The following is a 72,089-nucleotide window of genomic DNA, read 5'->3' on the forward strand; positions in this document are numbered from 1 at the left end:
CTGGTCATGTGGTATTAAGGCCTTCAAAGTGATATCAGCTGTTTTCTTTATTTTTAGGTTCACATGTTCAGACAGGATGTTGGTGCCAGTTTGGTAGCTGGTTGTAGTAGCATAGTGTATTTAATGATATCAGTTCCTTGTAATTGGTACCACACATGATAGGGTTGGATATTTGTATGAGAGGTCTTGGTGACCTCACTAGTGCTGGTGCCATGTGTTTGGATGTGTGTGTGCAGCTGTCTGAGACTTTGAAGTCATTGTCAACAACATTCTTATGTAAGAATAATTTGTATTCTACAGAAGTATAGATTAATCCATCAGACTAATGTAAAATTGTTTCTGTTATAACTGAACATAAAAACAAACAATAATATGTGTGTATATAGGTATGTATGTATGTATATGTGTGTGTATTATATGTGTATATGTATGTGTATATGTACAAGTGTATGTGTATATATATATATATATATATATATATATATGTACATATATGTGCTTATATGTATGCATATATGTATATTTATGTGCTTGTATATATATGTACTTTTATGATCCATGTGTATAACTTGGGTGGATGTGTCTGTTTCGACATTGAAAATGCAGTCATATCATCAAAAGAATAATGTACTCATTGAATTAGCATGGTTAACATGTAAATATTTATGCATTCCATAGATATGCCTATTTTTAACATAAAATTCTCAGACAAAATTAGCATGACTGTGTGTGACACAGTTGTACAGCTGAATTACAAATATAACCGATCTGATCAGCTTCTGTTGTGTCTGTCTGCCCAGGTCAACTCACAGGATAGAGGTTAACCTCAAGACTGTAGAAAATGTTACTTTCCCACACTGGGGTTGACACCTAAGACTTGTGATTGCAAAGGTGATCTTGACCATTTGGCTATACAATGTGCGCAAGTGATGTGTGTGTGTATAAATACCATTGGATCTTTTTTAAAACGGGGGCCACATTTTTCATTAACGAAACACTTTGAAACTTGGAACACTGGTAGAATGTGTCATATAAAACATCTTTTTCTCTTAGTCTTCTTAAAAAAAAAAGAAATCCATAAATTATTCCATGTTAAAGTTGTCATATTTCTGTAATTTCAACCAATCACTGACGTCCATTCAGCCGATATACATTAAGTGCCGACTACATAAACAAACGATTCTGAAACAATTAACCCTAACCCTAACCCTAACCCTAACCCTAGGGTTAGGGTTAGGCTTAGGCTTAGGCTTAGGGTTAGGGTTAAAGCAAATTTAAAATGAAAAAAGCAAATAAAACGAAGAATCGTTTGTTTATGTAGTCGGCACTTAATGTATATCGGCTGAGTGGACGTCAGTGATTGGTTGAAATTATCGAAATAAGACAATTTTTTACATGAAATAAATTCGAATACAAAAATATTTTTCTGTTCTATAACACAAAATAGATAAGTATACGAAGTTTGAAAGTCTTTCGGTACCAAAAACACTACGTAAAACATTAATGAAAAATGTGGCCCCCCGTTTTAAAAAAGATCCATACCATTTTTTTTCTTTTTTTTTTCAGTTATCTCTACAAATTTTCTGTAGAAACTAGAGCCAACACTGAAAGTTATGATGCTTCATATACAAACGCATCTAATATAAACAATGCAACCTAAAATAGAAAATTGGTAATGGGTGTATATGCATATTTCAGGGGTTCTTGCTTCTTCAGCACCATATCTAACCCATTTACCATCCACAAATACATTGCTACCAACAATTAATATGCACCCACATAAGCCAGTGAGCTGGCAAAATGCATTGTGGCATTTCATCTGTCTTTACATTCTGAGTTCATGTAATCAACTTACCCTCTCCTTTGAAATTGCTGGCCTTGTGCCAAAGTTTGAAACCAATATGTATATATATATATATATATATATATATATATATATATATATATATATATATTATCATCATAATCATCATAATCATTTAACATGTGTTTTCCATGCTGCCATAGGTTGGACGGTTTGACAAGAGCTGACCGAGTAGAAGACTGCACCAGGCTTCACTGTTTGCTTTGGCATAGTTTTTATTTTTGGAATTACATACTAATGGAAATTGTTAAGTTGACCATTGATTTCAGGATACAGTCAAGAACTCGTAAATTTTAACCTTTTTAAAAATACACTACACCTTAGCCAAATAGCTGCTTCTCTCTGTTTTAGCTAAGCTCAAAGGAGAGTCAAGAATTTGAAAAACTACAATCACAATACATGTGTGTATGTATATGAATGCAAGTGTGTGTGCTGTACTATAAACATTTATGGTATGTGGGGTGGAATTTTTCACTGTGAATATTTGTGCTTGTGTTTGTTTTCTTAGGTTATAAAGAGTATCTATTTCTGTCATTTATAAATCATCACCAAAACCAATACAACCTTTAACACAGCCTGTACAACTCCTCCTTAACATGTTAACTGCTATGGTCTGTTACTGGCTGTTGTGTGAAGTTTGGCAATTAACCACAGGTGGTACATGTGACAATTAATGTGTTAATGACTGTCAACAACAGAAACAATACTATGAACAAGATAAGTAACCTTATAAATCAATGACCTAGGTTAATGCTGTAACCCTAGTATATTTTAAAAGTTGAATGATGTATCTTCAATTTTAGGTCAGTGAGCACTGACATACTAAACAGCAACAACAATACAATTAACAAGAATATGATCACTCTACCACCAATAATATCCCTCCACCCTTTACCATCACTTCTATGAAAGCTAATACACCATCACCACTGCCAATTTACCAACTATCCATCAACTTTTGACTAACCAACTTTTTGCAAAAATAATAGTTTCAGTATGGTAGCTTATATGGCTTCAGTTGGGTGCAAAGGATGAAGTGGTACTTGGGAAAATACATAGGCATACTGTATCTTTGACTTTACCAAGTTTTCCACATAACATTCAAATATTGTGACACTTGCAAAATGATGTGCATTTTGAAGTAGTCACAGAAGACGATCTAGTTAAGTTACTAGTGTCCCATGGAGAAAGTTTGTTCTACACAAGCTGTTAAATCAAAAGTAAAGCTGAGAGAATACAGAAATTTCATCAACTACACCTAAGTTTACTGCGAAGAATATTGCTGACGGCCTGACATTTATAGAGAATGGTCTGCAAGTTTCTGTTGATAACAATCTTAATCACAAATATAACCTTAAAATTACAAGATGAGTTTACTCTGATTTGAATTCTTACACTGAACTGTGTAGCCATAAGCATCAAATAACTTTGAATAAGTTCCTCTGCCCTCAAGTAGATGATGATGATAAACTATAAGATAGAAGACAGTGAATCTCATTTTCCCACTAACTGTATTCCACCACCACCCCTCACCATATAGTAATCAATGTCTTTTGTAGTAAGAACATTCTCTCATGATATTACGGTTCTTATTTATTCCCTAATGTATTCCTCTTCAAATATATAGGCATTGCGATACTACTAACCTGGTACAGAACTCTATTTTTATAAGAGAAAAATATGTAATAATTGAAGTAGAAAAAAAAAACCCAATTTCATACATGAACCTCCTGCATGTAATAATTGAAGTAAATAAAAGATTGATTTCATTCTTGAATGTAATGATAGTAATGGCAAATTAAGTTATTGAAGTATTCATGTTGCATTAAGAGTGAATATTTCTTTATAAACAATGTGCATAAGGAAAAAGATTTGCTTTCACTCTCACACATGAGGCTCCTACATAAAGTTTCGAATCTGAACTAGAGTGAGACTGCCACTACAGATTTAGATTTACTCCTCTTGTATCTGTGTATTTTATAAGAGAAAAACATGTAATAATTGAAGTAGAAAAATGATGGATTTCATACACAAACTTCTGTTTGTTTATTATATAACAATAATAGATGAGTTGTATGTGTTATTTTATTTATCAATATAGTAAAGGCAAATCAAGTTATTGAAGTATTCATGTTGCATTAAGAGTGAATATTTCTTTATAAATAATGTTTTATTCGGGGTGCATAAGCAAAAAGATTTGTTTTTGCTCCCATACATGATGCTCCTATAAAGCTGGCCATGTGAAAAGTATGGTTCTTAAAAACATGTAATAATTGAAGAAGGAGAATTGAAAGATTTAGTTTCAACGTGAATGAAGGTAGAATAATAGTTATATCATATAGAATAGCCTTACAGAATGCAGGTGGCTGTGCGATTGCACTGAAAAGGCCACAGGTCAAGTAGAATGCCTATTTGTCACAGTTTCTTTTGACATTTGAATAGGCCATATGGCCGAGGAGAGTTGAAAGATTCAGTTTTGAATCTGAGCCACAGCAAGACTACCCCTACAGATTTAGATTTACTCCTCCTGTATGTGTGTATTTTATAAGAGAAAACATGTAGCAATTGAAGTAGGAAAACGATCAATGTGATTTGCTTTTGCTCCTACATCAAACGATCAAACATCAAACGATCAAAAAGATTTGCTTTTGCTCCTACATAACATTGGCCATGGGAAGAGCATGGTTCTTTAAGTTGCAGCCCAGGAACTTTGTGTTTGACCCTGAGTTTTATTAATGCTCATGGCAAAAGAAAGTGGTATAGGAAACTGTAACCACTTAAATTGGAATGGGACATTAGATGGTGTAACTGGCATGCGAGGAATGAAGACGGTGTCACCTTTACCACAACCAGTGAGAATATTTGCCTCAATGCAGATCCTCATAAGTTTGTGCACAATTAGTGTTGTACCATTGCATAATTTTTGTTGAGACAAATTAGGCAATAGCATAATAGCTTCCTCTGAACCATTTACTTTCATTTTGCTGGACAAACAGACAGAATCTCTCGTATATCTTATAAAACTAGATTTATATATCCTAAATTTGCAGAATTTGTCATTCGGGCAGTTTAGCTTAATGGTAAAGCACTTGACAATAATCACAGGGATGTGAGTTCAAGTCTCATGGCTGGCCACTGACAGATTTTTCTGCAAAATATGGATAGTTTATCCTGTTCATGCATCTGAGAATAAAATTATTTCTTTATCTGTATCTTTTAATATATATATATCACATGCAACTTCAATGTTTCAAGTGCTTAGCTGGCCAAAACTGAAGACCCTGTCAATAAATATTCTTGCTTAATCATAGTAACTATATATAGGTATGTGAATATGCACAGAATTCTGTTCTTGTCTGTGGCGTTTTTTATTGCAGTTTAACTGAGTTACTATATCCTAGAAAATGCTGTGCTTCCCGCTAGAGCCATCTGCTTCATACTAACATACAAACCAGATGCGAACATGAATAAGATAACAATTTGAATGTGTATATACATTCCTCCATGCTACCCATGTTTGATAATGAGCTGCGTGAGAGAAACCGTTTTCTTTTTTTTTTTTTTTTTTTTTTAATATAATTTTTAGGGTTATCTAAAATTTGACTTCGTTAGAAATAAACATTTTCGTGTCACCCATGCTAGATGTCACATTGTATACCATTTTCTTCAGATTTTTTTTTTAATCACCTAATTGGGAAAATAAGGGCCACACTCATATTTTTCAGGACCTCAGGCTGGAAGGAAGAAGGGAGTGAGTTTCTTCAATCTGGGGGCCTGGCCCCCAAATGCTTACAACATAATGAAAGCTATTAAAGGCATATGAAAACTGGGTGGGGGGCTATAGAACTCAGTGACAGATTAACCAAGTCCACTTGCTTAATCAGTTGACTTTGGTTTAAATAACACAACAGCACTCTCTATGTGTGACCTTCTTGCCAGCTTTACTCTTATTTAGCACAGGAGCTGGCTGAAACCTTTTTAACAGTTTGAACCAGTCATTATTGGACTGACCTGGAAACAGGGTCATCTTCATTGGTAGAAGTACATTTCCATGTGTCCCGTTAGGCTGTTTATCATTACATTTAGAGTTTCCAATCTGTTCCTTCCTCAACTTGTTTATTCTTTCATTTACTTATGTTTGCATACACACCATTTGGATCAAGTAACTTAAGATTGTTACATATAAATCTGTAGGAAGAAATATTTGGTGGGGTGGGGTGGGGTGGGGACTACAATATTGTCTAGTATTGGTTCCCTGTGGAATATTCACTGATGATTTATAGTTGGTGCAACCTGTATTTAAACAGATTAATCAAATATAATACACATTATATATCGGCATGGATGTGGCTGTGAGGTAGGCATGGTTGTGTAGTTAAGAAGCTTGCTTCTTGTCCTTATGGTTTCAGGTTTAGTCCCATTTATGTGGCACCTTGGTTAAATATCTTCTTCAATAGCCCTGGGCTAAGCAAAAGTTTTGTGAGTGGATTTGATTGAAGGAAACTGAAAGAAGCCTGTCGTGTGTTGTTTGCATGTACCCTTATCTTAGACATCATGGTCATAAATATGCATTGCTGTCATCCAAGCAATATTTGTTTCCAGTCTTCTGTGAAAAATATCTTCTGGTCAGAGGGAAACATTACCTAACATGGAAACAGGTGAGAGTTGGAGACAGGAAGGGCATCTGGTTGTAGAAAATGTGCCTCAACCAATTCCATCTGACCCATATAAGCATTGAAAAGTAGACATTAAATGATGGTGGTGGTGGTGGTTTTACTTATAATATACATTTCTATTCAGTATTCAGCTAACTAAATGACCTGTCAGTGTTTAAAAAAAAAAAAGTGTGGAGAGAGGTAGTGTTTCTTTGATGCATGTCATAGGGATGGATGAACAGAAAGAGAGGAGACATACTGCCAAAAATATTAGTATATTATTTTGTTGTACAACATAGAAAATTTATCTTTATTAATGATGTATCAGGCAGTGAATACTAACTTATAAAAGTATTGGGTTCAAAACCCCTTGGATAGAGAAAACTCAGAAAGGAGCTGGTGTAATTCAGATTGATGTGTTAAGCAGTTACACTACATCAACTGTTCAATTTTGATCAAATTAGATGTTTTATGCTGACCTGTGAGAATGTATGCATTTAAAAAGTAAATGTTAGGGTACTGAATAATTAGATCATTAATGAGGACTTAATATCAATCTCAAAGGATTAAATGCTAGCTTGCAATGTATTATTGGATTCAAAACCCCTTGGATGGGAAAAAGCTGGAAAACTAGTATGTATCTTAATTTTTTACTGGTCTCAGTCATTGTACTGCAGCAATGCTGAGGAACTGCCACTAAGGGTTTTAGTTGAATAGATTGACACCAGTACTTTGGTATTTTCTTAAAGTTCGGCACTTATTCTGTCAGTTCCTTTTGTCAAACTGCAGGAATATAAACAAACCAACACCAGTTGTCAAGTGGTGGGGTAAGTGACAAATGCACACACACATGCATGCATAAAATATACATTAGACTTTCACACTGTTTACATCTACCAAATTCACTAACAAGGCATAACAAGGCCATTCTGGAGCTGTTGTAGATGCTTGCACAAGGGACTGAATTTGAAGCCATATGGTTGCAAAGTGTGCTTCTTAACCATACAGCCATGCCTGCACATGAATTTGCTTGGACACTGGTTATTAATTAGAAGTCATTGACATAATATTTCTCATCTGATTTCTAAATGTATGGAAAATAAACTGTTATTTTTTGTCATTAGGAGAGTTTGATAATTTAATTGACCATGAGAAGTGTGGTTAATTAATGACACTGTCCACAATCTGTAGCAGTTTATAAGTTTGTCATTTGGGTTAGAGTGATGATTCTATGGACCCCTTTGATCAATATTTTATTCTGGTGGATCCCCGTAGCCACTTTTTCTTTATTTTGTTATTCTCCAACACAGTACATAGATTGAAACCTTACACTTTACATTTCTCATGGAAAATGATCTTATGGAGATCATCACCATCATCATTGTTTTACTCTTTTACTTGTTTCAGTCATTTGACTGTGGCCATGCTGGAGCACCGCCTTCAGTCGAGCAAATCGACCCCAGGACTTATTCTTTGGAAGCCTAGTACTTATTCTATCGGTCTCTTTTGCCAAACCACTAAGTTACGGGGACGTAAACACACCACCATCGGTTGTCAAGCGATGTTGTGGGGACACACACAAACATATACACATACATACATATATATACATATATACGATGGGCTTCTTTCAGTTTCCGTCTATCAAATCCACTCACAAGGCTTTGATCGGCCCGAGGCTATAGTAGAAGTCACTTGCCCAAGGTGCCAAGCAGTGGGAATGAACCCAGAACCATGTGGTTGGTAAGCAAGCTACTTACCACACAGCCACTCCCGCGCCTATACTTTTACTGCTGTTTACTTTTCCCTGCTGTCATGGTTAAGTTGAAAGTATGTCAGAGCAGAGCTCTTTTACAATCAGATGCCCTTCTTGTTGCCAGTCCCATTTATTTACAAGCAAGGTAAATAGTCTCTCTGTCTGTTAAACAACAAACAATGCAGATGTGTTTTATGCAGAGAGCAAGAAACAAATGCTTCCAGTTGAATGAACCTTTGTTTAGAAGGATTGCACATGTCAGGACATGTCAAAGAAGCCTGGACATGCTTTTGTGGTGGACTGCAAGTGAATGACATGATCAGAAAAGCTGTTTACAAACCAGCAAATTTGAGGGAAATACAAGCTCACTCATACAAACACTTATGTGCACATGAATCTACCAAATCCTCTCAAAAGGGCCTTGCTCATGGTAGATGTCCAATGGATGCTGAATTTTTAACATTTATTTAAGAGTGCTTTGGCATATTTTAGTTACAACCCCCGTTCACAGTCAGATTTCAAATTCCGCCGAGATCAACTTTGCCTTACATCCTCCCAGGGTCAATAAACTAAAGTAGAAACCAATAATGGGATGGATTGGGGTGGCTGGGGTTAGTTGATTTAATCAGTGGTTCCCCTTTCCAGTATTGAGTCTGTTGCAAGAAATAATTTTCTTTTCTTCAATATGAAATAATTTGTTTTGCTGAATAAGTACAACAGCTTTATAGACATTGTTCTAAATCAGTGATGCATGAAATTACAGTCGACTCAGGCATGCTAGCAGTTTAAATATGAAGTGTATAGGTATATTAAGAAATTGTTTAATGACCTTAATTAGTGTTACACCTGTTGCAAACATATTTCAATTAAAATTACCAATTAGTGAAGGTAGTAAAGAAATAAAAAAATATGGTTCAATGTTAATAGGAGCAAAAACAACTGAGTCCATTTGTGATCTTCTATACCACCTTGATGCCTTGAAGCGAGGAAAGAGATTTTGTGGTTATGACAGTGGTGCTACTACTACTGCTACTGCATTTTAGCTGCATTTATAGTGTGTAACAATTACTGCACTACTTGCTGATCTGTGGATACTAGTTCGGAGAACTGTTGTTTCATACAAAGTAGTACAAGTTTAGCATGGGAACATGAGTTTGCTGTGTTATTGTTTTTGTTGTTGTTGTTGTTGTTTAGAGCAAATTTGTAGAAAAATAATTCCTGCCAAGTTATGAGTATTTGTGTTGTCATTTTATATCTGAGACTACATTGTCATCAAATCCTTTAGTTTAAAATCAAAAAGGCTGTGATTTCTTCTTTTCTTTTAAGGAAATTCAGTTGGGATTTCTAGCAGATTGAATGACCATGTAGAGACTCCTTCGTTAACTTGTTGAATTAAGCATTGTTGTCATTTAACCCCAGGTCATCCCTGCTGTGAGACACTTAGAATCAAATGTATTCCAGCTTAAACCATCCATTTTTTTCTTTTTCATTTTTTTTCTTTACATCCAGTATATCCTACTTTTTTGTTTAAGATCACAGAGTGTGATTTGAGGGAGATTTGGTTGCTATTTTTTGTAGGTCAAATGACCATGTAGCAGCTCGTTTGTTTATCCATTTGAATTGAGTGCAGATGGCAATGATGTTGTTCTAAATGAATGAGAAGAGCAGGTTAACAAAACTTGGAGTTTATTAATCCTTTAACAATGAGATTACTCCTGTTTCGTATTGTTGATGAAGCTTATTTGCCTTTGGTTATGCCATGCTGATGATTCCAGAGACAGATGAAATAGTGTTGTACATGGCTACCAACATGTAACTGTACACTATTTTCCTTTACTCTTTGATTTAAAATTCAAACATCCAAATTCTCTTCAACTTATTCTAGAAAGAATTGTCTCCAGCTATGACCGCTGACCTCCAGAGACACATTGTGAGTTTATAATTGTCTTACATCAGTGGTTCTTAACTGGGGTCCATATAAAATTTTGCCTCAATTTATGTACCATAAACTGATTATATTTTCTACATTACGCAAAATATTTAACTCTAGCATTTAAACAAGCCATATCTGGCCCAAATGTTCTTAGCTGTTTTATGCTCAAACTGGCCAGATCTGGCCTTCTGCACCTACCCTACAATGTTATTAAAGAAATATACAATCATATGATCAAAATTTGAAAGCTGTGAGATAATGTATGATTAATTCAAAACAATGTAAACAAATAACCATTACATTTGAAAGTGTAATCTGAATGCTAAAGGGTTAAACATTTTTTATACAATTCCTAATAAGCTTCCCGACCCCCAAGTAAAAATAGGGATCAAAGGAGTCCCTATAGGCAAAATATAATTGAGAACCACTGGTTTATATGGTTGTAACTTGGTGGTTAGAGTTGTGCTCATAACCTTAAGATTATGGGTTCAGTTTTCATATTGAGTGGCATGTCATGTCCTTAAGGCACTTGATTTCCCCTTTCTTTAATCTCCTCACCTGTAATGAGTATTAACTCATTGCTGGTGTAACCCTTCCTTCCTCCTTCTCTCAAGTCCTGGTTGTTCTGCTGGCTCAATGGTGTGAGGGCAGAGAGAAAGAGAACATCTATGTCTGCTCATGACTAAATAGGCACCTAAAAAAAACAGTGAAAGCATGGTACATGCAACCAAGTCAGACTTGCTTGCCAGTGATGGTCGTGGTTGGTTAGGGTTGCTTGAAATATATGGTATGTCTGAATGGTAAAGTATTTTACGTTGCAATAGATTATAAGGGCCCATACAAAAGTGTCATTGTGTAGTATCTAGGGCAAGTGCTTTTTACCATAGCCTTGAATCAGCACAAGTTCTGTGAATGAAATTGCTCAGATAGAAATTGTATGGAAGACTGTCAGATAGATTGCTCCAATAATTGAAGTCATCTTTGTCACATACATAACACTGAGTCTACCTGAGAATTATGTTAACAACACACAGGTTTGTGGAATATTCAACCACTTCATCATCATCATTTAAAGTCCACCTTCCATGCTGGCATGGGTTGGACGGTTTGTCAGGAGCTGGCCAGACAGGAGCCTGCACCAGACTTCTGTGTCTGCTTTGGCAGTGTTTTTACGGCTGGATGTCCTTCCTAATGCCAACCACCCAGCAAAATTGCTAATTTAATAAGTACAGCAACAATATTTCATGTCTGTGTTGGTATGAATTGCAGGATTTTTGTGAAGCAGGGTTTTATGATTGAACTTTCTTCCTGTCATCAATCATTTTAACCACCTCCTATAACACATTGACACAATACTATACTGATTCTAAATGTGGAAAACACAAAGTACATACATTACATACATTGTATTCGACTCTTCATAGTACGAGCAAGGTGTTGTTCTTTCTATCCTGCTTAGGCAGGCGATAGCATCAAATTCGGACCCACTCATGTCAGCTTGGAATGCAGATATGAAATGATAATAGTGGTAATGGTAATTTGTGTTGAGGTATGCGTATTTGTGTTTAGATTTCTGTGTGTGAGGATTGGTGCATGTATGTTTATATCTTTGTGTGGGGGGCATGCATGTGTATGTGTGCACTAGGTATGAGGTGTAAATCTTTATGCAAGGTGTTTGAATAAATTGACAGGTGGTAGAGTGAACTTCAAATACTTGTGGTGAGCAAATTTAATCATCTATCTATATATATAAAAATGAGAATGTGTGCCTGTCTGTCTGTCTGTCTGTCTGTCTGTCTGTGTGAATCCCTAAAACTCGAGAACTACGCAACCAATTTCATCCAAATTTTACACATGCCTTACTTAGGGTTCCAGTTGTGTTTTAGTAAAAAAAAATTATTAACTTCTTGCAGAGTTCGAGCACACGGCAACATAATATCTCCTCCACTATTTAAGTATTACGTGTCAAAAGTGAAACAAAAACACTCATGTCAAATACTTTCACTTTAAAAATGAAACTATTCCACTGACTGAAACAATCACATTTCGATACTGTAGTGACAGATACTTTCACAGAGAGAGAAAGAGAAGAGATGTATATGTATACATATACATGTATATGTACACCATTTCGATACTGTAATGACAGATACTTTCAGAGAGAGAGAGAGAAAGAGAGAGAGAGATGTATATGTATACATATAGATGTACACGTATATATATATATATATATATATATATATATATATATATATATATATATATATATATATATATATATAGATCTATACATACATGTATATGTATACATATGTGTAGATGTATATATATATATCTATATATATATACATACATACATGCATACAGATATTTATACATATATACACCCATCACACACACATACACATGCACACAAACACACACATTAGTCATTTGTTTTCTTATCCAAAACTACTTCAAAAGAACTGAATGGATCTTTATGAAATTTGGAAATTATATTCTTTGCATAACGGCCATAACTCCCATGAAAATTCATATATTTTTGATGTTGATGAAATTTTAACCCGAACATAACAGATGAGCATTATTTAGAAAATGATGTCACACGTTATCGAGGCTACCATTCTTTCTGGATGTGCAAAAGGGGATGACGTCTTTATTCCAAGAATTCCTCTTACTCCATCAGGAGCAGACATTCCTTTTACATTCAGAAGACTACAATTCCCCCTTCGTGTGACTTTTGCCATGTCCATAAACAAATCTCAGGGTCAAACAATGTCTGTAGCTGGTCTTCTCTTGGAAGAGCCCTGCTTCTCACATGGACAACTGTATGTTGGCTGCTCAAGAGTGGGCAGCAAAAAAAAACCTATTTGTATATGCTCCACAAGGGAAAACAAGGAACATAGTTTACAACGAGGTGTTATAATCACAACAGCAAGAAAGTATGTACATGATCTCCTTCTTTTACGAAACTTCATTGACTTTCATATATTTATATTGATATACATATATATACGTGTGTGTATATACATCTCTATATATAAAGATGATGCGTAGTCTAGACGGCGTTTTTAGATTTCATTATTCTCTTTAACCCGGGCAACGCCGGGTATTTCTGCTAGTTTATAATATACAAATGTTTGAATCTTGAATAATTTTTTTTTTTTGTCTTTTCTCAGGGACAGGTTTTTCAGATAAAGAGATATGTGTGCGATTTTCATGTCTGACAATTTATGAAGGTTATTTATAGCAATGTGAATGAACTGCAACAACTGTTTATAGTAATTGAAACTTGATTGTGGAGTTGGTGGTAGAGTTTTGGAGTAGCTCTTCTTCAGAAGACCCATACCTCATAGTCTGATACTTATTCTAGTGGTCTATTTAGCTGACAAGGTGCATAGCACAGTGGCTAGAGTATTTGGTTCATGGTTTCAGTTCTTGGTAGCACATTGTGTCGTTGAGCAAGACGCTTTACTTTATGTTGCTCCAGTCCACTCAGCTGGCAAAAATGAGTTGTACCTGTATTTCAAAAGGCCAGCCTTGTCGCATTCAGTGTCCTGTTGAATCTCCCTGAGAACTACGTTAAGAGTATGTGTGTCTGGAGTGCTCAGCCACTTGTATGTTAATTTCACAAGCAGGCTGTTCTGTTGATAAGATCAACTGGAACCCTTGTCATTGTAAGTGACAAGAGTGACAGTACTTTTCTGCCAAACCATTAAGAATGGGGAGGTTTAAAGTATATATATATATATATATATATATCTTAAAAAATAGAGCTCATAATCGATGTATCTTCAATGCATCGATTTTGAGCTCTATTTTTTAAGATATATATATATATATATATATATATATATATATATATATACACACAAAAACTCACCTGTGAGGTTTTTGCTAAGACTGTTAACAGATACTATATAATTTATAAAATTTTGTTTTATAAAAAAATATATATTTAATATATATATATATATATATACTTTAAACCTCCCCATTCTTCTATACACCTACTAAATAGCTAACTTGCTTTGTAATCATGAGTGCACCTAACCTCACGTGTACGTATGCTCATGTTTTTGCTAATGCTTGTATGAGTGTGTGTACTTGTGCCATGCATGCATCTTGCCCGAAGGCGTTTATACATACATATCTGTTAACGGTTATTTTCAATATTTTTCTTGATGGATTAAGTGTTCACTTCTCTTTTTGTCTTCTGCAATTTTATTTTTGGATCTTCTATATGTATGAAGAATTTTCCTCCGTCTGGCTGTTTTTTTTCTTTTTTCTACAAAATGGTAAGTTGTATTATGGAACAGTCATTTTAATGAGATTTTGTTTTTATTTATTTGTCACTCAACGCGATACGCCTGCACCACCGGATACTCTTGAACCAGTTTTTTCTGTGTCCCACAAGAGGAGTTGATGCTAGATGTGTCGAAACAATTGTTGTGATTAATAATGTATTCTCGTATATTCCATCTTCTGTCTTTCATTTGTTATATATGTATGTATGTATGTATGTATATATATATACATACATATATATACATACATATATATATATACATACATATATATATATATATATATATACACACACACATACAGTGGCTTCTTTCAGTTTCCATCCACCAAATCTAATCATAAGGCTTTGGTCAGCACTTGTCTAAGGTGTGATGCAGTGGGCCTGAACCCAGAGCTATGTAAGCTTCTTAGCACACAGCCATGCCTTCTTAAAAAAAAACAAAAAAACTACCCTTTTCCTTTCCCTTTTCATCTGGTTAGGCAGTGTATAGACTTACACTGCTTGACTGGATGAAAAGAGAATTTTGGATCCACTCCATCTTTAGTATCATCATCATCATCATCATCATCATCACTACTACCACCACCACCGCTTTCTTTTCTTCCTCCTTCCTTTCCCATTATTCCCCTTCCTCTTCTCTCTCATGCCTACTCTCTCCCTTTACTTCCCCTCCTTACTCATGCTTACCCTTCTCCTTCATTCCCCCTCCTACTCACTCCTCACCATTCCCTCCCTTCCCTTCCCCCATTCTCAATACATCTTCCCCTCAACTCTTTTCCCCTTCCTCCTTCATTTTAATATTCTCTGCTATCCACACATTGATATACTCAGGCTAGCATCTTCACCTTTGTTTTTGTAGGACACAGTGTTTGGGCTGTTGTACCTTTTGGACTTCTTTAGGTGCCTGTCACCAATCAGTTAACGTTCTAGGAATTTGGAACCAGACTCTTTAATTGAATCCTCAGAAGCTCCTTGTTTTCCTTCATTCTATTGTTCTCCATCACAAGTAGTAGAATAACTGATCAGGAGAATATCCCTGGTATGGGCAATGGAATTCTTAGAATTATCTGCTGCCTATATAATCTACCCTCTAGAGCAGTGGTTCTCAAACAGGGTCCATATGGCCCTTGGAGATCCACATAAGATTTATTAAAATTTATGTGCAATTAATTGCTTACATTTCTACAATACACAAAAATAGTTTCAGAATTTCTTTTAGACAATTCTTAATAATATTGAGAGAGGTAGTTTTATGCCAAGTGAGGAGAGATTAAAGTACGATAGGGAGACAGGAACAGTCGTGTCGCTGTAGGGGAGATACATGGTTACCCTGGTTGCAACAGGAGACTGATGGTGAAGAAGTTTCAGGGTATACCCTGAAGTTACAGGAAGGTGAATAAAGAGAATTGTTATTCACCTATAGCCTCAAACAGACCAAAGCCTTGTGAATGGATTTGGTTGACAGAAACTGAAAGAAGCCCATCATGTGTATATGTGTCTTTGTGTCTGTATTTGTCCCCACCGCCATCACTTGACAACTGATGTTGGTGTGTTTTTATTCATCTAAAAATTCTTCAAGGCAATGGTGGGTCTCAAACACACACACACACACACACACACACATACACGATAAGTTTCTTTTAGTTGCCATTTACAAATCCACTCACAAAGCTTTGGTAGACCCGAGGCTATAATTGAAGACACTTTGCCTGAGGTACCATGCAGTGGACTTGAACCCAGAATCATGTGGTTGGGAAGGAAACTTCTTACCACACAGCCACTCCTACACCTAGGAAGAAGAAACCATGTGTCAGGGTTACTCCAGTAAGATGTAATACATCTAAGATATAAAAATTATCTATAATTCAAACTTAAGACTGACCCAAATATTTCCAGCATAATAGCGTCTGCGAAAAGCAGTGAAGGGTCAAATGGGAATGTTAAACCAGTCAGTTAATTTCGTTTCATCACCTAGTTGTTTTGTGGCTTATACTTTAGTTGATTATGATAATTGTCTCTTAAATGGCAATCATGACTCACTGATTAGCCCAATTATTTGTCTGGTGTTTATATTTCAGCCATCAGTTTATTTATTTACAAAGACTGTTAGAATTTTAAAATCCTCTCAGATGTTTTTCACAGAATCAGTATGTTTGAGAACAAAGTGAGGATTTTCCAGTTTTTCAGATAGCTGATGGTTATTTGGATTGAAGGGTTGAATTTCAAATTTTATATATATACTAGCAGAAATACCCGGCTTTGCCCGGGTTAAAGAGAATAATGAAATCTAAAAATGCCGTCTAGACTACGCAACCCTCAACTGTTAGTAGCTATGATACCATATTTCTACATTAATAACTCTCCAATCCATGCCAGCATGGAACATAGACATTAAGTGGAATGCCAGTCTCTCATCTAGGAGGGCCTTGAAATCAATGTTACCAACTGGGGACTATGTGTGTCGTAGTGATAATAAAAAGACCCAAAGGAGGTCTGCAACAAAATAATTTTACTCAACACTTTGCAAGTGAATCAGTGGAGGCAAAGATGCGTCTCATTTACTTGACAATTTATGCACCACATTGCAGAAATCACAATGAAAGTATATCTGAAAGGGTAGTCTTACACTGTTGTACCGTTGAATTACAAATAATGCTCATCTGTTATGTTAGGGTTAAAATTTCATCAACATTAAAAATATATGAATTTTCATGGGAGTTATGGCCGTTATACATAGAATATAATTTCCAAATTTCATAAAGATCTGTTCAGTACTTTTGACGTAGTTTTGGATAAGAAAACAAATGACTAATGTGTGTGTTTGTGTGTGATGGGTGTATATATGTATAGATATCTGTATGCATGTATATATATGTATATATGTGTACATATTACATGTACATCTATATATATATATATATATATATATATATATATATATATATATATACACATCTACACATGTGTATACATATACATGTATGCATATAGATCTATATCTATATATATATATATCTATGCATATACGTGTACATATACATCTCTTTTTCTCTCTTTCTCTCTTTCTGAAAGTATCTGTCATTACAGTATCGAAATGTGATTGTTTCAGTTAGTGGAATAACGTATACATATACATCTCTCTTTCTCTCTTTCTCTCTCTCTCTGAAAGTATCTGTCATTACAGTATAGAAATGTGATTGTTTCAGTTAGTAGAATAGTTTCATTTTTAAAGTGAAAGTATTTGACATGAGTGTTTTTGTTTCACTTTTGACACGTAATACTTAAATAGTGGAGGAGATATTATGTTGCTGTGGGCTCGAACTCTGCAAGAAGTTAAAATGCTTTTTGACTAAAACACAACTGGAACCCTAAGTAAGGCATCTGTAAAATTTGAATGAAATTGGTTGTGTAGTTCTCGAGTTTTAGGGATTCACACAGACAGACAGACACACATTCTCATTTTTATATATATATAGATCATCATCATCATCATCCTTTAACATCCGTTTTCCATGCTGGCATGGGTTGGACAGCTTGACCAGAGCTGGCAAGCTGCACCAGGTTCCTCTGGAGAATCTGGCCTGGTTTCTATAGCTGGATACTCTTTCTAATGCCAACCACTTTACATTGTGTGATGGGTGCTTTTAACATAGCACTGGTATCAGTGCTTTTATGTGGTACTGGTTCACATGTTTTTCTACATGACACCACCATCACAGGACTCATGGAGGACGGACTTTCTTGAAAACAGCAAAGTACCAGGTATCCCAGTCCTTTGTCATCTTGTCCAGAAGGTTCAGCATCCTGAAGTTGTCCTTCAGTACTTCGTGCTACATATATATATATGTAGATAATATCATCATCATACATCCATGTTCCAAGCTGGGGCTATAATAGACCTTTACCCAAGGTGCTGCACTGTGGGACTGAACTCAAAACCACATAGTTGCAAAGTGTGCTTCTTTATTACACAGCCATCCATGCCAGTGCCCTGCTCTTCAGATTTTTATATACTTATTTGGTAATTTACTTATGATTATATATAATTATGTATTTAGTCAATAAAGTAACATGAATAAACATCCTTCATTAATACACATATTAACTTCCTTATTTTTTTTGTTTTTTGACTACACCATTTTTTTTACCCTTGTTTCAAATATAATACCTTCCTTCATTCAAATTTAAATATTCATGTGATTATTCTTTTAATTCTGGTTTCTCTCATTCACTCAATCATTAAATTCACCCCAGAATATGTTCACAATGTTTACAAACTTTATTCCATTTCTGCTAGTTGTTTCCTTCTTTGTGGTCCCACAACAATTCTCTTTATTCACCTTCCTGTAACTTCACGGTATACCCTGAAACTTCTTCACCATCAGTCTCTTGTTGCAACCAGGGTAACCATGTTTCTCCCCTACAGCGACATGACTGTTACTGTCTCCCTATCATACTTTAACCTCTCGTCACTTGGCATAAAGCTACCTCTCTCAATATTACTCTTATTGTTAGTTGCTAACCTCAGTAATGCTGGTGCCACGTAAAAAGTACCCTGTACACTGTGTACATTTAGCTGTAGAAATCATACCAAAGCCAACATTAGAGCCTGATGCAGTTCTCTGGCTTGCCAGTTATTCTCCAACCATTCAACACATTCCAGTATGGGAAACAGATGTTAAAGGATGATGTTTCCTGTCAAGACACATTGTAGATACACATAAAAAAATATATACTCATTTTCTTTGTTCTTTTTCTGTTTATAGTTATCAATTTCAAATTGAATATCACAGAAGCTTCATTTTGGTAACCTGGTGGTTTTTCAGTCATTGATTAGTTTAGCATATGATTCGTATTATTTACAGAAGTATGTCTGTTAACAAGTCACCCAAATAATAAAATATTTCATGAATGTTGCCATCCCCACCTCTTTTCTTTGTGGTCAAAAATCTCTGAAATAGATGACAAAAAAATAGTGAGGTGACCTAAAAGTTTGGAGCAAGTCTCACATAGGTAAATGAATGAGTTGTATTTAATAAATAGCTTATTTAGGACACAGCAAATAGAAGGGAAATGTGTGTGTGTGAATGTATGTATATGTGTTTGTGTGTGTATGTGTGTGCATGTATCTGTGCTTTTGTGTATGTATATATGAATGTTTGCACACTGGACAAAATGCTTAGCGGCATTTGATCTGTCTTTATGTTCTGAGGTCAAACTTGCCTTTCATCCTTTCAGGGTTAATAAAATGAGTACCAGTTGAGCACTGGGGTCGATGTAATCGACTTAACCCCTTCCCTGAAATTCCTGGCTTTGTACCAAAATTTGAAATCAATATTTACGTTCTATTATCTATAGCTTTATATGTACATTGAAAACCAATTCAAAAGGAGATTTATTCTGCTTCCTCAAAAGTTTATGAACTGAAGAGGACAATTCCAGTTCCTCTACACTCACCTGGTATTTTTCCAGTTGTCATGGAAACCCAGTTTATTGATATTAAACAACAACTTGTGTTTTGTATTTACTACTATCAATCTTTTGTCCCTATGCCATTTCCATTAGATCCATAAAATAGTACAGTTATTAGTTTATTAGTAAATATCACCTATGCTATTCAGTCACAAAATCTCAGGTGTTGGTGACTTCATGACCGATTTGCATATGCATTAATAGTTTGATAGGTGACATCTTTATGTTAGCTTGTGCAACAAGTTATTACATGTCAGTTTGATAAAAGCATTTCTAAGATGGTAAAGAGTGCAGTTGGCTTCAGTGGTTGAACTTTTATTTTGGTTTATAACAGGCATGTAGAACAGTTGTTCTCAACCAGTTTTTATCTCTGGACCTCTTTGATTCCTATTTTACTTGGGTGAACCCTCTCATAGCCATTGAATGCTTAAATAATTTTATTACATTTTCATAACTAAATATTATTGGGAATTTTATTTTTAAAAATTGTTAAGCTATTTTGTGTATTGGAGAAGTATAACTAAGTCATTTCTCATAGATTTTAACCAAAAAATCTTATATGGACCCCCTAAGGGTCATACAGACCCCAGTTGAAAACCACTGGTTTAAAAGTTTGTTTCCTAACCACATAGTTTCAAGTTCAGTCTCACTGCATGAGTGTCTTCTACTATAGCTCCAGACTGATTTAAGTCTTGTAAGGGAATTTGATAGAGGGAAACTAAAGGAAACCTTGTATGTATGTGTGTGTGTGGAACCATTAATCCAGATACATTTTCCTTCTCCTCTTCTCTCTCTCCCCATTTTTTTTCTTCTTCTCATTCCTTTCTGTCAAGGCTCAAAATGTCAATGACTTCTCTGTTTTTCCCAAGCATGAAGCTAATACACCTACTTGTTGATCCTTCACCAGTCTCTGTCTTTTGTTTTCTGTACATTTGAACCATATATATACTAGTTTAAGCTAGTATATAACTTTTAAGCAATTGACCCTGAATGGGAAGATCTGCAAACAGATCTCTGACTTGTTTTAGAGAATTTGTTGCAATTGCTTCCTCCGTGGTCATATCCCAATGATGATCATATTCGTCGCAAACAATCATGTAAAACAAAAATCCCAGAAAATCGCAGTAATGAAAACATAAGAATCCCAAATTTCAGGATTGCAGGTCCGGATTTGGCCCGAAATGTTTTTAATTTACTCACAGAGTTACCCTATAGATTATAAAAATTGTTATCGTACAAAAAAATTTGTCACAAAAAGTCATGTAAATATAATCGCCAAAAACAATCACAGTAATGAGAACTTGGGAATTCATAATTTCAGAATTGTCGGTTTGGATTCGGTTTAGGATGTTTTTAATTTACGCACGGAGTCAGCCTGATTCCAAAATGGTATATGTTGGGCTACGGCCTCTAGGAGTAAAGTTGAAAAAGTGTCACACACTGACAGTCGCATTTATTATATTATATTATTATACTAGCTTAAAAGCCACCCTATCAGGTGGCTTCTAAGCTAGTTCCTGTGGAGGGCTCCTCATTGGGCCCTGGGCCCAACAATGACACTTCATGCATTGAGTACATATTAAATTGTATTAAACTTGAACAATATTTTTCAAGCAATGAAGAACTTCATCAAAACAATGATATAATTTGTCGACTTGGAACTTATTGCAAAGCTGCTTGATAAAGAACAGTACTACTACCATCACCACCACATCTGCCATACACCATTCAAACTTCTGACACTACCACCATCGATACCTTTGACTTCGCCACCTTCCTTTCCACCACCGTCACCACTGTTTTTCACATCACTTACTCTCACCCTCATCCCTGAGGACCTTGGCTATCACCACCACCACCACCACCATCACTGCTGCCTCTGCCTCTATCACAACTACAGCTCATATTATTACTATTAACCCATTACCATCGGTGTTAGTTCAGCATGCTGGTTCAGTGTTCAGCCCCTCTTTGTCTCACATACCCACTCTTGTTCTCTTTCTCTTGTTATTACTCCCACTGCCACTAACAAGCCAAAATATTAGAGCCTGTTAGTACAAACTTATGCAAAATTGCTTAAATTTCATTAGTAGTTATGTGGCAAGGTCACATCTCATTATACCTCCTTCCCCCATAGGCGCATGGTTAAATGACAAGGATATTTCGCTCCCAGTTGTAAAGTTGTGAGTTCTAATCCTGGTGGTATGTTGTATCCTTGAGCAAGACACTTTATTTTCTCATTGCTCCAGTCCACTCAGCTGACAAAAACAAGATATACCTGTAGTTCAGATGGCCAGCCTTGTCACTTTCTGTGTCACACTGAATCTCCCTGAGGACTACATTAAGGGTACACATGTTTGTGGAGTGCTCAGCCGCTTGCACATTAATTCCACAAACAGCCTGGTCCATTGATCAGATCAGTTGGAACCCTCAATGTTGTAACCAACAGAGAGCCAAGACCCAGTACATATCACCCATACCTGACATAAAGTCATATTATTTAATGGCTGTGTTACCTTAAGAACTGTTTTTTAACACTAGAAGAACCAACATTTCTTACTTCCTGCTTCATTTTTGACTGGCATTGAAAATCTTTATTTAATACAATTTATTTTAAATATAATCTAATGCAGTAAATAAAGGATACAGTCTTTTAGTAGTTATTTACATACATATATATATATATATATATATATATATATATATATATATATATATATATATATATATATATATATATATATATATATATATATATATGGAGGTGCGTGGCTTAGTGGTTAGGGTGTCAGCATCATGATCGTAAGATTGTGGTTTCAATTACTGGACAGGGCGACACGTTGTGTTCTTGAACAAAACACTTCATTTCACGTTGCTCCAGTTCACTCAGCTGGCAAAAATGAGTAATGCTGCGATGGACTGGCATCCCGTCCAGCTGGGGAACACATACGCCATTGAAACTGGGAAACCGGGCCCATGAGCCTGGCTAGGCTTTAAAAGGGCGCATTTATTTTTATTTTATATATATGTATATATTTTATATAGTTGTGTGTATATATATATATATATATATATATATATATATACACACACACACAACTATATAAAATGATACTCGTGATTGCTCATTCAATACAGTTATAGAAAGTAAAAAGCAAAAGCAGTCATAAATGACCTTTTAGTACTTCTAGTGTTAATTGTCTAAATCAGTGGTTCTCAACCAGGGTCCATATGGCCCCCGAGGATCCACATAAGATTTTTGGGTGTCCCCGCAACAAAATAGTAAATCAGGGATCCAGAATAGTATTTTAAGGGCCTCCTGAAAAATTTTTGCTTTAGATGTATTTGTATGTATTGCAAAAAAACAGCTTGGTTTCTTTCTATAACATTTTACAGAGTTCAAACGACACAAATTAATGTGTTTAAAACATAATAGGAATTTTGAAAGAAGTTTCTGTAAAACTAGTCTTTAAACTTTAAATGGTGATGGAGGTCCACCAGAATAAAATAGTAATCAAAGGAGTCCATAGATAAAAAATGCTTGAGAACCCCTGGTCTAAATGAAAAAAAGATGACTGGAATCTTAACAAACTAATTGAAACCCCAGAACTTATCAGCTGATAGTTGGCTTGGCTTTTGGTTTTTATAATAATAATTTCTAACATAGTCAGGGATTAGTTGATCGTATCAATCTCAGTACTTGACTGGTACTATATTTTATTGATCCTGAAAGGATGAAAGGCAAAGTTGAATTTGAACTTGATTTTGAATGTAAAGAGCTGGATGAAATGTTGCTGAGCAATTGCTAAATCTGCCAATCCACCACTTTACCCATATTCTCTCTTTACTCTTTTACTTGTTTCAGTAATTTTACTGTGGCCATGCTGGAGCACCGCCTTTAGTCGAGCAAATCAACCCCAGGACTTATTCTTTGGAAGCCTAGTACTTATTCTATCGGTCTCTTTTGCCGAACTGCTAAGTTACGGGGACATAAACACACCAGCATCGGTTGTCAAGCAATGTTGAGGGGACAAACACAGACACACAAACACATACATACATATATATATATATATATATATATATATATATATATATATATATATATATATACATATATACGACGGGCTTCTTTCAGTTTCCGTCTACCAAATCCACTCACAAGGCTTTGGTCGGCCCAAGGCTATAGTAGAAAACACTTGCCCAAGGTGCCACGCAGTGGGACTGAGCCTGGAACCATGTGGTTCGTAAGCAAGTTACTTACCACACAGCCACTCCTACACCTATATTATTAATTATTTTTTTCTAATTTTAGGCATGTGGCCAGCAATTTTGAAGATAGGGAGTAGTCGATTACATCAACTGCAGTGCTCAACTGATACCTATTTTATTAACCCTAAAAGGATGAAAGGCAAAGTTGACTTCAGCAGCATTTGAACTCAGAACATAAGCAGCTGGAAGAAATGCTGATGAACATTTTTTCTGGCATGCTAACAATTCTGCCTGCATGCTGCCTTATTCATATTATTAAGGATAAAATCTGTTATTAGGCAGTAAATTTTCATTGTAGTGTAATTTTTGATATGTTCATTTTATCTTTTGATTTTCATTATATTGTTTTTTTTCTCTTTCTGTATTTTCTAGATTATGAAAGATCATTTGAAATTGGACACAACCCTGGATATTTGACTTCACTTCTCTGGAACCTGGAACTTCGATATTAAAAGACTTCCATTAGAGAACATATTTCTTAATTTCATTAACAAAAACAAAACAAAACAACAACAACAACAAAAAAAAGGAAAAGTAAAAATTTTTATCGCTCAAAGAAAGTATTTAGTACCCAGTAATAACTGTTGAGTCCACAAGCAAACATTAGAGCAAGCAGCTTTGAAAAAGGAATAGTATCCCCCCCCCCCTCGTCTTTTTTCCTTATAATCATAGTCTGACACAGCAGTTTGTGACTTGTGTTAACATGGATTTAAAGTGTGTCTAGAGATTAAACTTCAAGGCTGGTTTCACTTTAGTTATGTAAACAGTGAATCAACTGGCTAGAGTATAGATATGATGGATGTTCTCCAGTCTGCTGCAGATAAGATAGAAAAAGATGGTAACACTGAACCTGATGCCATCAAAGTCAAAATGAAAACAAGACCTCCTGTTAGTTCTATTACTAAGTTGACCAATGTTATTTCAAGTTGTGTGACTGTTGGAAAAAAGAAGGAAGTTAGCAGCATATACAATTCTACAAATGCAATTAAGAAGAGAAGATATTCTCATATTATAAATGCTCATAAAACTCAGGTTGAAAATACTAAAACGGATAATGAGAAGGATAACGACAAGAACAACAACAACGATGATGACAACAATGATGATGATGATGCTGATGATGATGGTGACAGAGACATCAGATTGAAACCAAAGTTATACATTGATGAAAGCAGAATGGAAACAGAGGCAAAACAGACTGAAAAGCATCCAAACTCTGCCGATGTATGTAACATGGAAACAAAGTTAACCGAAACTACCGAGCTACCAACGGAAGCAAGCAAAGACATAACTGGTGGCATGGTTAAAAAATCAAGCATTTCAGTTCCTGAATTGGCAAAGAAAGAAGACAATGTCAAAGGATGTAAAGATAGATTTGTACGCAAGTCGCAAGACTCTTCGGTTCAACCAAACATGTCACCTGATTCCACCACGTATATTGGAGATGATTTTTCTTTGCAGAAAATACAACGCAAAGTCTCTTTCATTTATGTGAAAAATAGTTTTATCTGCTTAAAATGTCTGAAAAAATTTTGTGGCGCTTCTCTTTTCCGTAAACACCTTTGGTGGCATCTTCATGGAAACACATTAAAAGATTATCTTTGTCCCTACTGCAACTCTCTGAGTGAGAAATCAAAATGTCCAACTGTTTCTAAAATAGTTCGGCTACTAATCTCTTCTGCTTCAGATTCTTCTATATCTTTAGAGACAAACTCTGTGTTTGGTCTTGAGAAAATGTCCCATATTTCTGGAAACGGTCCTCATAAGAATACAGCATCACAACAACTTAATAATTCTGATTATTATTGCTGGGAAAAATTGAAGTCAAAGCAAATCATTTCCTCTTCTGTATTGGAACATGGTGTTGGTAACGTAGCTGGTCTATATGACAATGGCAAAACAAATAAACCAATGGAGACAACTGATCAGGCTTTCACCCTTTCAGATGATGCTCCACTTAATTTATCTATCAATAGTGCCCACAAGATAAATCTCTTTTCTGACTCTAAAAGCATATCAGTATATGGAAACACTGAAGCCTCTTTGCCCAAAAACTATTCACAAAACTCTTATCACACATTCCTCAACGTAGAGCAAAATCAGTTGATATTCAGTGGAACTCATGGTATATATTTTTGTCAGGATTGCAACAGTAATTATGAATCAACTAAATCATTTTATGCTCATGTTTTATGGCATTTAGAATGTCAGTTAGCACTTTGCTCTCCGTGCATGGATCAATGTGACTATTTGGATAGCCCGACTGAAAAAAGACCAGGGAGAACTTGTTGTTTAATGGCTTACATTGTACTGTGTCTCTCGGAGGATAATGCTGTGAAGAAGCAGCTGAAAGTGTGCTGGAAAATAGATGAGAAGCACAATGCCACTTTCACAGTATATGTAACTATGGAAGGAAATACTGCTGAGCCAGTTGATGTCTGTAAAATAATCCCAAATGATGGTCACTCTGGATACTCAGTGAGAAAAATCAACATCAAAGATACCGTCTCTCCTCGTTTGGTTTCTGCTCAAGAGCATTTGCCTGTTTTTAACTCATCCGATTTAAGTTCCTTGATAACTCACTCGGACAAAACTATTCCCTACACAGGAAGGAAGTCTAAAGGTGTTATCACTATTATCTTATGTCAAAATATTTATGAATGTTTAAATTGTAAAGAAGAAATGTATTCTCATGACTTGCTGATATCTCATCTACTCTGGCATTTCCATTCACATGATCATCTTTGTACGTACCCTAATTGTTTAACCAAGCGGTCTTGTCCAGTTTTAAATAATGTTTTACCATGCATTCCAGTTTTGGACAGCAGTTTTAACGTTCAGATTCCTTTCTTCATAAGCTGGGAAGTGCTTCCTAGTGGGAAGACACACTTTTCCGTACATTTTATGAATCGTTGTAACAAAGATAAAACTGATGCCCAGCTAAATCTTAGTGGTCGTCTTAGCCCAGCTTCAAAGGATGGTGGCGTTTGCATGGACTTCGAAAAAGGCAGCAGAAACCTGATTCGACTTAAAACCACGTCTCCTGAAGTTGTTTCACTTACTTGTTTAAAAAAGACCAGAAACACAGAAGAAAATTCAAGTGGTGAAAAGCACAATGATAAACCTGCTTTGAGTGATGTGCGAGGCTTCAGTTCAAATGTTGCGTTAGACAAAGAGAAGCACCAATCTCCTTCTTGTACCCCTCTTTCTCAAAAGAAATCTGCTCCAGATAACTTAACCGAAGTCGATAATGTTCCGAGTCAATCAAATTCTGAAACAGACCCAAACGACAAGAAAAGTTCATTTGAAGGCTTTGAAAAAATGTCATTCATTTGTAAATCTGATCAGTACATATGTTTAGACTGTAGTAAACATTTCATAGTGCTAACTCATTTCAAATCTCACATTATGTGGCATTTCCATGTGTTGAAGAAGCTCTGCTCACATGGAGACGAGCAGACTTTTGATTGTCCAATCTTGAGAAACATCATGCTTTGCCTGCCCGACAGTGATAAGATGACGAAAACTGTTGAAATTCATTGGAAGAAAGAGTCTTCTGGAAAAACTACATTTAAAGTACAGACCTATTACCTGAAACCAGCAAAACCCAAGGTAAATTTAGAAAGTCACATAGATTTCACTGCTGAAAATTCTGACTCTGATACTGTAATAGTGATTGATGATATTGATGACAACGAAATGTTGCTTCGGCAATCTGCTTCCTCCGTATCATTTGACAGTTCTACATCTGCTGATACTGCATCGAGTCAACAAGAGACAACACCTCCTCTCACTGCTGCTACTAATAACACTACTTCTAGTACAGCTGTGACAGCATATAAAGAAAATGGATATGGAAGCAGTACCAGTATTTCAACTACTACACTGACAGAAGACAGTGTTTGCTCACCTGTGACTGAAGAAGGAAACAGTTCCAAGACATTTCCCACTGTCTTAGAAGAGAATAGTGTTTGCTCGTCTGCCACAAACCTTACACAAGTCAGTACTTGTACTGCTGCTGCTACATCAGCAAAGGACACCACTACCCATACTCCTTCCACTCCTCACATAGAATCTGGCTTTTATGCAGCAGATGGTGTCCATAATTCACCCCCTTATACATTAGCAATTAACACTACATCCATTCCTGCTCCCTCAACCACTTCAATAACAGAAAGTATTAGGACTTCACCAAATACTACAGAACAAGACAGTGTTCAGACTCCCACTGCTACTCCAACAGAAGACCCTTACAATCTGGTTTCCACTAATGGTGTAAGTGACAGTGTACACCTTACTTCTACCAATGGCATAGAAAGCAGGGGAGCAATTACAGATGATCAATCTTTAGGCTGTGAGGCAAAATCTGTCATTGAACATTCTTCTGTTGGTGGCTTTTATGTTTGTGGTTCAAAAGATTGCAAGTTTTCCAGCTTGACACCTGAACCCTTTTCAAAACATTTTACACAAGTCCACTCCGATGCTGCCATATACCCCTGTGCTCATTGCAGCATTCAAACAGAAACCAGTGAGAAATTATTGCAGCACATGGATTTGCATGCAACTAATAAGATGTTTCTATTATACCAGTGCAGTATTCTCAGTTGCAAGTTTGGAACAAATCTTCGCACTGAATTCTCAAACCATCTCCAGTTTTGTCATCAATCGAAATCTACATATTCATGTAGATATTGTAAAGTGGGTCATCCCAATGTTAATAGTCTCATTAAACACTTTGAATCCAATCTGCTCAAATTCATCCACTGCCCACATTGCAATGCCAGGGACACCAGTCGAATCCGTATACTCAACCACATTCGATTGAAGCACTCTGAGAAGCCACGGCAGATCATTGTCTCCAGTCAAATAATCTGTGCTGAGAAAAAATTAAATGCTGCTGTACCATTAGCAAAAGATACGGATAAAAGAACTGCACATAAGGCCAATGAAAAACTGGCCAGACCTGAGAGCAATTCAGATTCTTCAAAAGCCACAAAAACTGCAGAATCTACAGACAATTCTATACATGAAGAAATATTTGATACTAGTCACTCGTTCAGTAATAAAGATAAAACTGATGAAAGTAATGAAATGGGTAAAGAATCTGCAAAGGAATTAACTGCTGCAAAACCGAGTTGCATGGATGATACTGTCAGGTTAAACCAGAAATCTATTCAAGGAGAAGAGAGATTATTAGGGAAATCGACAGCTCGTAAAGCAAAGCAAAGAAAAAATGCTAATTCAAACAAGCGCAAGACTGGGAAAGATAAAACAAAAGCTACAGGGAAACCGCCAGTCCGCAAACTAAAAATTGTTCTTAAAAGAGTTGACAATTCTGTGATTTCGAAATCTGAAAATAAGGACAAAAGCACCTCAGCTTCTCCCAAAGTAACATCTCCTCCTTACAAAGAGCGAAATGTGTTCCAATTATTCAATGAAATTGAGAACAGCTGCCAAGTAAATAGTAGTTCTGCCATTTCTTCAGCAGATTGCCAAGAGGCAGCTGCTTTGAATATTGATGAGAACGCACCCAGCCTTGATAATGAGAAATTAACAGAGGAGGAGGCTTCTATTGAGCCATCATCACCAAACATCAAGGAAACTTGGTTTAATGAAATAAGCCTTGGAGGACCAATGTTGAACAGCCGACTGAAAATATGTTTTACCACCGAACAGGGGAAATATAAGTGTTTGTTGTGTTCTACAATTTTCAGCACTGTATATAAGATTCATTTGCATTTACTCAGTGACCATTTCCGTTGGCCTCTTTGGAACTGTATGGACTGTGGTGTCCGTTTTTACTCTCTTTCTAAGATACGCTCTCACTGCTGGCGTAAGCATAAATTCAAAGACCATAACATTAAACCTCTTCCACTACCGTTAATTACAATGGGTGATAATGGCAAGCCACTTGTAAATATGACAAGGCCTTTATCAGATTCAGAGAGAAGGAAGTCCACAGAAGACGAGTCTGGTGAAATGACAGCTGGAAATAAGAAAGCCCCAGGTTCAGATGGAAAGGAGGTTAGCCCTGTAAAAAGTAAAAAAAAGAAAAAATCAGTAAAAGTCCCTTCTAAAAAGACTTGTAAATTATGTTCATTTTCCTATAAGAAGAAAATGGAATTAATCATACACATGGTTTTAAGTCATAATCAAGAACTGAAAAAATCTATCAAAGAAAAAGACGTGACACTAATCGAGGAGTCTATTATTCGAGATGAGAGTGGAAAGTTTATTTGTCCTTTCTGTGAGCATTCTTGCAAGCAGAGGGTTGATTGTAAAATTCATATTTGGCGTGTTCATGTAGGACTGAAGTATTTGAATTGTCAGCATTGTAACTTTGTCACTTGGTTTTCTTCTTGTCTCCAGAAACATGAACAAGAAGAACATAAAGCTGAAGAGCATGCCAACTCAGAGGATGTGGGGTTGGCTATGCAGAAATCTCATGGGATAGATTCTACTAGACCTAACTATGCTTGTGATACAAGCTTGTCTAGAAATGGCCCTCAACCAGTTTCACCAAGTGTAAATGGATGCTTGGAGAAAAATGCTCCTGAACAGACTCATCTCCCGACTGTGGTTATGACACTGTCTGCAGGAGATGCAACTACAGCTGGATGCAAGCGGAAAGGAAAGGAGCCAGAAGAGGTTACGAAAAAGCTCAGTAAAAAGTCTTCGGTTCAACATAAAAGAAAAGTGTGGAAGAAAAACAAAAGCCCACAAAAGAAGTCTGTACCTCGGTTGCCAAGAATAGGCACCAAGAAAAAGAACAATACTAAAGATGCTAACAATCTGGCTGAAAGTCGTGCAGACGTGTCGAGAATATTGCTCTCTCTCTTTCAACAGACTCCATCAGAATCAACCCTAACCAACGACCAAACAAGCTAGAATTTGAATTATTTCTTTATCTGTATATTTATATTTCACTGTCTTGGAATATATGAAGAGACTCCTTCAGGCCATTGAAAAGGTAAGCAGTTTTAATGCTCACATCTTGTTTTTTTTTTTTTTTTTTTTAAATCTTTTATGTGTAGCCCAGCTACACATAATTGTTTTCATTCATTTGTTTTAATGTTCCTTTTTTTTTTTGTTTGTCTTTTTGTTCCATTCATTCCGTCCAATCCTCTGAACCAGTTTCTCTTATATTCACCTTCCTGTAACTTAAGGGTATGTGCTGACATCTCTTCGCTATCTTCCTTCCTTTTCCAATCGGGGTAGCTATATATCTCCTCTGCTGCAAGACACCTGTTTCTGTCCATCAGTCACTTTAACCTCTCATCACTGGCCAAAAAAACCCACCTCCCTCAAAAACGTGAGAGCAGGAAGTTTGTCTTTTCTGTGAAGGTCTGAAGTATTTGAACTGTCAGCATTGTAAGTTTGTCACTTGGCTTCTCCAGAAACATGAACAGAAAGAACAGAAAGCTGAGGATACTTCAGTTGTGACGGATCTTGTCTTGCAAATTACTAATAACCTCACTAGTGCTGGTGCCATGTAAAAAGCACCTAGTATACTCTGTGTAGAGGTTAGCTTTAGGAAGGACATTGAGCTGTAGAAACCATACCAGAGCAGACATTGGGGCTTGGTATAGTCTCCAAAGCTCTTCAGCTACTATCAAACCATCCAACCCATACCTAGGAAAATTGGATGTTAAACAATGATGATTTTCTATGCCAGCACAAGTTGGACAGGTGCTTATTTGAGACAATATCTTGTGGCTGGATAAGATTGATAAGCTGGCAGATCAGTCGTAGCACGCTGAGCAAAATGCTAAGCAATATTTTGTTTGTCTTCATGTTCTGTGTTCAAATATTGCCGAGGTCAATTTTGCCTTTCAGCCTTTTGCAGTCGTTAAAATAAGTACCACTTGAGTACTGGGATTGATGTAATCAACTTACCCACTCCTCTGAAATTACTGGCCTTGTGCCAAAATTTGAAACCAATATCTTATGGCTGGGTACTTTTCCTGTCACCAACCTTTGCTTGTGTTACAAGTATGGGATTTTTGTTTTACTCCTTTTCTTTGAGCATGCAGAGCTACAAGACATAATGTTCACTGGGAATGTAAACACAAGAACACAATGTTTTTGTTTATTTTACTTAAATAATCTGGAAGAAAGAATAATAGATGTCAACTTCCATACTTTCTTATACAAATGTGACAGGCTTCCATGGAGTCTCTGTCTACCAATGCCTCTCACAAAGTATTGGTTAGCCCAAGGCTATAAGATATTTGTTCAAGCTGCAACTCAGAAAACAAGAGCATCAAGATATAAATTATTAGTTTCAAATTTTGGCACAGGGCCAGCAATTTTAGGGGAGTGAGTAAGTCTATTACATCAACCCCCATACTCAACTGGCACTTATTTTCCTGACTCAAAAAAGGATGAAAGGCAAAATTGATCTCGGCAGAATTTGAACTCAGAACATGCAGACAGATGAAATGTTGCTAAGCATTTCAGCAGAGAAAAATGGACAGTAAAGTGAATGAATGATATACACACACAATAATTATTCAGGGATTTGTTTATCATTATGGTTAAGAAGCTCATTTTGCAAACCATGTGGTTTCAAATTCAATCCCCAAAATCACAGCACTTTATGTGTCCAACCCATGCCAGCATGGAAAATGGATATTAAAGGATGATGATGATGTGGAGGTATATGAGTGATAGGGAGATGGGTGAGCAATAGGTAGACAGTTGGGGTAGGACCCTGGATGCAGGTAGGTAGGAGTGGGCAGGAAATGTAGTTTTGGCAGGGTACACAATGTCTCAGTCTCTTAAGTACTAGCCTTGTGTCAGTGTAAATTTTACTATGGGTGGTTGGGCCTTCTGCAGCACTGTTTATTTCCATCAATCAGTTTGATCATTTGTCATCTTCCTTGGTCTTCCTCTTCCAAAGTTTCTGCATCACACTTCCTTATGTGGCAATCCTTCCCCCAAACCAGCTTGGCCCTTTTCTCTTGCAAACTACATCTGATACCTCTTATACCCAGCTTTTCTCTCCACTCATAGTCGATGTATAATGCAGGCCAGCATTATACATCTACTGGAACATGCTTGCTTCATTTCTTTCTACATTTTGTAAATCAAGGCCCACTTCTCACTATCATGCAGCATCACAATTCTACCATAAACTTCATGCAATCTGCCCTTCACTGTGAGAGGATATTGACGTTGCGTTCCTTAACCCTTTAGCATTCAGATTACTCTGTCAAATGTAATGCTTTATTTATTCTTATTGTTTTGAATTAATCAAACATCATCTCATAGCTTCAAGATTTCAATGATATGATTGCTTATTTTTAGAATGACATTATTGTCTAGATGCAAGAGACAGGACCTGACCAGGTCAAACATAAGGCAGGTAGAATATTTGGGCTGGATGTGGTTGGTTTAAATGCTAAAGGGTTAAACTTTTTTGAAGTTTATTCAGCCCCTGGCCATTATTCTTTCAGAACAATCATCTCCCCAACTAATTATGTCATCTAGGTAACAGAAGCTATCAACAACTTGTAGTAAGACAGCCAGCCATTTGATAGAACATATTTCTATGAACTGCTTCAGTACATCTGCCACATACAAAGCCTTTTTTTGTGTTAGCCTACCTGTGATTCCGGTGCACTTCCTCTGCTTCTATCGTTTACGCTAGGCTAAGGCAAATGAGTTGCCAGAATTGTTAGCACGATGTACAAAATGCTTAGCGGCATTTCATTCGTCTCTCAATTTTGAGTTTAAATTCTGCCAACATCAACTTTGTCTTTCATCCTTTGCCTTTCATCCTTTCAAGCTGTGTCTCTATAATGGAAAGGATTGTTTACACTAGGCACATCATATGTAAGTTCCTACCTACCCCTTTTTATGCATATCAGGTGAAGCCATTTCCCTGGCAATACTAGGGTCTTGTTTTTTTTTTTTTCCAACTTACTAACACCTAAACTGCTGATCTCTATTGTGGAGGGAACATATGGAAGAGTTAGACCTGGGAAGACATGCAACAAAGTGGTGAAAAAGAGTCTTCAGATGTTGGGCCTCACAGAGGGGATGACATAGGATCGAGACTCCTGGTGGTTTGCTGTGCTTTAGAAGACACTTCAGGCTAAGTAAAATTGAGGTGGTCCTTGCATGTCTTCTGCATCTCTCTCTAGCTGAACATTCCTAATCTTGTTGGCTTGTTGGTGCTGGCGCTATTTAAAAAGCACCTGTACCAGTGCCATGTAAATACATCCAAGCCAGTGCTGCATAAAAGCACTCAGCACAACAGACATGGAGCCTGGCCAGCTCCATTCAAGCTCCTTTCCAACCTATGAACAGCATGGAAAACAGACGTTAAATGATGATGATGATTCCCCCATCAATTCTCACGAAACCATTTGTTCTTGTTCCTATACATTATTTGCTTATTCTATGTCTTATGGTAGAACATTTCAGTAATCCAGTGTTTTTCTTTTCTTGCAGGACAAAAGAACTTCTGGAGAAGACGGAGACAAATATTTTCAAATGGCTGTTTATTAATAAAAGATGGAAGTCTTGTTCATTTATGATTTTTCATTCGTTATAACATCGTTAAAACAGTTTCTCTTTGTATATGTTTTTCCTGTTTACATTGAAAAAAAAGACACTTTTCATATTGCATCGTCAGTTATTATCTTTCCTCCCCATTTTCATTCCCCATATTTTGGTGTTAGCAACAAAATGATAATTGGATATTGTTTATTTATATTTTTGTTAAAAACAAACATTTCTGTTAAAAACCCCATTTTTTATGTGTTGTTTGAGAAAACATTATACAAGTGACCATTGTACATTGTATTTAAATGTTTCCTTGTTTCTTGTTATCTTTTGTGATATTTTGTTTAAACATTGTGTAATTTTCTACTTGTTGACTCTTTAAAATTAACAGTTGTGTGTTGCCTTTTCGTCGAAACATTGTCAATATGGCATTTTTTAAAGTCTTAATTAGCATTTTTAATATTCATTCAAATGGCTCTACTGCAAGGGAATGGACAAGCACATAGCTGTAGGCCTGAAAGTAAGAGCTTTCATGTTTAAAAAAGAAAAAAAAACAAACAAAAGAAAACTGAACAAAATGTTTATATAAAATTCTACTGGGCAAGTTGCCCAAACAATTTATTACATTCCAAAGACAATGGATCATTTATTAAGTTCTAGAAATATTTTTCAATGTTCTAATGTCCCGAATTTTTTTCTTTCATGTTCAATGTGTTTTGTTACTGTTTTAAGCAATCCGTTTAATTAATAAAACAATTGTTTTTATATATTGTGATTGTGATAGAGCCAGTTAATTTGTGTTAATTGACTATATGTTTGCCACTTAATAATAATAATTGTGTGGCCCATGGCAAACAAACTGATGTAGGCCAGAAGCACACCTATCAGTGGCTATGGAGCTCAGGGCTAAAGGCAGGGAGTGAAATCTTCATCTTAGCTGCTAAAGATCAAAGCTTATTGACCCAGCATTACCAAGCCAATGTGATGAAACATGAAGTTGACTCACAGTGTTAATTCTGCAACAATGAGATTGAAACAGTAGATCACTTAATCTCTGGATGTAAGGTTTTAGCACCAATGGAGTATATCTCAAGACATGACAGAGTTGGTCAATATCTACACTGGTTGATATGACAGAGTTGGTCAATATCTACACTGGTTGATATGTTGGCATTCTAAAATCAAAGCTGTTGACAAATTGGATAAGCGCCACCCTGAGGCTGTAACTGAGGAAGAAAATGTAACTATTCTCAGGGACTTTTCAGTGCATACACACAAAACCACTAAGGCTAATGAACCAGATATTGTTATGAAAGACCAAAACAATAAAATCTGTTTATTGATCGACATGAGCATTCCTTGTGATCATATTTTGGCAAAAGAATTTAACAAGCTCAGAAAATATAAAGATTTGTTCGTTGTAATTTTAAAAATGTGGCATCTCAAGGCAGTTACAGTACCAGTGATTGTAGGAGCACTTGGAATGATTAAAAAAGGAACTGAAAACTTTTTGAGAATGATCCCTGGTTTGTTACCCATACAAGAAGTGCAAAAAATTTATCTGGTATCTTTTTTCATTTTTTCTTTCATTCTTTTTTTCCTATCACATGACTTCGTGCATGAACAATCTAGTGTGTTTATATTAATGGCCTACCAATGTATACAGTGATTATTTTTTTTTTGCCCTAGGTGTCAGGAAGACACTCAGCAAGAAATGGAAACAAAATTCAAAGTTGAATCTCACAATAATAATCATGAAATAAAAATTGGCAAAATGAGTAAACTCAAGACTAGATGCCTTAGGAATAATAACGAAAAAGGCTAATTATTATTTATCTCAAATCCCAGGAATTTTAAAATGGAAGACATTCAGAAAATAGTAATCATGGGTACTGCTCATATCCTATGAAAAATGCTGTCTTTATAATTCCAAAACAATCATTTTTTACATATCACCAGAAGCTCATTTTCTAAAACAACACTTCTCATGAACACAAAGCACAACATTGAAACACAAACTCCTCTTACCAAATTATGTTCTTCCCTCCAAAGCATGGCAATTATCAACCATCTCAGTCACAATGCCCACTGGAACTTCAAACTTGCTGTTTCTTGAGGTCTTTGGATAAGACTTGGACTCCACTCGTACAAACACAAAGCAAAATCCAAACATCATTCTAATATTTTTCTGTCTTTTCTGTGTGTTATGCTTACACCATCAGAGGAAGTAATAACTCAAATGTAGAAATATAGAAAGGGAGAGGAAGGGGAGAAAGGGAAACAAAGAAAGAAACGATACAGGAATAGTGGAATCAGTGAAAAAAACAGAAAAGAAAAACACGTGCGCAAGAGAGGGGGGGGGGTCTATATTATTAGGGAGAAAGTGATAGATAGGTAGGTACAACAATAGGTACAGGTGTAGCTGTATGGTAAGAAGGCGGTGAGCTGGCAGAAGCGTTAGCACGCCGGGCGAAATGCTTAGAGGTATTTCATCTGCCATTACGTTCTGAGTTCAAATTCCGCCAAGGTTGACTTTGCCTTTCGTCCTTACGGTGATTGATAAATTAAGTACCAGTTGTGTACTGGAGTTCGATCTAATTGACTTTATCCCTTTGTCTGTCCTTGTTTGTCCCCTCTATGTTTAGCCCCTTGTGGGCAATAAAGAAATAAGAAGCTTGCTTCCCAACCTCATGGTTTGGGGTTCAATCCTATTGCATGGCACCTTGGGCAAGTGTCTTCTACTATAGCCTTAGACCAACCAAAGCCTTGTGAGTGGATTTGGTAGATGGAAACTGAAAGAAGCCTGTTGTGGGGTCCACCAAGGTTCAGGCCTCAGTCCCCTTTTATTCATCATAGTCCTCCAAGCAATAACAGAGGAATTCAAGACGGGTTGCCCCTGGGAGCTCCTCTATGCTGATGACCTGGCCCTCATAGCAGAATCACTACCAGAACTAGAGAAGAAATTTTTGGTGTGGAAGCAAGGTTTAGAATCAAAGGGCCTTAGTGTCAATGTTGCAAAGACCAAAGTTCTAGTAAGTAGGAAGGCGAACTCATCACACACCCACTTCAGGCCCTGCTCGATCTGTAGAAAAGGTGTAGGTAGAAACTCCATAAGGTGTACCCAGTGTAAGCTGTGGACACATAAGAGGTGCAGCAACATCAAAGGAAGATTAACCAGGATGATATTTTTTGTGTGTGGCAGATGCACAGGGGTAATAAACACCACAGATGTTCAGAAAACAGATTCCATCACAGCTACTAGAAGTAGCTGATAGCTTCTGCTACCTAGGTGACCAAGTTAGTAGTGAGGACACGTGTAAGCTCAAAAGAAATGAAGTTAGCATGATCCGCTGGATGTGTAATGTCAGTGTGCACACACGACAGGGTGTAAGTGCCCTGAGAGAAATGTTGGACATAAGAAGCATTGGATGTGGCGAGCAAGAGAGACTTTTGCGCTGGTATGGTCATTTACTACAGATGAATGAGGAGAGATGTGTGAAGAAGTGCCACTCCCAAACAGTGGAAGGAATCCGGGGTAGAGGTAGACCCAGGGAGACATGCAAACAGTTCAAGAAATCCAGGGTAGAGGTAGACCCAGGGAGATATGGGATGAGGTGGTCAAGCACGACCTTCAAATGTTGGGCCTCACAGAGGCAATGACAAAAGACCGAAACCTCTGGAGATGTGCTGTGACTGCGAAGACCTGACAAAGTAAATTCACGGCTGTATCCTACACCAGTGTTGCATAACCAGCCCCAGCCCATTCAAAAGTACCTTGGATCGTAGGACGACCTGCTGTGCTTACCTTGGATCATAGGGCGACCTCCTGTGCTTGAGGAGACCTATTGAGTCAAGTACATCAATATCAAAATAAAAATCAAATGGAAATTGTAGTTGTGATACCTGTGCCGGTGGCACGTAAAAAGCACCAACTGATTGTGACCGTTGCCAGCCTCCCCTGGCCCCTGTGCCAGTGGCACATAAAAAGCACCCACTACACTTATGGAGTGGTTGGCATTAGAAAGGGCATCCAGCTGTAGAAACACTGCCAGATCAGACTGGAGCCTGGTGCAGCCTCCTGGCTTCCCAGACCCAGGTCGAACCGTCCAACCCATGCTAGCATGGAAAACAGACGTTAAATGATGATGATGATATACATGTTTGTGTCTGTGTTTGCTCCCCACCATTACTTGACCACTGGTGCTGGTGTGTTTACATCCCCGTAACTTAGCAGTTTGGCAAAAGATACTGATAGAATAAGTACCAAGCTTTTAAAAAGTAAGTACTAGGGTCAATACATTTGACTAAAAACCCTTCAAGGCAGTGACCTAGCATGGCCACAATCAAATGACTGAAACAAGTAAAAGATAAAAGATAACAGTACAAATTCATATGTTCAGTTGTGCCTTTTTCTTAACACAGAAATGTATATTTTAAAAACCACCATTGACATTCTGTTTGAAAATCTGTCATAAGTGTTACATCAATGTCTTCTTTTTCTTTCTCTTAATTCTTTCTTTCACCCCATCCTTTCTATGTATGTCACTATTTCTTTTCATGTTATGTTGTCTTCTAAGAGAAATTTGAACTATATCTGTGGTGATACAATTTTTGAATTCCTAGTGTTATGTTATCGACATATTCATAAAGAATTCAAAATATAGAAGAAATGTTTCTGGAGATTTTCTTCTTAACCGTTATAAATCACATTTTTTACATTTAGAAAATATGTCCTCTAGTGCATTACTATGACAATAATGACCAACACAGGTTTGTCAGTTTGAATCTAGTCTTTTTACTGACCTATCTAACCTGTTAACTATGCGTCAAATTCATCTAACAGAAGGACAGAATGTTTTCATTGACAGCTTAAAGCAGTTTTACTAGCACATTCTGAATTGGATAGAAGCCCTGCCAGTTGTGTTACTGTGTTTATGTATGGCTGTTGAGGAAGACCTAGGTCACTCCCTGGCAGAGTTACTATATGGTTCGGCACTTAAACTGTCTGGTCAAATGATATTGGTTACAGGTACTCAACAACATGATTCTACCAAGTATATTCATCAGCTGTGAAATTACATGGTCGAGTTACCTGCATTAATAATGAGACCATAGTCTCATTATTAACTTTTGTTCAACCCCATATCAGTATTGGACTCGCACATTTGTATGAAACGATGCAGTTAAGTACCCTTGCTGGCAGTTTGTTCCAGCCCGTACCACATGTTGAAAGCTAAACCAAAGTATATGTCTTTAGACATTTAGGGGAGACAGGAAACTGTCCGTGTTGATTGACTTAAGTAGGCTTTCATCGAATCTACTCCCTGACCACAACTCCCTTCCTCTTCTTCCACACCTAAACAATCATCACATAAACATAATGCAATATCCAAAAACAACGAATTTCATACTAACAGGGTAACCAAATGTAGGGGAAAAGTACATTGTCTAGCTAGGTACACTTACACGTTTTTATTGACACATGCACACAAATGAAAAATGCTTTCTTTTTATTGTTACCAAGAAAAAACAACTGCAGAATATTCATCATCATCATCATCATCGTTTAACGTCCGCTTTCCATGCTAGCATGGGTTGGACAATTTGACTGAGGACTGGTGAAACCGGATGGCAACACCAGGCTCCAATCTAATTTGGCAGAGTTTCTACAGCTGGATGCCCTTCCTAACGCCAACCACTCAGAGTGTAGTGGGTGCTTTTACGTGTCACCCGCACGAAAACGGCCATGCTCGAAATGGTGTCTTTTATGTGCCACCCGCACAAGAGCCAGTCCAGGGGCACTGGCAATGATTTCGCTCGAAAACCCTACAAGGCCAGTCAGGCGGTACTGGCAACGGTCACGCTCAGGATGGTACATCTTATGTGCCACCCGCACAAGAGCCAGTCCAGGGGCCCTGGCAACGATCTTACTTGGCTTGCCGGGTCTTCTCACGCACAGCACATTTCCAAAGGTCTCGGTCAGTAGTCATCGCCTCAGTGAGGCCCAATGTTCGAAGGTCTTGCCTCACCACCTCAGCCCAGGTCTTCCTGGGCCTACCTCTTCCACGGGTTCCCTCAACTGTTAGGGTGTGGCACTTTTTCACGCAGCTATCCTTATTCATTCTCACCACATGTCCAAACCAGCGCAATCGTCTCTCTTGCACACCACAACTGATGCTTCTTATGTTCAGCTTTTCTCTCAAGATACTTACACTCTGATGGGTATGCACATTTACACTACACATCCAGCGGAGCATACTGGCTTCATTCCTTGCGAGCTTACGCATGTCCTCAGCAGTCACAGCCCATGTTTCACTGTCATGTAGCATGGCTGTTCGTGCACATGCGTCATACAGTCTGCCTTTTACCCTGAGTGAGAGTCCCTTTGTCGCCAGCAGAGGTAAGAGCTTAGACTTTTTTTTTCAATAATTTTTCAGATAGATAGACAGGTATGTAGGTAGGCAGATAGATATACATAGGTAGGTAGATATGCCGGTAGATTGGTTGATTGAATTGCCCCTTCTATACTGCCTATGTGGATTGTCACATTTACTCAAGAATCAAATGCTTCAGAAAAGTATACAATTTTCAAAATAACTGGAATTTCCATGGATACTACTTGTAATAATAATTCTACTACTATAGGCACAAGACCTGAAATTTTGGGGAGGAGACTAATTGATTACATCAACCCCAGTGCTTGACTGAAACTTATTGACCCATGAAGGGATGAAAGGCAAAGTTGAGATGAGGAATTATGTACATTATTTACAATGGATGGATAGGTGTCCTCACCTTGTTACCACATTTCGGCTGATGTACTCTCCAGCCCTCATCAGGTGTTCTGGTGGAATTTCAAATCCAACCCTTTATTTGACTAATTGGGTGATCTGTTGTATTCTTTGTTTTTTTAATATTTTTTTTGTTGATATGATTTCCCAAGTCCCTTCCTGGGACAGAATCCTAGGGTTAGTAGCCCACACTCTTATTCATGGGCATATAGTACAGTGGATAAGAGCACGGGCTACTAACCCTCAGATTCTGAGTTTGATCCCAGGCAGGGACTTGGGAAATAATATCAAAAAAAAAAAAAAAAAAGAATACCTCAGGAATGAGAATAGAATATCCTATTAGTCAAATAAAGGAGTGGGTTTGAAGTTCCACCAGATGAAGGCTGGAGAATACATCAGCCGAAATGTAACAACAAACAAGGAGAGGATGCCTATCAGTCCAGTGTAAATGATAATGGTTTCAAATTTTGGCACAAGGCCAGCAAGTTGGTTATGTCAACCCTAATGATCAACTGGATAAAAGACAAAGGATAAAAGACAAAGTCAACCTCGGCAGAATTTGAACTCAGAACACGAAGACAAATGAAATGCTGTTTAAGCATTTTCCCTGGCATGCTAATGATTCTGCCAGCATTTCCACAGTGATGATGATGATAATCCTTTCTATTATAGGCACAAGGCCTGGATTGGGGGGGGGGCGATAGTCGATCACATTGACTCCGAAAGGACGAAAGGCAAAGTTGACCTTGGTGGAATTTGAACTCGGAACGTATGGATGGACAAAATACCACTAAGCATTTTGCCCTGCATGCTAATGATTCTGCCAGCTCGCTGCCTTGATGATGATGATGATAATGGTTTTCTGATTTGAGCACAAAGACAACAATTTTCGAGTAGGAGGCGGAGTGGTCACTAGCATCACCTGCAGTACTTGACTAGTATTTTATTTTATTGACCCAAGAGGGATAACAAGCAACGTTGACCTCTGTAGGATTTGAATTCAGAACAGAAAGAATTGGAGGAAACATTTTGTTGAATTCTCTCACAATTCTGCCAGTTCACCATAATAATAATAATAATAATAATAATCCATTCCAGTGTATGCACAAGGCATTGTAATAATCCTTTATTGGCCACAAGGGCTGAAGGCAAAAGCATATAGGGACAAGTGGGGTTTAAAACAGAGAACGTGTAAACAAAAAGTTTAAAAAACGAAACAAAATTCCCCAATAGGGGCGAGTTCGAACCAGGGCACCCCACACAACCTAGTCACCCCCACTGCCAAGGGCATGCCAGATAGGTACCCCTCTTCCCCTCAATTGCTCAGAATTACAGACAAATATTCAGAGTAGGCCCATTCACACGAGCCATCTTTGCAACATTCACCCACCTTTCAACAAAATTACTGGGGGGGGGGGGGCAGTACTTCCCTCTCTACCCTCACATTCCTTTTCAAGTGGAACTTGAAAAAGTCGATGAGGGCTCGGCCAAAGGGCAAAGTGTCTGTTTTCAGTCCTTTCAACTTTGTCCACCATACTACCTTTCTCACTATAGCACCAAGTAGAGGGAAACTGCATTTCCCTCCTGGCCAAAAGAATGCAGCGAGGTGATCCTCACTATGGACTCGGCTAATAACTGGATGCGTCCAACATGTTACAACAGCTGTTCGACGAAGCTCCAAGATCAGTAATGCACGGACACTGGATGATTTCATTGCCCTGCGCACACTTCGGACTGGTCCGTCCGACAGCACTTCTGTGTCTGTAGAGCTTGTCTCAAACGGACAGAGCTCTCCAGTAGCAGTGGAAGTTATCCATAGGCCCTGGCCCAAAAGTCCTCCGGAAAAGATAAGCTGGTTGATCCTTCTTGATGCCCAGAGTACATCGTCGCTCTTTCCTTCCACTAATTCCCCTATAAAACACCATGGTGAAACTTCCATCGACTGGCAGAAGGCCATGAGTGCTTGCCAACACTCCAGGTGCTAGGTGCCCTTTCTTGGCTTGTGCTTGACCCATGACTGTAACTCCATCAATGAGACGAGCTGCGGAAAGTCCCTTTTGACGAATGGCACTTTTGGGAAATCGAGTCAGTACCTGTCAGCCAGCTGGAAGTGACTGAGCAGTTTTATGAAGCTTTTACACCCCCTTCTCCTATCAGCTAGCCCCACCCTATCCAGGCGTGCATCCAAGATGTTATTCCAGTAACCTACTAACATTAGAGAGCATGACATCCCAAGGAAAACCTCCAAACATCTGAAGAAATCTGCCTGCCCCACCCCCATGGAGATGTAAACAGTGACTAGTCTAAAGGCACCACCTTCATTGTTGCTCATGTCTAGAACCACCCTATGTGTTCAGGAAGATCATCTGAACTTTGAGATCCAGGCCTTTCCTAAACAGTACTGCCACCCCACCTCCCATTCTGGGCTGACTAAGAGATGCATAGATCTCAAAATCATCGAAAATTGGTGCAAGATCACATGTATTGGAAATCCTGGTCTCACTGGCTGCTATCACATCCAAACCTAGTGATCTGAGGTCATTGAGCAAGTGACCTTGCTTCCAAGGTGACCTCAGGCCATGAACATTTATGCAGCCCACCCTGACAATCGCCATGACGGCTCGGAAGGGTTGAACAAAAGAAAAAAAGAGCAAGGTTACTTACCCTCCTGTCGCTGTTGGCAGCCTGGTGACCCGAACTCCATATCTGGTTCTCTGGGAAACCAGCTAAAGCCTCTTCATGGCGCTGATATTTGACCTTCTCATGTCATGTGGGAAATCCCTCTGAATTTCTTTGTGTTCTTTGAGGGGTAGCCAAATTAGCATCAAGTGATCCGAATCCCTAAGGATGCTAGTGTCGTAAATTGCACCCTCTCTCTCAATTTCCTTGTTTCTGGCTATGAGAGCCAACAAATTTTTGTTGGCTTTCCTCACGAGCACATAATTTGGTATTTTTGTATTGGTGACTCTGAGCTTTCTTTTGGGGCTACATGTGGTTGTGAGTGCTTTGGTGGATTTGGTTGGGGTGGTGGTGGTTGTGGGGTTGGTGTTGCTGGTGTTGTTTTTGCTGAGTCTATGTTTGATGTGCTGAGGGTTTCTGTGTTTTAAGGTGTTGGTGTAGATTCATCTGTGTTCCTTTTCTCTTGTCTTTTACGTTTTTTTATTTATATATTTTTTTTTTGTTGCTTTGTTAGATTCTTCCTCATCTTCACTACAGGATGAGAAGGGACTAGTGCCTGTAGGATCTGTCTCGGGGAGTGAGAGTGTGTCTCTGGTAGTGTGAGTGTATGCTGGAGAGAGAGGGTGAGGTGGATGGTTTGACATGCCCTGGGTGGTTTTCTCCATTCTGTGGAGTTCACATACCTCTGATATTGTTGGAGATGAGGCTACCGTTTTATTAAAAGATCTCTGTCGTTGTTGTTGTTGTTGGGGGTGCGATATAGGTTGCTGGTGTGGCTGCATACTTCCCAACTTTTGAGGGCAGAAGGTTCTCAGGTGGCTTGTGGCCTCTTAGATGTCACATCTGGGTTTCCTGCCTTTCATGACAACACACAGTTCCACCCCATTGGGCAGCTGGATCAGGTTCGGGATCTTCTCGAAATTTCTGGTTTCACATAGATTAATATTTTCAAGTTGATCCACACCAGTTGATTCTCCCTGCTCCTCTTTACCTCCAGGAGGGACTCTGAGTCGTGCACCACACAGGCGACAGTCCACAAGATGTTTACATCCAGTGGCACACCATTTACCCTAATTCTGGTCATTCTCTTTAAGAGGTAGGTGGGATACAAGACCCACTGGGGTGACACTGCATGTCTTCATGCAAGGTCTTCACTTTTAAAGAGGGCATCAATGCTGGTAAACTGCCTCCCTCTCTGTATATGGGTCATATCTATTAAAATTTCTCTGAGGGTCTTCTCAAAATGACTAATGGAGGCTATTTCAGCTTTCCTACTTTTTTGTGATACACATATCTCTTTTTCTGTTCACTACATTAGCAAACCTTTTATTTTTGTTGTTACTGCTGCTGCTGCTGTTATTGTTGGGGTGGTGGTGTAGTTGTGACCACTCCACCATTACTACTCTTACCACCACTCACCGCTATTTCCCTCTGCTCCACCTTCAATTGTAGGATTATTTTTTCTGCTAAAATCCATAGCTTTGTTAATGAAACTACTGCCTCTGCTACTACTGTTACTACCACCGTTGCTGCTGTTGCTGTCACTCCTACCATGGCTGTTACTATGAGGTGGACTTTGTACTTTTACTCCCTCCATTTTCTCCTATCCCTCTCCTGTATTGTTGCCAGTATGGAAGGAAATCTTCAGCAGTCACTAGACCTGTAGGAGGGGCAATTTTTTTCTTAACTCTTTCAAGATGTGCTCCACCATCTTGTTGAATTGTATATAATTAAACACTCATCGAAATTATTTGGTGGGCCGAACATAGCTCCACGAGGGTCCAAACAAATACAGAAACCTAGTGGCAGGTTCCTGGTGTTTCTATTAAATGGCACCAAATGGGTGTAAACAATAGTTTTCAAATGGACTTACTTGGAGCATTCAAAAACACATCTGATGTACTCTGCAGCAAATATAATAAATAAGAATAATAATAATAACAACATTGGTTTCAAGCTTTGGCACAGGGCCAGCAATTTTGAGGGGAGTGAGAAAGTTTATTACATTGACCCAACTACTCAACTGGTACTTATTTTATTAACCTCAAAAGGGTGAAAGGTAAAGTTGACCTCAGTGGATTTGAACTCAGAATGTAAAGTGCCTGAAGAAATGCAGTTAAGCATTTTGTCCCACACACTAATGACTTATCCAATTCCCTACCTCAATAATAATCCTTTCTACTACAGGCACAAGACCTGAAATTTTGGGGAAGGAGAATAGCTGATTACATCAATCCCAGTACTCAACTGGCATTTTATTGACCCTGAAAGGATGAAAGGCAAAGTCAACCCTGGTGGAATTTGAACTCAGGATGTAAAGATGGACAGAATGCCACAGGGCATTGTGCCCTGCATGTTAACAATTCTGCCAGCTCACTGCCTTAATAATAGTAAGTGAAACAAAAACAAAAGAAGTCTTTCTTAGATATGTCCCCTCTTTCTGGGATGATAATTGCTCTTGAGCGAAGTTTGTTGGTTGCTTCATTCATTTTTCATCCATTTTTCTATAATTTAAATTTAATTATCTTCCAGCTTGACAGTTTTGCTGACATAGTGGTAAGAAGTTTGTTTTCAACCAAATGGTTCCAAGTTCAGTCCCACTGCTTGACACCTTGGACAAGTGTCTTCTACTCTAGCCTTGAGCTAACCAAAGCCTTGTGAGTGGATTTGGTCGACAGAAACTGAAAGAAGCCCATCATATGTGTGTGTATATATATATATATATATATATATATGTATGTGTGTCTGTTCCCCACCACTGCTTGACAACCTGTGTTGGTGTGTTTACATTTCAAGAGAGATAGATAAAATAAGAACCAGGCTTTAGAAAATGAGTACTGGGGTCAATTTGTTCAACTAAACTTTTTCAAGGTAGTGCCCCTGCATGGTCACAGCCTAACGAGTGAAACAAATAAAAGATATGAAGAGATTTTTATGAAGTTATAGAGGAAGCAGGTGTAGGTTTGGTTGGCTGTGTGGTTAAAAGTTCCCTTTCCAACTACATGGTCCTGGGTGTGATTCCATTGCATTACGTCTTGATCAAGTGTCGCTGCTGTAGCCACAGACTGACCAGTGGTATCTTGTGAGTAAACTTCAGTTGCTGCTAATGTGTAGCATCTTGTCCCAAGAAGTTGGAAGAACCACTTGGTGCAAATCCCAAGTCATAGATCTATATCATCATCACCATTTGATAACCACTTTTCTATGCTTGCATGGGTGTGATGGAATTTGTTGTGGCTGGTTTTCTCTTCAGCTAGATGCTTTTCCTCTCACCAACCCTTGCCTGTTTCCAAAGGGAGGTAATATTTTCCTGTGGCCAGACATTTTTTATGGAAAACTGGAAATGAACAGCATTTTTTGTGTAATGATGATGATCATTATCTATGACCATCACATGATGTCAAGACAAAGATACACATAAACACACACACACATATACACACATATTTATATATGTTGGTGTTAGGAAGGGCATCCAGCTATAAAAACCTTGTTGAAACACTCAGTGAAGCCTGTTGTAGTCTTCTGGCTTGCCAGCCCCTGTCAAACTGTCCAACCCATACCAGCATGGAAAACAGACATTAAATGATGATGATGATATACGAGGGGTGTCTGAAAAGTCTTGAGCCTCAAAAAAAAAAAACATGGTACAAGACTTCTGATGATCTATTTTTCAACATAGTCCCCCTCGATGGCTGAACACTTTCTCCAGCAGTGCTGAAGCGCCATTATCCCAGTGTAGAAGAACTCTTTTGTTTGGGACTCCAAGAAACTTCCTACAGCGTCTATGATGTCATTGTCACTGGCAAAATGGTTATATATATATAACTATGCTTCAGCCAAAATGAGGATCATACTACACTCTGTCCCCTGTCCAGTCTATTCCTGTACGGCCATAGAGATTCCAGTGATAACCTTAGTGGAGGTGGGCTAAGTGGGATTGGTCAGAAAGTGACAACTGGTGTTTGACACAATGATGTGGGCTATTGAAGTTCTTCTTGTATATATATATATCTTTTTTCTTTTACTTGTTTCAGTCATTTGACTACAGCCATGTTGGGGTACCACCTTGAAATTTTAGTTGAATGTATCAACCCCAGTACTTATTTTTTAAAAATCCTGGTACTTATTCTATCAGTCATTTTTGCTGAACCACTAAGTTACAGAGATGTATACACATCAGCACTGATTGTCAACCAGTGGTGAGCAGGACAAACACAGACACAATGACACATGAACATATATAGGCACAGGTGTGGCCGTATAGTAAGAAGCTTGCTTCCCAACCACATGGCTCCAGGTTCAGTCCCAGTGCATGGCACCTTGGGCAAGTGTCTTCTACTACAACCTCAAGTCAACCAAAGGCTTGTGAGTGGATTTGGTAGACAGAAACTGAAAGAAGCCCATCATATATATATGTGTGTGTGTGTGTGTGTTTATGTATCTTTGTGTTAGTGTTTGTCTCCACCATCACCGCTTGACAACTGGTGTTGGTATGCTTACATGCCTGTAGCTTAGCGGTTTGGCAAAAGAGACTGATAGAGTAAGTACTAGGCATTAAAAGAAAGCCCCCAGGGTCAATGTGTTTAATTAAAACCCTTCAAGGTGGTGCCCCAGCCTTGCCACAGTGTAATGACTGGCAGGAGTGGCTGTGTGGTAGGTAGCTTGCATACCAACCACATGGTTCCGGGTTGGTCCCCACTGTGTGGCACCTTGGGCAAGTGTCTTCTACTATAGCCCCGGGCCGACCAAAGCCTTGTGAGTGGATTTGGTAGACGGAAACTGAAAGAAGCCCGTCGTATATATGTATATAAATATATGTATGTGTGTGTATATGTTTGTGTGTCTGTGTTTGTCCCCCTAACATCGCTTGACAACCGATGGTGGTGTGTTTATGTCCCCGTAACTTAGCGGTTCGGCAAGAGACCGATAGAATAAGTACTAGGCTTCCAAAAAAGAATAAGTCCTGGGGTCGATTTGCTCGACTAAAGGCGGTGCTCCAGCATGGCCGCAGTCAAATGACTGAAACAAGTAAAAGAGTAAAAGGAGATATATTTTAGGGAATATAAATCCAAAACTTACAGGGAAAAAATTTAATTTAGCAATTCTAAATCAAATTTCACAATATATAATATATATATATAATTTAGAGAAAGACCTCAATTAATTCCATAAAGAAAAAACAATATTCACACCATCTAGAAAAATAAACATACTTTAAAAACCTTATTCTAAAAATCAATAAAGTACACTATATACTCTTTATTGTTTATGTACTTTATTGATTTTTAGAATAAGGTTTTTATAGTATATTTATTTTTCTGGATGGTGTGAATATTGCTTTTTCTTTATTGAATTAATTAATACAGGATTTTCTCTAAATTATATCATCATCATCATTGTTTAACGTCCGCTTTCCATGCTAGCATGGGTTGGATGATTTGATTGAGAACTGGTGAACCAGATGGCTACACCAGGCTCCAATCTGATTTGGCAGAATTTCTACAGCTGGATGCCCTTCCTAACACCAATCACTCCGAGGGTGTAGTGGGTGCTTTTACGTGCCACCGGCACGAAGGCCAGTTAGGCGGTACTGGCAATGGCCATGCTCAAAATGGTGTATTTTACATGCCACCTGCACAGGAGCCAGTCCAGCGGCACTAGCAACGATCTCGCTCAAATGACTTTTCATGTGCCAGGAATGCGAAGCTGCAGAACAATTGCCAGGAATGTGACGCTGGTAACGATCATGATCGAACGGTGGTGCCATCACGATTCCGCTTTCGCTTTTCCCAACAGGTCTTTGCAAGCAGAGTTTAGTGTCCAATGGAGGAAATGTTGGCATGGGGGCCAGTCGTCGAATTTAGTTTGATTTCGATTTAACTTGCCTCAACAGGTCTTCACAAGCGGAGTTTAGTGTCCAATGGAGGAAAGGTACGCATAAGTGGGCTGGTTACATCACTGGCAGAGGCCTTCGATTTTGGTCTCACTTGGCTTGCCGGGTCTTCTCACGCACAGCATATTTCCAAAGGTCTCGGTCACAAGTCATTGCCTCAGTGAGGCCTAATGTTCAGAGGTCGTGCTTCACTATCTCATCCCAGATCTTCCTGGGCCTGCCTCTTCCACAGGTTCCCTCAACTGCTAGGGTGTGACACTTTTTCACACAGCTATCCTCATCCATTCTCGCTACATGACCATACCAACGCAATCGTCTCTCTTGCACACCACATCTGATGCTTCTTAGGTTCAACTTTTCTCTCAAGGTACTTACACTGTTGAGTATGCACACTGGGCTTCTTTCAGTTTCCATCTACCAAATCTACTCACAATATTAAAATTTTTTTTTTTATAATACTGATGAATATATACTTTTATCATGGTGTTGTGGTTAAGATTTGACTTAGAAACCACAGGCAGTGGTATGCTTAACACCTTAGATATATGTGTCTTCTGCTGTAACCTGAAACTGATCAATACCTTATACCATATTGATGTATATAGCCTAAACATTCCAGTATCTTCACAATCTTTCCAAATCTTGCTGCGTCTCACATGAAGTTTTTGTCTCTCCAAAATCGTCTTGGTGTATGAATCAACCTCCATGTATTTGGTTGCGAATTTTGGCCTGAAAAATTCAACTTGTATGTCTGTAAATGAAGTTTGGTTGATGGAAACTGCATAGAGGTTTTTTTGTTCATTTATTCTTTTTCTTCTTTTTTTGTTTTGTTTTATCTTTTACTTGTTTCGGTCATTAGACTTGTGGCCATGCTGGGGCACCACCTTGAAGAACTTTTAGTCAAATGAATCGACCCCAGTATTTATTTTTTGTTAAGTCTGGTACTTATTCCATCAGTCTCTTTTGTTGAACCACTGAGTTACAGGAATGTAAACATACCAGCACTAGTTGTCAAGTGGTGGTGGGGGACAGACATAGATACAAATACACACATACACAGACATAGATGTATATGTATAGGTGTATATATACGATGGGCTTCTTTCAGTCTCCATCTACCAGATCCACTCACATGCCTTTGGTCAACCTGAGGCTATGGTAGAAAACACTAGCCCAAGGTGCCATGCAGTGGGACTGAACTCAGAACCGTGTGGTTGGGAAGCAAGCTTCTTACCATGCAACCACATCCATTTCTTTGATATTTTTTCCATGCTTACATGACTGACAAATATATTCTCAAGGCCTTGTTTCACAGCCAGATACCCTTCCTGATGTTAAACTGTTAACTATTTTTCATATTCCACACAGCACGAAAGTCATGAAGTAACCAAACAATTTATCCACAAAAGGCAGCTGATTACAACACTGCCTTTTGCACCATACAAGTAATTGCAGATTCTTTTCTGTTGCTGTTACAGTTTAAAAGCTATAAACTCTTCCTTTATTTATTTATTGCAAAAATAAATTCTTCTAATTTTGTTCCAGTTATTTTCAAACTTGGTATACTGATATAGTTTCATATACTAATTATGGAAATGAAACTCATTTTTGCCATAAATTAATAAATGAAGAGTTAATAGTTTTTAAAGTTTGCAAATTTGGGGTAATTTTAGCCACTCAAAAGCTACAGACATATTTGGTGCCTGTTTCTGTAGTAACAAGCCAAGATATAATCTGCTTAAGACTCCAGCCATGTTTATTAGCTTTACCTACCTATTTTCTTGGACAACTACCTATTTTCTAAACATTTGTATGACATCATTTTTGTCATTTTCACCTGTGGTTTTTTTTTTTGAGAAATGAACAGATATTTTCAGTTGCTCTCCTGTCCTACCTCATTCTCATAATTTCGAACTGTGTTTTCCTGGATCTTTTCAACCTAAATAGAAGTGTGACCATAGCCAACTCATTTAACTTTTCAAATATGATGGAGAAATTGAAAACTGAGGAGAATGCAGTTTCTTAACTGCAAGAGAAGGGTGTTATCCCTAAAAGAAAATTATATTCAAAAAGACACTATATGAACAAAAAGATGATTCTCAGGAAAATTTACTGGCCGTGTTCCTGGAAAGGATGCAACAAGTTTTATCATTTATCTTTTATGTGTTTCAGTCATTTGTTAGTAGCCATACTGAAGCACTACCTTGAAATTTTAGCCAAGTGTATTGACCCATTGACCCCCAGTACTTATTTTTTTAAAGCCTGGTACTTATTCTGTTGGTCTCTTTCACCAAATTGCTAAGTTACAGAGATGTAAACAAACCAGCACCAGTTGTCAAGGGGGACAAACACAGACACAAAGACATACAAACACATATATATATATATATATATATATATATATATATATTAGAAAAAATAAGGTACTCAGAGATCTGGATGGTTGTACAATTACAGATTTCTATTAATATGTCACATGTTTTTATAAATCATATATTTGCGCTTGCATCTATTCTAGTAGAATCTTTAGATTAAAATTTTTTTGAGGGGATTCGTCTCTTTTTATAGTATTATTGAGTGTGTAGGGGTGGAGAGAGATATATAGGATAGTAAAAGAGGGTGAGGAAGGGGGGAAGTGAGAGAGAGTGTGTTTGTGTGTGTGTGTATGTGTGTGTGTGTGTGTGTGTGTGTGTGTGTGAGTCTGTGCCTGTGTATCTGAAAGGAGTGTCAATGGAAAAGAGAAAGAAAGAAAGAAGAAAAAATTATGTTTACATCTATACAGCTGGTCAGTTCTTTCAATAAGACAAAAAAATAAAAACAATTTTCATAAAAGGATGGAGACAATTCCAGTTGGCACAAAAATGTCCCACTATCTGGGTTTCTTGCCTCTTTTAGGCTCTGTTGTTCCAAAGTTGAATAAAGATGAAGAATAATGAAGAATAATGAAATATTGTGATGAATCAATGAGTGAAGTATCTAAATATCGGTAAGTTCATTTTGTCATAGGCATGGATCAAAAATAAATACAAAATAGCATTTCTGTAGTCATTTACCAATATAAATTGGCAAATGGTGCCATTGTTTTAGATACTGAAATAAGAAGTTCTAAAATAGTTTTGGATTCACTTTTAGGATCAAATCTGTTATGGAATAAAAATACAAATAAATATAATTGCAAAGATAGAGAAAGTATATGTAAAGGTATAAAAATACAAAGATAGTGAAGTATGTGAATGGATGACAATTGTTGGTGAAATATAAAAAATTACAGTTTACTTTACAACAAAACTGGTCCTTCATCTAGTACAAATCATTACAGAAATAGTGATATTTCACCAGTCACAGCTATATATATATATATATATATATATATATATATATATATATATATATATATTCAAGAGGAATGAAGATAAGGAACAATTCTTTACAAAAATGAAGATATTAGGATGGGTAATAATGTACAAGGGAAAGTGTCTTGTGGAGGAGCTCAATGAAACAAATATGCATACAATTTCTTGTACATTGTGAAGACATTATTATACAGACTAAATTAATAGTTCTAGATGGGCTGTGATTTTCATATTTTCAGCCATTCAGTTTGGGGGAGAACTTTGTTATGAAGTATTGTTCCATATTGTTCCAATATGGAACAATACTTCATAACAATTATCTACCTATCCACATACTTTTTCTGTTTCTCTGTCTTATTTCTCTATTGTATTTACCCTTATCTCAAATCTCTCTCACTCTCTGGGTTCATGTATTCGCTTCTTCAGCAAGACACCTGCTTCTCTCCCTCTATTCTTCTTTCATATCCTGTCTGCCACTCGGTTGAGAGATCTTGTCATGCAGGGTTTGTGGTTACTTGGTAACTTGACCAGTACTGCTACCATGAGAAAGCACTCAGAACATATTATGAAGTGGTTGGCATTAGGAAGGGCATCCAGCTTTAGAAATCATGCCAAAGCAGATACTAGAGCTCAGCTCAGCCTTCTGGCTCATCAGTTCATGTCAAACCATTCAACACATGCCAGCATGGAAAAAAGAAATGTTAAATAATGATATCATACACATGTACTTCAGTACTGTGTTGATCTCTATTGAATAGCAATGTTTACCATTTTGGTGTAAAGGGATGTTATCCAATACCTAAATACCACAAGGCATGTTTTTGATATGGCCAGTATGGGTTATCTCCCCTTTTGATTCCTCCTCTTCTTCCCTCTCTCTACACAGATGTTGTTATGGACTGACACATGGAGATCAGTTTTTCTTTTATAATTTAAGGTTAACTAAGTTCTGCAGCTCAGAGATCATTAAATATTTCATGGAACGCTTTAGAATGATTTGCCTCTCAGTTTAGTATCAATTAAGATGTGCTCTTGACTGGTGTTGGTTTGCCTAAAAACCTTTATACATATGTACGTACGTACATATGTACAGATGCAGACTTTGTGGACTGAATGCCGGATGAGTGACTGGTTGTTCTAAGACATTTATTGATTGTAAATATTTTCTGCCCCAGTTACCTATCGGTATAGTGGTCATTTGCAAACTCCAGAGGCGACACTTTCATTTCCCTTTACTCCAAACGTCACACGTTGTTATTTCAATTGGGTCATGCCCTTCCAATTGCTATAGATCCGTAATGCATCTTACAGCTATACCTGTCACCTGTATGGTGAGGAATCCTACATTGGGGAGTAGTAACGACTAGGCTAGGGCAGCTTACTGATTATCGTGATCATTCGTCTTTTGGTTTCCTGTAGCTTTGCTCTCTTTTACAAACCCAGTGAACATACATATATTTCCTATTTCAAAGAAATTCAAAACAATACATATTACACACAAGTTAAAAAGATTCCCAACAATTAAACTTCTCTGGTTGACATTAATACACCCATCACCAATAGGGGCCTTAACTCCCACATTTTTCAGCTCCATGCGCTCCATTTTTCAGGAGCAAAATTCTTTTAGGGTCCACGTAGTGTCTTAGGCCAAAAAATTTTTTAACTTCCTGCATAGTTCGAGCCCACAGCAATATCATATCTCCTCCACTATTTCAGTATTACGTGTCAAAAGTGAAACAATAACATCACTCTACTGTAATGTCAGATACTTTCACTCTAAGACTGAAACTATTCCACTATTTCAGTATTACCTGTCAAAAGTGAAACAATAACATGTCACTACTGTAATTTCAAATATTTTCACTTTAATATTTTCAATTTCATACTGAAACTATTAAAGTGAGACTATACTCTCATATATACAGGCATACTATAAGACCCAAGTTAAAAACATTCCCAGCAATTCAACTTCTTTGGTTGACATTAACACCCCCACCTCCAATAGGGGCCTTCATTCCCACATTTTAGAGCTCCATGAGCTCCATTTTGCAGGAGCAAAATCTTTTTTACAGGTTCCAGAAGACTGAAATTTTGGAATATGCGCATAAAGATCAATAGTATGGGATATGTGTCTCATGATTAGAATTTTTTTAGGGCGTGTAAAGAGGGAAAGAACCCTCATGTGCAATTTTGATGAAATTCGAATCATATGTATTTCAGTTCCTTACAGAAAATATAACAGAAAGTCTCATTTTTTAATTGCATGTAACACGGGCAACACCGGGCATCTCTGCTAGTATGTATATATATACACACACAATAAGCTTCTTTCAGTTTCCACTCAGAAAGCTTTGGTTGACCCGAGGCTATAGTTGAAGACATTTACCCAAGGTACCACACAGAGGGACTGAACTAGAACCATGTGGTTGGGAAGCAAGCTTCTTACCACACAGCCACGCCTGTGCCTATATATATATGTATACACTAATATTGAACACTGAGTATGAGCGCTCAACACTGTTGGTGAATAGATATTTTTTTATTTGTGGGTCAACAAGACTACCAATTATTTAATGTAAGAGGAATTTCTTAATTATCAACCCTTCTACATGGGAATTTTGTGACTTGTCTCTATTTTATATGTGTCCATTTGTGTATGTTTGCCTCTGTGTGTGTGTGTGTGCGTGTGCGTGTGCGTGTGCGTGCGTGTGTGTGTGTGTGTGTGTGTGTGTGTGTGAAGGATGTCAGCTGTTGAAAAATGTCAAGATTTTAAATATTTTTAATAAATTGCTTCCTTGTGTCTAGGGTTTGAACAAGAATAAGTGGATTTGGGAGTTGAAATGTCTGACCACCTGTTGTTTTGAAGCTTTGTGTGCTGAATGTTTAAACTAAAGATAAATGAGTTTTAGGAAGGGTTGTTTTGTTTTTTTCTTTAAGCAGTTTGTGTGGTTTGTTTGTTTGTTTGTTTGACAGCTGTTTATTGAAGAGTGAGACAAAGAACTATATTTCTGGCTGTATAGAAACATGGGGAAAGTTTGTTTTATTGCAGAATGCCTATTGTTGTTGATGAATGAAACAAAGCCACTATAGAATATTAACAGTGTTGTTTTTGTTACTGCTGTAACTGAAACATATTGAAAAATATATATTTTTAACAATTAACACACACACACAAACATGCACATACCAACACAATCACAAAACAAAAACAAAAGATGGATCTGACCCCTCATGCAGAATTTGCAGAAAATTCAGAGGCAATTGATCATGTTGTTTCTGGCTGCCCAGTCCTCACTGAAAAGGAGTACCTCGTAAGACATCGCAGACTAAGGCAGTACATCCACTGGAATGCTACAAAATTAAATCCCAAGTTAAGTGGTACAGGTACCATCCAGAGGATCACCGTTCCTTGGAATTTCCCAATACAAACAGACAGAAAAATTGACTCCAATCGACCAGACATTGTAATCAAGGACTACAACAGAGGAACTTGTCTGTTAATAGATATGTCTGTCCCACAAGATCAAAATGTCTCAAGAAAGGAATACAAAAGCTTTCTCACTATAAAGATCTGCAAATTGAAATCACAAAAATGTGGAAGCTTAGTACTATGATAATACCAGTAATGATTGGTGGGTTGGGAATGATAAAGAAGGGGGCTGAGAAGTATATTAAGTAACTTCCTGGTAACTCCAGTCTCCATGAACTACAAAAGATAACCTTGATGGATACAACCCATTTACTACGGAAAGCACTCTCCATCTAAAATGGAATAAATGTGGTGATAATTTTAGCATGCACAGCAAAACAAAAGTGCCCTTGTTACTCTTGGCCTCTGGAGGATGCCCGGTACTAAGGCAGATGAAATAAAGTTATAATAAAAGGAAACCGTAAATGATAAAAATAATAATGATACCCAATCTGAAAAAAAAGCTTTTGAAAACCATAAAAATACCTTACAATTTAGATGTATTGCAAAAGTTGGCATTACTTGGAATTGCATACATATTACGTAAAGTACTGTCTGTCTGAGGTCCTTGTTGGGACTTGACAAACAATACAAACCCCTGGTAGACGCAACATCTTCAATCAACAACCTCATGATATTGTATACTGTGTAACGTCTATAATAATAATAATAATGATGATGATGATAGTAATAATAATCCTTTCTACTAAAAGCACAAGGCCTGAAATTTGGGGGATGGTGCTACTTAATTGCATCAACCCCAGAGTTTCACTGGTACTTAATTTATCAACCCCTAAAGAGTGAAAGATGCAGCTGGCCGCAGCAGAATTTGAACTCAGAATATAGTGACAGGCAAAATACCCCTAAGCATTTCGTCCAGTGTGCTAACGATTCTACCAGCTCACTACCTTAATACTAATAATAATAATAACTTTCTTGTGAGTCCTTGAGGGTAGCGTCAGTATCTAATGTAATGGGAGCTGTTTGCCTGAGCTTGCCTCTTTCAAAAGGCCCAAATCCATCCCAATACTGTTGCTGAACCCTTCAACAGTTGTTAACAGTCCTACTAGCTCTTCATCATTTCTAGCAAACAGCTTTAGGTCATCCATATAAAACAGATGGTTTACTATAATATTATACACTTTGACCACATACCTGGTGTTACTCAGTTCGTTTGAGAGTGGGATCAGTGCCATGCAAAAGAGTAATGGGGAGAGGGAGTCACCTTGAAAGATGCCTCGTTTGATGTTGATGTTGCTAGATTGGCACATCCATTTACTATGGTGTAGAAGACATGTATTCCACTTGGCCATACTTCTTTGTAAGAATTTAGAGATGACTGGGGAGATCTTATATATGTCAAGGGCCTTGAGTAGCCAATTATGTGGGACACTATCAAACGCTTTCCTGTAGTCTACCCATGCCATAGTCAGGTTCTTATTTTTGCTCTGGCAATTCTCTACAATCATTTTATTTATGAGTAATTGAGCTTTGCATCCATAAAAATTCCTTTTACAACCTTTTTGAGCTTGTGAAAGGATAGAGTTCTGCTCAAGGAAAGTGTATATTCTTTCAGTTAGTACTGATGTGAGGATCTTATAGGTGGTGTTGAGACATGCTACTGGTTGGTTGTTCTTTGGATTTTTCGTGTCTTCAATTGGTTCTGACCCTAAATGCACATTCTGTGATAAATTTGATCAAACAATAGACCATCTCATCTCGGGATGTCCCGTGTTGACACCAAATAAATGCTAAAATCACCATGATAGGGTAGGACAGTATTTACATTGGAAAATATGTAGATGCTGCAAAATCAACACTCCTTCTTACTGGTATGAACATCATCCTGAGTCAGTCGTTGAAGGTAAAAATGTCACCATCCTCTGGGATTTTCCAGTCAATACCAACAGAACAATCCAGGCTAATCAACCAGACATAGTCATTAAAGACAGAAAAGAAAATACTTGTAGACTAATAGATGTAAGTGTCCCCACTGATAAAAATATATCTATAAAGGAATTTGACAAATTAAGTAAATATAAGAACCTGGAAATTGAAGTACAAAAGCTGTGGCATCTTAAAGTGAGAATTGTTCCTGTTATTGTGGGTGCCCTAAATAATATCCCAGGAGAACCATGTCTCAGAGAAATCCAAAAGATTGTGCTGAAAAGTACTGCTCACATTCTTAGAAAAACCCTATCAATTTAAATGTCTGTGTTGTATTACATGAAGATATTTTGTTCCTGCCCCTACCACTTCCCCTCTCCAAGCTTCCAGTCATACTGTAACATCTCTTATCATTCATTCACTGCTTGAACTCTCCTGCAACACTCATTCCTGATTTTCTCTTTCATACTTGCATGCTGAATGCCAGAGCGCTCATTTATTCTGAGGTATTTGTAAGTTTGTTCCTACTTGAGTTCTTTTATGAATGTGTCAACATCCAACTCCATTGGTCTTCAGTTTCCCTTTCTAGAAAATGGCCTTGGCACATTTACCAAAACCAAGTTCCATTCCAATGTCATCACTGAATGCTTTCACAGTACGCAATAGTCCTTCAACCTCATTATCTTCTTTGCCATAAAGTTTTAAGTCATCCATATAAAATAGATTACTTATTTTCTTGTCACCAATTTAGTATTATTATTATTCAGTAGTTTTATTTTTGTAACATGCTTTCACTTCACTACCAAGTGCAGCTCTGTGCGCCTTGGGTATGTGCTGTGGTTTGCTGTGATGCTCTTATGGTTACTGTATTGAAAATGTTTTACGTAGGATGTGTGCAGTGCCCAGTAGTGCAATTTTCTGTATGTTATATATATTTGTAAGTCCTGGTGTTCTTGTTATGTATTTGTCTGAATATTTTTTTATTATACGTAAGGCACCTACTACGATAGGAATTGTTTCTGTTTTTAGATTCTACATTCGAGTTACCTCTATTTGCAGGTCTTTGTATTTTGAAAGTTTTTCCATTTCTTTTAGGGAGGCGTTGTCATCTGCTGGTATTGATACATCAATTAGAAAGCATTTTTTTTTCTTCATGATCTTTGCCAACTATATCTGGTCTATTGGCCTTAATTTCTCTATCTGTGTGTATTGGCATATCCCAGAGTATGGTTGCTTTCTCGTTTTCTGTGACCTTTTCTGGCGTGTGTTTACACCATCTTTTTTCTGTTGTTATTCCATAGTGTTGGCATAGCTTCCAGTGTATATAGGTCCCAGCTCTGTCGTGTCTGTGAATATATTCCTTCTTAGCCAGGACTGGGCAGCCAGAGATAATATGATTTATTGTTTCTTGTCCATCTCCACATATTCTGTAGTTACTTGTTATGTTTCTTTTCATTATATCATCATCATCATCATCATCATCGTTTAACGTCCGCTTTCCATGCTAGCATGGGTTGGACGATTTGACTGAGGACTGGTGCAACCGGATGGCTACACCAGGCTCCAATCTAATTTGGCAGAGTTTCTACAGCTGGATGCCCTTCCTAACGCCAACCACTCAGAGAGTGTAGTGGGTGCTTTTACGTGTCACCCGCACGAAAACGGCCACGCTCGAAATGGTGTCTTTTATGTGCCACCCGCACAAGAGCCAGTCCAGGGGCACTGGCAACGATCTCGCTCGAAAACCCTACAAGGCCAGTCAGGCGGTACTGGCAACAGTCACGCTCAGGATAGTACATCTTATGTGCCACCCGCACAAGAGCCAGTCCAGGGGCACTGGCAACGATCTCACTTGGCTTGCCGGGTCTTCTCACGCACAGCACATTTCCAAAGGTCTCGGTCAGTAGTCATCGCCTCAGTGAGGCCCAATGTTCGAAGGTCTTGCCTCACCACCTCAGCCCAGGTCTTCCTGGGCCTACCTCTTCCACGGGTTCCCTCAACTGTTAGGGAGTGGCACTTTTTCACACAGCTATCCTCATTCATTCTCACCACATGTCCAAACCAGCGCAATCGTCTCTCTTGCACACCACTACTGACGCTTCTTATGTTCAGCTTTTCTCTCAAGATACTTACACTCTGACGGGTATGCACATTTACATTACACATCCAGCGGAGCATACTGGCTTCATTCCTTGCGAGCTTACGCATGTCCTCAGCAGTCACAGCCCATGTTTCACTGCCATGTAGCATGGCTTTGGTAATTTTTGGTGGGGAGGCTTTGGTCTTGTGCAGCAATTAAAAATCCTTCAGTCTCTGCTTTGAGTCCTGAGCTTCTCAACCATTGCTGGGATTTTTCTCTGTCTATTTCTTTTGCATTTAGTTTAGCCCAGTATTTACCATGAAGGGGCTTTTTTTGCCATCGTTTTATCATGGTCCGTTGCTTTTCTAGGTTTAGTTTGGATTTCATTTGTTTTATATCTTCTTCTTCTTCTTCTTCTTCTTCTTTGTTAGGTAGTATGATTTCTTGTTTGTATTTGTCAGCTTCCTTAAATACTGAAAACAGTTTTTTGTTTTGCTCGTGTTTTGTGGCTATTTGTATTAGTTTTCCTTGCTTCTGGAGTAGGTATTTTTGCAGTCCTATGGTGGTTATTTTATAATAGTTTTCCAGCTGCATAAGGCCTCTATCACCTTCTATACGTTGTATATATAACCTTTCTATGTCAGATTTTGGGTGGTGCATCCTAGATCCTGTCATTATTTTTCTTGTTTTCCTGTCTATTTTGGTTAGTTCATTTAGTGTCCAGTTAAGGATATTGTAGCTGTAACTTATAACTGGGACAGCTAAAGTGTTAATACCTATTATCTTGTTTTTAGCATTGAGCTCTGTTTTCAGTATTGATCTAACTCATCTATAGTATTTTTTCTTTATTTTCTCTTTCATTTGTGTGTGTTATATCCTATCTAGTTCATTGATTCCTAAATATTTGTATGTCTGGCTTTGGTCTAATTCTCTTATTCCATTGGCTTTATCTAGTGTGATGTTGCTCAGGGTTGCTTTGGCACATTTTTCTAATCCAAATTTCATATCTATTTCTTTGGTAAATCCATGTACTGTCCGTTGTAGTGTTATTACTATTATTATTATTATTATTATTATTATTATTATTATTATTATTATTATTATTAATATAGAAAGGATTGAGGTAACTCCTCCTGAAGATATAGAGTCAAAATTAAAAGAAGAGTGCCATTTGTTATCTGGTGAACGATATTTCGACATCTCGTGTGTCTTCAACTGGTTCAAAAAATAAATTTGTCAATCTACTTCATTTTGGTTAATATAGAAAGGATTGAGGTAACTCCTCCTGAAGATATAGAGTCAAAATTAAAAGAAGAGTGCCATTTGTTATCTGGTGAACGATATTTCGACATCTCGTGTGTCTTCAACTGGTTCAAAAAATAAATTTGTCAATCTACTTCATTTTGGTTAATATAGAAAGGATTGAGGTAACTCCTCCTGAAGATATAGAGTCAAAATTAAAAGAAGAGTGCCATTTGTTATCTGGTGAACGATATTTCGACATCTCGTGTGTCTTCAACTGGTTCAAAAAATAAATTTGTCAATCTACTTCATTTTGGTTAATATAGAAAGGATTGAGGTAACTCCTCCTGAAGATATAGAGTCAAAATTAAAAGAAGAGTGCCATTTGTTATCTGGTGAACGATATTTCGACATCTCGTGTGTCTTCAACTGGTTCAAAAAATAAATTTGTCAATCTACTTCATTTTGGTTAATATAGAAAGGATTGAGGTAACTCCTCTTGAAGATATAGAGTCAAAATTAAAAGAAGAGTGCCATTTGTTATCTGGTGAACGATATTTCGACATCTCGTGTGTCTTCAACTGGTTCAAAAAATAAATTTGTCAATCTACTTCATTTTGGTTAATATAGAAAGGATTGAGGTAACTCCTCCTGAAGATATAGAGTCAAAATTAAAAGAAGAGTGCCATTTGTTATCTGGTGAACGATATTTCGACATCTCGTGTGTCTTCAACTGGTTCAAAAAATAAATTTGTCAATCTACTTCATTTTGGTTAATATAGAAAGGATTGAGGTAACTCCTCCTGAAGATATAGAGTCAAAATTAAAAGAAGAGTGCCATTTGTTATCTGGTGAACGATATTTCGACATCTCGTGTGTCTTCAACTGGTTCAAAAAATAAATTTGTCAATCTACTTCATTTTGGTTAATATAGAAAGGATTGAGGTAACTCCTCTTGAAGATATAGAGTCAAAATTAAAAGAAGAGTGCCATTTGTTATCTGGTGAACGATATTTCGACATCTCGTGTGTCTTCAACTGGTTCAAAAAATAAATTTGTCAATCTACTTCATTTTGGTTAATATAGAAAGGATTGAGGTAACTCCTCCTGAAGATATAGAGTCAAAATTAAAAGAAGAGTGCCATTTGTTATCTGGTGAACGATATTTCGACATCTCGTGTGTCTTCAACTGGTTCAAAAAATAAATTTGTCAATCTACTTCATTTTGGTTAATATAGAAAGGATTGAGGTAACTCCTCCTGAAGATATAGAGTCAAAATTAAAAGAAGAGTGCCATTTGTTATCTGGTGAACGATATTTCGACATCTCGTGTGTCTTCAACTGGTTCAAAAAATAAATTTGTCAATCTACTTCATTTTGGTTAATATAGAAAGGATTGAGGTAACTCCTCCTGAAGATATAGAGTCAAAATTAAAAGAAGAGTGCCATTTGTTATCTGGTGAACGATATTTCGACATCTCGTGTGTCTTCAACTGGTTCAAAAAATAAATTTGTCAATCTACTTCATTTTGGTTAATATAGAAAGGATTGAGGTAACTCCTCCTGAAGATATAGAGTCAAAATTAAAAGAAGAGTGCCATTTGTTATCTGGTGAACGATATTTCGACATCTCGTGTGTCTTCAACTGGTTCAAAAAATAAATTTGTCAATCTACTTCATTATGGTTAATATAGAAAGGATTGAGGTAACTCCTCTTGAAGATATAGAGTCAAAATTAAAAGAAGAGTGCCATTTGTTATCTGGTGAACGATATTTCGACATCTCGTGTGTCTTCAACTGGTTCAAAAAATAAATTTGTCAATCTACTTCATTTTGGTTAATATAGAAAGGATTGAGGTAACTCCTCCTGAAGATATAGAGTCAAAATTAAAAGAAGAGTGCCATTTGTTATCTGGTGAACGATATTTCGACATCTCGTGTGTCTTCAACTGGTTCAAAAAATAAATTTGTCAATCTACTTCATTTTGGTTAATATAGAAAGGATTGAGGTAACTCCTCCTGAAGATATAGAGTCAAAATTAAAAGAAGAGTGCCATTTGTTATCTGGTGAACGATATTTCGACATCTCGTGTGTCTTCAACTGGTTCAAAAAATAAATTTGTCAATCTACTTCATTTTGGTTAATATAGAAAGGATTGAGGTAACTCCTCTTGAAGATATAGAGTCAAAATTAAAAGAAGAGTGCCATTTGTTATCTGGTGAACGATATTTCGACATCTCGTGTGTCTTCAACTGGTTCAAAAAATAAATTTGTCAATCTACTTCATTTTGGTTAATATAGAAAGGATTGAGGTAACTCCTCCTGAAGATATAGAGTCAAAATTAAAAGAAGAGTGCCATTTGTTATCTGGTGAACGATATTTCGACATCTCGTGTGTCTTCAACTGGTTCAAAAAATAAATTTGTCAATCTACTTCATTTTGGTTAATATAGAAAGGATTGAGGTAACTCCTCCTGAAGATATAGAGTCAAAATTAAAAGAAGAGTGCCATTTGTTATCTGGTGAACGATATTTCGACATCTCGTGTGTCTTCAACTGGTTCAAAAAATAAATTTGTCAATCTACTTCATTTTGGTTAATATAGAAAGGATTGAGGTAACTCCTCTTGAAGATATAGAGTCAAAATTAAAAGAAGAGTGCCATTTGTTATCTGGTGAACGATATTTCGACATCTCGTGTGTCTTCAACTGGTTCAAAAAATAAATTTGTCAATCTACTTCATTTTGGTTAATATAGAAAGGATTGAGGTAACTCCTCCTGAAGATATAGAGTCAAAATTAAAAGAAGAGTGCCATTTGTTATCTGGTGAACGATATTTCGACATCTCGTGTGTCTTCAACTGGTTCAAAAAATAAATTTGTCAATCTACTTCATTTTGGTTAATATAGAAAGGATTGAGGTAACTCCTCCTGAAGATATAGAGTCAAAATTAAAAGAAGAGTGCCATTTGTTATCTGGTGAACGATATTTCGACATCTCGTGTGTCTTCAACTGGTTCAAAAAATAAATTTGTCAATCTACTTCATTTTGGTTAATATAGAAAGGATTGAGGTAACTCCTCTTGAAGATATAGAGTCAAAATTAAAAGAAGAGTGCCATTTGTTATCTGGTGAACGATATTTCGACATCTCGTGTGTCTTCAACTGGTTCAAAAAATAAATTTGTCAATCTACTTCATTTTGGTTAATATAGAAAGGATTGAGGTAACTCCTCCTGAAGATATAGAGTCAAAATTAAAAGAAGAGTGCCATTTGTTATCTGGTGAACGATATTTCGACATCTCGTGTGTCTTCAACTGGTTCAAAAAATAAATTTGTCAATCTACTTCATTTTGGTTAATATAGAAAGGATTGAGGTAACTCCTCCTGAAGATATAGAGTCAAAATTAAAAGAAGAGTGCCATTTGTTATCTGGTGAACGATATTTCGACATCTCGTGTGTCTTCAACTGGTTCAAAAAATAAATTTGTCAATCTACTTCATTTTGGTTAATTTTGACTCTATATCTTCAGGAGGAGTTACCTCAATCCTTTCTATATTAACCAAAATGAAGTAGATTGACAAATTTATTTTTTGAACCAGTTGAAGACACACGAGATGTCGAGATATCGTTCACCAGATAACAAATGGCACTCTTCTTTTAATTTTGACTCTATTATTATTATTATTATTATTATTATTATTATTATTATTAAAGCCTTAGTAATAATAATAATAATAATAATAATAATAATAATAATAATAATAATCCCCTGATCAGTACTTTGCCCTGATGCTGTACCATACCCTGATGCAGTACCATGCCCTAATGCAGTACCAGGCAATGGCTTTCATGGCTTCTGATCTTAATTGATTGGAAGTGTTATCATGTATATTGTTTTGTCTTGGTATAAAAGTTGGGCTACACCAAATATTCTGCTCAACACCACAGATTTACTTGTCAGTTGTTTGACCTTAACCAGTTGAGCATGTCCCTTAGTGGCTGACGATATGTGCATCTCTGATCATGAGCAGAAGTAGTGGGGGAGCATCATAGCCATGTGTTGAGAGGAATTCTTTGGGGTTTGGATAATTTACCTTTGGAAACATGGGTGTTTTGCTGAACATCTTTAAACAAGCTTTATTCAGGGACCATTCGAGTGGGATGGGTTACTCGACCTGAAGAAAATTCTAACTGAGCCCCACCTACAAGGTCATGTGCTGTTTATCTTGATATAAGATCACCATGTCGCGCACATATGGTTGTGATGCATGTGCATAGTTTACCCTTATCAGACGAGTAGTCATGATGGGTATACTGGGCTTCGTATATTTTACCCCAGTGTCACTGTGATGGCATGCACTGCTCTCTCTCTCTCAATAATAATAAGGCTGTTTGATTGGACTGCTAGTTGACGTGACTGGCAGCCGATTAAGGGCGGGTGGGAGGGGATGTTTGAGAGCAACACCATCAAGTTGGAACTAGCATAGCTAAGATGTAGAAATTTATTAACAACATCTCACAGTTTTAAGAAGCTATAGTATTCTATCTCTAAACACCCCATAAACCGGCAACTCTACTAAGAATACTCAGAGAGTAAGGGAGACGAAGAGGAAGGTGGCAGGTAAGCTCGCCAAAATTCCAGCGTGGGGACGAATTTATAAACGCCCCATAAACCGGCAACCCCACTAAGCTTGCTTTGTGAGGAGGGTGGATTTTCGACACCCTGCGGGATTAAAAACAAAACCCGGCAAAAAGTCAATGGCCATTCCGAAAATGGGTAGACAGAATTCGTGAGCCTTGGTTGGAAGTCTGTCTAGGAGAAGGAACACTCTGATTAAAAAAACTGGAGTAGATAGGACTCCTTAATCACAGTGGTGACAACCTCTCAGTGTCCTACGGCTCCATTCCTGGGATGAAGGCGAATGACCCGCGAATTGGGACTTAACTCCAGAGCAATATTTGGATGAAGATACGGGACCAACTGATGCTCACCTGTCTCCTAGTGAGAATCAACACATAGAAATGCGAAGGGAACAGGTCCAACTTAATAAGAGTTCTGTAGTCTTGGTTGACAATCTTACTAGAGACGGTGTCTCGATAAAAATACCGGTTAGTGGCTTACCTTAAAACACACACCTCAATGTTGAGTGAAAATGTCTAATACAAATGTATCAAATAATGGTTTTAATGAAGTTGGAACCAAAGGTGAAAGCCTTTCGCCCAGCATGTGCCTTGTGGTTGACCAGCGCAGGCGCGGTCATCATCCAGAGACTGCTTGTACACAAACCAGAAGCAGAGAAGAAGGTGGGATAAGGAGGCAAACCAAACGGTAATTGAACGCTGGATCAGGAGTGAACCCAGTAGAAGGGGATTCCGACAACGAATGAAAGCAAAAAGGAATGAGATAGGACTCTTCGAAACAAGTGAACAGCGGTTAGCCGACCAGGCAAGAACAATAAGAGCAAAAGGGTGGCTAACAGACATCGAAATAGAAGAGATAAAAAGGAAAGTAAAAGATAAAAATAATACTTCACCAACAGATAACGTGCCCAGTGAGAACAGAAAAATGAAAGGCGGCAGTGAAGAAGTAGAGCGAAGTGTAAATATAAATGTATTCTTAGCTGTGAACCAGAAGTAATAGGAAGAGCTATATCACAAGAATACGATGATGACCAACAAGACATAATGAAGACGCTGTGCCGATATATTAAAGAAGACCAGGATCAAGTACTCACCAACCTGAGGTACATTGATCAGCGCAAGCTCAAGGTTGAAACTGAAAAGATAGATTCGGTCCCTGGGCTATTCCAGACGAGAAATATAACCGAAACTAACAAGATTATTTAGGCTGCGGCTATGGTTGTTGCAGATAGAGTTGGATACAAAAGAAAAGAACAAACAGAATGTAAAGAACCATACTGAGGTAGACGAATTTGTTAAAAAGACATTAGGACAAGTTGATAGGTTGAGTAGAGGGGAATTGCTGAAAGAAAGCATAAGAATAATGCTGGAAAGAACATATAGAATAAGAGATAAATGTTATGATGTGATATTGGAAGAATTGAAAGAAAGGGTAGTAGCAATCATAGCAAAACTGGAAAGAAATGACAACAGAAAAAAAAAGAAGTTCAGGCAAAACAGATTGTTTCAAGTAAATCAGAAGAAACTGTTTCAGGAACTAGATACCAGATGCAGAGGAAAGCAAGGCATTCTGGAGAGGGATTTGGAACCAACCTGTAGAGCATAAGGATGAAGGTGAGTGGCTGCATGAAATCCAAGATAAGCTAAAAAATATAGAAGTCCAAGAAGACAAAGATAACTACAGAAATGATAAAAAAAAAATCAGTTAAGAAAATTCCCGAATTGGAAGAACGTAGGACCGGCCGGGTCCAAGGATATTGGATGAAGAAGCTGACAGGGCTTCACGGAAGGATAGCACCACAGCTAGATGAGTGCGTGCAGGAAAGCACAGTACCCAGCTGGATGACAAAGGGAAAGACATTGTTATGTGCCAAGGATCCTGAAAAGGGAAATGCTGCATCCTACTTTAGATCAATATCATGCCTTCCGCTAATGTGGAAACTAATGTCACGTGCTTTGGCTGGTGAACTGTACAGATACTTGGAAAAAAGTGGGCTGCTACCCATTGAACAGAAAGGGTGCTGAAAAAGGAGCCGGGAAATACAGGTACAACAGAGAAGGAAGAAAGAGTGAGAGAAAGTTGTGGTAAAAGATTACAGCAGGGTTCACCACCACCCCCTGCTGGAGCCTCGTGGAGCTTTAGGTGTTTTCGCTCAATAAACACTCACAACGCCCGGTCTGGGAATCGAAACCGCAATCCTAAGACCGCGTGTCCGCTGCCCTAACCACTGGGCCATTGCGCCTCCACTTAATAATATATGATCCTAAAAATATAATGGGATTTTTTAAAGCATCGAATGGCTAAGGGGTTCACATGAGTAAAATGGGAATCAAAGGGATCCACAGGCAAAAAATGGCTGAGAACCACTGCGTTAGATGGAGAATGTGGCTGAGCACTCCACAGACACCTGTACCCTTAACGTAGTTCTCGGGGAGATTCAGCGTGACACAGAATCTAGGCAGAATCAGTGTCGTGCTACAATCTCTTGCAGTGGTTGTGACATTGCACTTCTTAGAATATCTTCACTTGTGGCACAGTTGTGCAAATTGGGCCTCAGAATCATTTTGAGGCGCCTTTCAAGTTTCCTATCCGTCCTCACTGTGCTCTTGCAAGTTTCACTAAAATATTTTATAGGCTAAATTCCTGACATCCCAAACCCACTCATTTTCCTCTCCAAATTACAACATACATCCAGACAATTACACTCTGTCACCACTTAACTCATGAAATCAGAAGCGGATACTTGACAGCTGCTTCAACAACAAAACAATTTCACACACATATCATTTTTACAGTGGACATGATCAAAACTTTTAAGTCTATTCTCTGTTATTGAGTTAAGTTAAAAATATACCCAAAACCACTTCAAGAAGCAACACAACACTCTGGCTAGCAAACTACTTGTCAGATTGTTATGTCTGAATAGCATACAAAAATTATCACTTCCAGAATTTGAAACTTCCCGAATGAAATCTCCGTAACTATAAGTTCTTTCGTCTGCTCATTTCAATCTATTTTTATGCCTTAAACCATATCAAGCCGTATTCCCGCTATAGCAAGAATAACTTAAACGTGATCATTGCTGGATTCCCGCTAAATTGGGAATGAAGATAAAATACTAAAATTAGACAACTGATCACGTTGCAGCTTTGTAGTCAAATGTGTTTATGACTCATGGTTAATAGTGTCCCCTATAGCTGTTGTCTAATTTTGTTTTTATAGAAAAAAAATTCGATTGTGTGATGAAACGAGAGTGTGATAAATCCAACACTTCATCTTGTAAACACCGAAGGCCTAGACTCTTTGAAGTTGAGGAAATTATTGATGATATTTATTCTTCGGACAAGAGTTTACACTTACACCAGTAATGAGAGTGATTTGGGCAAACTGGTTTAAACTGGTGAGGAAAGTAGTGATTCAGGTGAACAAATACGGTAGTTGAGAGATAGATTTATTATTGCTATTCTCCAGAATATTTCTGTGATTCTGTCCATTAGCTTGCCTAACAAATACGGTAGTTGAGAGAAAGGCCTATTATTGTTATTTTCCTGAATTTTTGCGTGATTCTGCCCATTAAATTGCTTGCAATCGTTATTCTTGAGTTTTATATGCAACTATTTATGTTTTTGCTCAGGAACCCAGGTAAATGGTAAAGGTACACAGAAGGGCCCAGGTCTGAGAGAGTTAAAATACATGCAACAGCCTTATAGGAAAGTGGTTATACACCATTACGTGTACACCCGCTTCCGTACATTAAATTCTGAAGAAACAACGGAACGCAGATTCTGAACTATCAACACAACAATATTTATTTACAGAGGAAATAGGCAGCACTTCGCCCTTTGGTTGCTGAGACCAGAGTTGGAATGTTGGAAAGAGACTGTCTCCAGAGTTGGAATGTTGGAGACACTGCTTGACACGTCCATGCTCATGGCCGGCCGGCCGAGAAAGAGAATGAAAAGAGCGGGAACGTTTTAGATGTTGAACTCCACGCATGCGCATGAGACTCTTCTCGTGTTCCTTCCGGAACTAGTCCCTGCGCATGCGTGGATAAGCTTTCCGGAAAGTGAACAATAATAGTCGTCTCCTATTAGAGCGTCACTACAGCCTCATAGTATTTTCCAGACACAACTGGTGCATTTTTATGCCATTGGTTGGTTTTTCGTACGTTGAAACTACTAAGATATTGGTTGTATTAACAGTAGTAGGAAATTTGACCAGGCCGCTACAATCGCTCACCCACACATTGTTGATATGTAGTCAAATCTATACACAGGTGTCACCCACGTTACGGTTGTTTCAGGTTACGTGATTTCGCTTACAGAAATTGTAAAGTATAACCATTAATTTCAGGATTCGGTCTGTAATTTCGCTCTTACGGAAACTCAGATTGTGTAGTTTTTAAATTGCTAACAGTTTAAAAGTACATTTTCTTCTCAGCTCAATGGCCACTTGCGTTTTAGTCAAGATCAAAGTTAACGATTTGCAAAACTCATTACTTTACACGTATACATGCACACACACATACACATGTACATATATATATATAACGTGCATAGCCGAAACTGCAAAGATAATCTGGAACTCGACTGACGAAAGAAAACTCCGAATGACCCGTCCTTGTTTTTTCTTGTCCCTTTTTGTCTCATCTAACTGTCTGGATGTCTTGCTGTCGCTTTCTCGACGACTACTACAGTAGCAAGAATGTCAGTAGCAGTAGTAGCAGCAGTAGAAATACAAACAGAATTAGCGGCAGCACTATCGCCAGCGATAACAACTCAACGGCAGCAATGGCAGTATCCCTAACAGAAACAGCGGTAGAACCATCGCAAATGATAACTATAACAACAGTGACAGCACTATCCACCATGTTAGCGCCGACAGCAGCTCCAACAGCCACCAGCGACGATCAACACAACGCCAACAACAGCACCACTTCCATTGATGTCCCCTATGCCAGTAGTAACAGCATCCACACCATCGCCATCTTCAACGACACCAATAACAACACCAGCACCAATAACAGCGGTAGCAGCAGCGTCAACACCAGCAGATACAACATCGCCAACACCCATACACGGAGATACAGCGGATGTTCGGGTAACACGTTCAAGCAACGTCTCTCCAGCCACAGATCCTCTTTCAAGATACCGGAAAGGAGATATGCTACATCATTAGCCAACCATGTATGGCAGCTGAAGGACGAAGGAATTCCACACATAATATCATGGAAAGTCTTAGAAAATCCAGGCTCCTACATAATCGGGACCAGG

General features: G+C 37.7%; 1 protein-coding gene across 2 annotated transcripts; it reads left to right on the forward strand.

The window, feature by feature from the left end:
• Nucleotides 1-24,621: 24,621 nt before the first annotated feature.
• LOC106882551 (uncharacterized) lies at nucleotides 24,622-35,540 on the forward strand. Of its 2 annotated transcripts, XR_008266778.2 has the most exons (2): nucleotides 24,622-31,231; nucleotides 34,720-35,540. XR_008266778.2 is itself a non-coding variant. In XM_052976729.2 (1 exon), exon 1 carries the CDS (start codon nucleotides 25,054-25,056, stop codon nucleotides 31,147-31,149), a length of 6,096 nt encoding a protein of 2,031 aa, XP_052832689.2. In that variant the 5' UTR covers nucleotides 24,906-25,053; the 3' UTR covers nucleotides 31,150-31,232. The 2 variants fall into 2 exon arrangements, 1 of the variants encoding a protein (XP_052832689.2); XM_052976729.2 differs by lacking the exon at nucleotides 34,720-35,540 and having other exon boundaries at nucleotides 24,906-31,232.
• The last annotated feature ends 36,549 nt before the right edge of the window (nucleotides 35,541-72,089 follow it).

Source organism: Octopus bimaculoides, chromosome 24, assembly GCF_046866305.1.
Source record: "Octopus bimaculoides isolate indiv1 chromosome 24, ASM4686630v1, whole genome shotgun sequence".
In the NCBI taxonomy this organism is placed as follows: domain Eukaryota; kingdom Metazoa; phylum Mollusca; class Cephalopoda; order Octopoda; family Octopodidae; genus Octopus; species Octopus bimaculoides.

Bases quoted from the DNA above. Each gene is read 5' to 3' on its own strand.
- LOC106882551 (XM_052976729.2), top strand. From the start codon at position 25,054: ATGATGGATGTTCTCCAGTCTGCTGCAGATAAGATAGAAAAAGATGGT.